This window comes from Caretta caretta, chromosome 14 (genome assembly GCF_965140235.1).
Source record: "Caretta caretta isolate rCarCar2 chromosome 14, rCarCar1.hap1, whole genome shotgun sequence".
NCBI classification, from domain to species: Eukaryota; Metazoa; Chordata; order Testudines; family Cheloniidae; genus Caretta; species Caretta caretta.
In genome coordinates, this window is record NC_134219.1 from 31,384,535 (window position 1) to 31,442,172 (window position 57,638).

Consider the following 57,638-nt stretch of genomic DNA (forward strand, 5'->3'; position numbering starts at 1 on the left):
AGCTTATTTTTCATGATGCATTGTTTGGGCCAAGTTCCAAGTGGTATTTCAGTTTTTGCACCGCTCTTCTCTTCTTGCGTCTGCCCCTCTCATAAGCTGTGGCCTTAATCTCGGCCCTGGAAACACTTACATGCAGGTTTAACTTTAATTACTGCTGTGATAATTCCATTTCAATGGGACAACTCTGAGGTCAGGTTTGCGCTACGGCCCTATATCGGTGTAACTACGTCATTTATTTAATTTTCTTTCTTTTATTTGTGAAAGTTATTCAGAGGTGAAAGCAGGTAAAATACATGAACAGGTTCGGACAGTCCAAGTTTATCAGGATAACTTTGGGGAATCTCTCTCTTACATCTGGAATGTTCCCTGAAAGTGTCCAAACAGCTCAGAGATGCAGAACCATTTCCTGGATCCATTCTTATCGCTGTCTTCCCCAGAAAGCAGTCTGGCAAGTGTTCCTGTCAGCTCTTTGCTAAGTTATCTGCCAAAACACTAGAGTTTTCAGCTGCCTAAGTAGCCCTTTGAATCATGCTGAAATTATCCTCCCAGCCACCACCAAAATTTGAAATGGTGCCCCTGCGTGCACGGTACCCTACCGTGCTCCCCCAAGAGGAGCTGCATTAACAGGTAACTCTGCAAGTTCTCTGCATGCCTCTGCAAGAGACCCCCACGCCCCTCCATTTCCTTGGCCACATGTATCCTGTCCCCATGTTGGTGGCTAATCCAGAAAAAGGGGGAAAGAGCTCATCACTGCAACCACCTGAGGGATGTGTTGGGGTGAGCTCAGCTGGTCAAAGCAGGCAATAGGGACAGAATCTGAGACTTGAAGCTCCTCGAGTGACCTCTGACCTTTCCAGACCTGCCCTTCAATCAGACACAGCCATTGTCAAGTTTAATGTGATAGTAACTAGACCCATTTTAAACCCTTCACCACACAAAACAAAGCCTGTAGGATTCATCATGAGCTATTTATTTCTCCTCCCCTGGATTCCTGCAGACACCTTGGAGCTTTCCCTCCTCTCTCCCAGGCTGGGCTCGCTTGATTGCAGGAGCTCAGCGGAGGGTCCAGCTTTCCTCTTTCGCTTCCATTCTTCACGCCTTTGAGTGGCTGCATTTGCAACTGAGCAGCCTGATGGAAACACTGAGTCCTCTGCCCAAAGACTCCCTGAGAACAGGGGGAGATTCGCCTGAACTCTCAGGAGTGGAGGCTTGGCCCATAGGGTAGGATTACCATATTTGAACTTTCAAAAAAGAGGACACTCTGGGGGCGGGGGGGGGGGAGTTGTAGCCCTGCCCCCTATCTACTCCCTCCCACTTCCTGCCCCCTGACTGCCCCCCACAGAACTGCCAACCCATCCAACCCCCGCAGCTCCTTGTCCCCTGATCGCCCCCCCAGGACCCCGCCCTCTATCTAAGCCTTCCTTCTCCCTGTCTCCAACTGCCCCCTCCTTAGTCCCCCCCACCCTAACTGCCCCCCTAGAACTTCTCCCCCACCTGTCCCCTGACTGCCCTGCCCCCTATCCGCACCCCCGCCCCCGACAGACCCCTGGGTCTCCCACACCTATCCAACCACTCCCTCTCCCCTGACTGCCCCCACAGAACCCCCGACCCATCTAACCCCCCTGCTCCCTGTCCCTTGTCTCCCCGACCCCTCTCCATATGCCCACCCCCTGACAGGCTCCCCCAGAACCCCTGACCCATCCAACCCCTCCTGCTCCCTGTCCCCTGACTGCCCCTTGGGACCCCATGCCCCTTCTCCAGCCCCCCGGCCCCCGTACCCTGCTGCTCAGAGCAGTGTGTCTGGGGTGCGGAGCCAGACACAGTGCCGCGCTCCCCCACAGAGCCCGCAGCTCCCCACCCCCACCCCCAGAGTGCTGCATTGGGAGGGAAATCCTGGCCCTTTGCAGAGTTTTACAAATTCCTCCCGGAGGGCGATTTAAAACCCCAAAAGCCGGACATGTCCGGGAAAATCCGGACGCATGGTAACCCGACCACAGGGACTCCAGGATTTGCAGCTGCTGCCAACTCTATGGTGAATCCTCCAACTCATCACCAACCAGCTCTTCCCCATTCTGCCAGCCGGCCCCACGGTCTGTCCGTGCAGGAGAACAGAAACCCTTTGGGACAGCAGGAGAGTCTCCTCAATGCCGCACTCTTTGCACGGCTTCCCGCGGTCACCGGGAAACACGACTACCCTGCCCCAGGAGTCTCTCAAGGAGCTGCCGGCGCAGTCACTGGGCACCCACTCGTAATGGTCTCGGGCAGTGGCATTGCAGAGAGAGCTGAGCAGAACGTCCCTTCCGTGACTTCCTGAATTGCGGCCAGGACGGATTCTCCTCTGCGCTAGAGAGAGTCCCAGAGGAAAAGCAGCTGTGGTGGGGGAGGGGGCAAGACAAGCTCTCCCCCTGAAACCTTGAATAGCAGGCAAGCAGGACTCTGGGAGCCAAGGAATCAGTGTGTCTTGCTGGGAGAGCAGAGCTGGAGAGCAGAAAAGGGCACTGGAGGAATTGTAGAAAAGTCAGTGTCATGGCCGAGTCATGGGCAGCCAGATCTAGTGGTCAGAGGCAGAGTCCACACTCACGAGACAGGAGTCGAGAGTCAGCTGGGTCAGGACACTGGAAGAGCAGAAGCAAAAGACCAAATTGTGTTCAGCACCTCAAGTCAGATGAGTCACCCCGAGTCTGGATGCCAGGAAATCAAGCCTGGGGAGTGGGAGCAGTAACAGCCAACACACGGTCCAGAGGGGGCGGGGAGGAGCTCGGGTGTTCAGGCAGCTTCTTGTTCCTGCTGCTGGTTTAAGGAGGTCCTGGGGGCCGATTAGCTGCTCTGGGACTCTACCAATAGGAGCCTCAAACTGGGTCTGGACTTCGTCAGTCCTAGGTAAGCAGTTTTTCGTAGGCTTCCAGGTGGCGTGCTGGAGGCTGGCTGCTCCCAGGAACCCTGCAGACCCGGGTTAATGACCCATGGGTCATGACAGTGAGTGATCTCTCCCCGCTCAAACCTCCTGCACGAAACAGTCTCCAGGGTCCCGGACGCATCCTCTGAGAATAAAAAAACACAGTCATGAGGACAAATAGGCTATGGAACAGGAGCCCCCTCTTTCTTGCAACAACCCCAAGTGCCCAGAAGAGTGGACGGTTCTTACCTTCAGGACATGCCTGGGATCTTACATCTAAGCCTCACTGGGACCCCTGTTTCTTGGTCTGACGGGATGAGATCATCTGTCCCCACTGCTCCCTGCGCTGGGCTGGCTGCAGCACACATCTGTGTAAGAGGCTGGGCCAGAGAGATGTTATAGTCAGGGTCCAGGCAGCCCAGAAGGAGAACAGAGGGTCTGAAACCAGAAGACGAAGCAATCAAATCCGCGGATTCGACAGAGTGGTTTTGTACCCTACAGGGACATCAATGAAGGTCTGTTAGGAAAGCTGAGATGTTAGTCTGGAAACTGCTAAGGCAAAGATTGTGACTTGTTAAGGTTCAGTTTAAGTCACTACAAAGTATGTTTTGTTTTCTTTGTCTGTTTGAAATTTGTCTCTTTCTCTTGCTTAGTTTCACTTAAATCTCTTCTTTGTTACTATGCTTCCCAAAGCACCTCAGTGTTGTGTGTTTGAGTGAAGTGTGAGTCTCCAGCCTACCCAACAGGCTGAGCTGTGCCCTGTCTCTCTGAAGGTAGCGAAAAATTTCTGAGTGGTGCTGGGCCCAGAGTCCAAGGGCAGTTCACCAGACATCTCCTGTGAAGCCCAAAGCGACCAAAGGAGCAGGAGAGATTCAGGCCCCACTGATCCATGGGAACTTCCCACAGAAGAGGCTACACAGGGCTCCAGACACAGCCAGCAGGATCCCTCCCACAAGCTGGGCCATGTCCTTCCCCTGCCAGCCCCACAGCTTCCTCCCCACCCCAGCCTCAGGAACCCCTCTCACCTCCCTGCTCTCCCCACCCATTCTCCAATACCAGGCTGTTTCCAGAATGGAAGCAGGTGCGTACCAGAGTTCACTCACCGCTAGATGCTGTCCAGACCTCGTGTCACTGCTTTCTAGCTGGGCTAGCAACCCCGCTGATACTCACTCTTGCAGTTTGTTGTCTGGGAACTCAGCTCTCCAACCAGGTGACTGGCCTTTACTCCACTCCTTCCTGGGTCATGCTCCTTCCAAACAAAGTCCAAAAATGTCTTGAACAGAAACAAGGTCTTCCACCCTCGTGGGGAGTTCTGCCTCAGCCTGATTTCGGCTCGACCTGCCCTTCTTGGGTTTCCATGGTCTTCTGTGTCCCCTTCCTTAGGGACGGTGAGAGAACCCAGTCCTACCCTGGACTCCAAATCCGGTCCAGCCCGGCTGACAGGTTTGCTGAGGGGATGGTGAAACCCCATTGCTGATCAGAAGGAGGTCAGAGTCTGTTCTCTAGGAGCTGAAGGTCTATTTGTCCTGCTGCGGGAAGTGGAGCTGGAGAGCGGAGATGTTAGGTGAAAGAGACTGCATGATTGAGTTGGAGACTGAGGGAAGGGAGCCTCCTCCCAGAAACGCTCCCAGACAACAGCTTTGAGGAGTTCTCTGGGGAGCCTCCTGCTAGGAAAAAAACAAGGGTGGCACATTGATGGAGATGTCTCTGTCCCAGGGATGGGGGAAGCTCCCAGCCAGGCTATGCAGCAGGGATCCCATTTCTCCCCCAAGAAACCCAGATGCCCAAAGAAGTCAATGGCTCTTACCTCCATGAGGGAACGGGGTCTTCCCTCTCAGCCTCTTTGAGAACTACCACTGCTTGGTTTCCTCGGACAAGGGACCTGTCCCCACTGCTCCCTGAGGTGGTTCAGCTTCTGACTGCACCCATCTGGGAGGCTGTCACACACCCCAGGGCCTAGAAGACACGGGGGGAGGAGGCTCCTCTTCATGTCAGACTCTGAGAGCCCATAGAGGGGCCAAAGGAAGAATAAAGGGCAGGAGCTGAAGCTAGCCCTGAGCCTCTGTCCCATCCTCACCTCCGCAAATGTGGAGCTTCCTGAGCTTCAGTTGGGCAGACAGTCTGTCGCCCTGACACAAAGGTCCTTCTGCGCCATATGGGGCAGGAAGATCTCTGCCTGGGAGCACGGGGAATGGGATGGGGGTCAGATCAAGCAAAGAGGGGAGGGGTATGGGTGGGAGGGAAAGAGCTCCTGCCCCAGATGAAGGAATTTGGGGGGCCAAGGGAAGGACACGGCTCCACAGAGAGGGGAGAGAATTTCTGTGAGTGCCGGGGCCTCCATTTCCGCTTCCACGAGCCCCGCATTTACAGTGAGACAGAGCAGTACCTGCAGCAGGGAGCGGGACTTGCTGAACAGGGAGGGGAACCTTTAAGAGCATCAGACGAGCCACAGCCCTTGCAGCGCCTCGGGCATCTGGTGCAAGTGCCTGATGATGTGAAGCTGGCACATGACCTTGGCTGTGACATCCTCATGCTGCAGAGGAACGAGAACATGTCAGAGACGGAGACACTCCCCAGGAATCAGGGAAAATTAAGGGCACCTAGAACCAGCACCATCATTTCCACCCAGCAACTGCTCATGTCTGAGTGGTGGATTCACCCTCCTGACCCCCAGGATGGAGGCTTGCTGTCCTCTCTAGTGACCTCCAGTGCCAACCCCCCTCCTTCTCGGGTGAGCTCCTGCCACCGCCCCATCGGTGCCCCTGACAGCTGTTCCACCTCCAACCCACCTGGGGAGACCGCTCAAGTTCCTAGAACCCTCTCCTCCACCCCCACCTCCATCCCCACCCAGGTAGGGCAGGGAGGGGGCTCTAGCAGGGTGGCGGGGGGCAGAAGGGATTCTGGCAGCAGTGAAGTGGGATGGGGAGAGGTTTAGACCTTTCCCCAAGTCACCCCAGTGACAAAAGCTAAAGCCACAGGATGGCAGCCCTGCTGAACGGGCCAACGAATGGCAATAGGATGGGAATGAGGCCCTGGCCCCCACCCCAAGCTCCTGAGTCGATTGCAGTTGCTTACCGTGACCCCCAGCAGTCGCTGGGCTTCCCCCAGGAGGGAGTAGACGAGCACCAGCCCAGCCTGGCTGACACGCAACAGACGGTCGTAGATGGCCAGCACTGCTGTCTGCAGGAAGGATCTCTTCTGACCAATGGAGAAGAATTTTCCAAAGACCTAAAACCAAGAGGACACGGGACTCGAGCAGATTGCCCAGAGCCAGCCTCCAAGTCCTGGCGGTACAATGGCATCTAGTGCCCCAAAGGGCGGGGAAGAGAGCTGCTGTGGCCAAGGCAGTTCATTCCCCAGGAGGCTTTCAGGGTCCCAGGGCTCAGGGAAGCCCCTTTATTAAAAGGTCGCAGATGCTGAGGGACCAAAGCCTCCAGTGGCTCTTTCAGAAGGGCAATTTCTGGCAGGGGCCAGGATAGGCTGGAAATGGATCTCTAATGTGTGTGAGCAGGCCCACTCTGCTGTGCAGGGCACAGAGACGACAGGGGACCCTGTGTTGCTTGCAGCAGAGAGATCTCCTGCATCTCAGCGGCTAGAGGAGTGTATGTGGGGGGAGATAGGGAGGGAGTTGGAGCTGACAGACCAAAGGTTTCTTCCCCGCAGCTTAGTGATTTCTCTCGTTGCTGGGAATGGCCTCTGCATCTCCTTGGTTTCTTCAAAGGGAATCCAACCTGCAGTCCGACAAGGACAAGGAGACTCATGGCCCAGTCCCCATCCCAGACACTCCTTGGAGACTTTTCTTCCGCGGCAGCAATTCAGCTTGTGTGAGGCGGGACAAGCTCACACAGTCTCGCTCACGGGGCGTCTGTGGAGCAGCGTTCTGTCGATGCCCTTGTCGATCCAGGAGCCACTCCAGGGCCTCCTCTGTGATGTTGTGGCAATCACCCATTTCACCTTTGACTCCAGGCTGGGGGCACTGTGTTACGGTGTGTTCGAAGGATTGGATATTCTCACCACAGTTGTGAGACGGGGCCGGGGGGTGTCTTTGATTTTCTAATTGTGCAGCAAGTAGCCGCAACTTGGGTCAGTGACAATGTGCTTCTTTGGAACAGTGGCTGAGGTCCAGAAACTCTGCCATTCCCTGGCCGGGTCTGGAGACATGAGGGGCACGCATGTGGTCCATATTAGCTCTGGAGCTCACTATGTCCCCTACCCAGTTCCCAGGTTGGGGCATTCGGCTTCCTGACCGGCAATGGAATTGGGCAAAGCCCACCTCCTTTCTCTGCTTCTACAGGGTGCAGGGAATTAAATAAGGGTCTGATCAAGTTATCCTGACTGACTGACTCAGGGCTCTCCTCTCAGACGCTTGGGGATCAGCCAGGGGGACAAGGAGCAGAGAGACACCCAGAGCCATAATCCTATATTAACTCACCCACCCGGGGATCCTCCTTATGCCACGGAGCAATGCAGCCATGTAGGACACTCAAATCACGGCAACTAGCGAGGTTCCAATGTGGGACCTTTAGCACCAGCCTGTCCCACTGGTTGCTGGATGAGGAACTCTGAGCTGGAAATAAGGAGTGGGCTCTTTTCCTGTCTCCAGGAGGCATCCACTGCAGGGAACCCAGCCAGCCACACTCCCTGAGCTGTGTCATGCCCTGGCACAGTGCCCTTACCTCCCCCACTCTGGCTGTATTCTTGTAGCCTAAGAGCCTTCTGTCCTGGTGCCAGTCAGAGCACCAGAGATCTTCCGCGTCATGTATGGTCAGGCCTGGAAGAGAGAGAGAGAGAGAGACTTTTCTCCTCATTCTGGTTGCAGTTTCTGTGTCCTTCCAATCCCATTGGTGGCTCCACAGTGGAGTGGAGAAGAACAGAGGCAGAGAGAGACTTGTCCTTCAGCTGGGGTCAGTCTGAGAGAAATGGTCTGGGGTCCCATTATCCACCTGTGGTCACTCTCAGTCCCCTATTGGGTTCTGTGTCCCAGCTGGGTTCCTTACCCCTCTGTTGGAGCAGCAGCTGGTAGAGCCGGTAAGTCCCCTCCCTGGCCTGCCGGCTGATGTCCTTGTCTGGATCGCTGACAAACAGAGCCAGCTGGGCCACATGGTGACCCATCCTGGGGAACTCGGCAGAGATCTAATGGAAGAGAGAGGAGAGGGGACTCCATCAGCATTTTCCTGTCAGCTCCCCTGGACCAGAGGGCTCCTTCCCCTTAGCTCCTCTGCAGGAGATGCTGGGAGAGAGGAGCTTGAGATTGACCCTTCATTTGCTCTGCTGCCAAGGGAGCCCGGAGCTGCTTTGGGATGCCAAGCAGGGGCTGGAGCATGGGCCCCTTAAAGGCACAGGGGCAACACTGAACCAGGACAAGAAGAACTTGAGTCAAGCCTAGCTCACTCCCTGCTCTGACTCTGCCTCCCTATGAAGAACCCTCCTAACCCACAGCCCCGGCAGCAGCAGATCCTGCAGCCCGCTGGAGCCAGCCCGCTTCCAGCTGGAGCCAGCAAGCTGGGGTCGGAGCTCACTTACGTCAAACTCAGGGAGGGTGACTGTGTATCTCAGCACGGCTGTGCTGCTCCTGATGGCCCTGGCTCGCTCCTGCGACACCCTGGACACGACCCACAAGTTGATATTCTGCAGGGAAAGGAGGCAGGTCAGACTCAGTGGCCAGGTGCACCTGCTTTGAAAATGAGTTCCCCACGCCCCCAGCCCCAGGGGCCTGAGACATTCTGCGCAGGGGGGAATATCTGAGGCCTTGGTGGCAGAGCTTTAGAAGGGGATTATTTCACCCAGGATGCAGCTTGTACCCTGCAGGTCACAACTTGTCAGCGTCTCTCTCGATTGGGACAATGTTCGGGGTCGGGGCTGGTCCCCTCCTCCCAGAACTCCTGATTCCTGAACAGTTCACCAGAAAGGAGACTGAACCCTCGGCCCTTCCCTGCTACGAAAATCCTTGCGGGAATGGAGGGAGTGACTGAGAACACAATCCCCCCAGGAATTTCAGAGCAGATCAGAGGGAAGGGCTGATTCCCTGGGATCCTCCTGTTTCTCTAGGAAGGAGCGTGTGCCTCTTCTCTGAGAACCATCTCCCAAATCTCATGGGGTGTGTGTGTTGCAGGGGTGAGGGAAATGTGGGTTTTCAGACTCTCACTCCCCAAGACAGCCAGGAGCCATGTGGTTAGTGCTCAGCAGAACCAGGCAGAGCTCTGGCTTGAAATCCCAGCTCCTTCCTCTGTCCCTCAAGAAGGAAGGACCTGATACTGCTTGCACTGACCTCCCCAACCAAGGACGGCCCACTGGGGACCCAGCTAGGAGGACACAGTAGAAAATGGATCTTCCAGTCTCTCCTTACCAGTCCTCCAAAGAGTTCAGGTGAAATGGGGCTCACCTCCAAGATGAAGTGGAGCCTGTCTGTGTTTGGGGACTCTGCCAGCAGGTTCCCCAGCATGGCATCCAGGACCTCTGGGATGACTTTGTGCAGAGCCTGCAAAGCATGGGTCAGAGTTAGGGAACCTGGGCCTACACGTGCCACAGGATGGGAAGAGGGGTCTCTGGGAAGCACTGGGGAGACTCCCAAACACATCTCCTGGCCTCTCTCCTTCACATCCCACTGCAGGCAATTCGCAAGAATTGATGACCCCTGGACCTTTGATCCATGAGCTTATCAGGTCTCTGCAGAGGACCTTGTAGGCAGAAGAGTATGAAACAGCCAAGTTGCTATGGATGGAAGCTGGGCTTCTGGATAAAACAGGGCTTATGAAAGAAAGAAAGAAAGAAAGAAAGAAAGAAAGAAAGAAAGAAAGAAAGAAAGAAAGAAATCCCCCAGGGAGGGGCAATCTCTTCCCTGCTGGAGGCAAGGATCCAACCCTGCAGCTTCTTCCATCTCTGCTACCCCACCCCTAAATCTGGAGCTCCAGTGAATCAAGAGAGCAGGGACCAAGGACCACTCTGGAAGAGGAGGAGGATGGAGGAGGAGGAGGTACCTGGATGCCGGTGGTGTCCTTCTCCGTGCCCAGGGTGAAGACGGAGTGAAGGGCAGCTCGCAAGAGGTGGGTCTCTAGGGCTGGCTCCAGGGCAGGTTTCATGGTGCTGGCAAGAGAGAAGAGCTGGTATTAGACTGTGCAGTACGGGGGTGGGACTGTCGCCAACACAGACACCAACCCACAGGGATAGAGGCACAGGCTGGCGAGAATGGAAACTGAGACACTTAGCTAGGGAATGACAAGGCCAAGGCGTCCCAGACAGACAGTGGCAGGACAGGAATGGCTCCTGTTCCCTGGAGCCTGCTGCCCCTCCTGTATCTGAGCCCGGGAGTGAGCCCCTCCCCAAGGCCCCTGTCATGTTATGGGAGTGAAAAGAAGAGCCCCACCAGGAGAGAGTGACCCTTCCCACCCCACCATCTCTGCCAGAGGCGCCACTCTTGGGAGGTGACCTGGGAGGGACAGTGACGGTGACTCCCAGCCTTGGGCCTGAGCAGCACTGGGGTGAGGGGAGCTGGCTGGGTGGGGGGGTGGGGCTGTTTCGGTACCAGAGGTTGCCCACTGCAGCCAGGGAGTGGGCGAGGACGGCGCTGGGTGACAAGTCATCGGGAAGCTCCTCGATGAGCTCCTGTGAGACGCAAAGGAGACAAAGGAGCATGTGAGATTCAGGCCCGACTGACACCTCCCAGTGAGGAGATGACACAGCCAGTGCCCCACATGGCCAGCAGGATCCCCCACAACCTCCCGCTCATCCGATTCCTTCCTGCCCATCCGACTTGTCCCCCTTCCCGGATTCCTGCCCAGCTCACTCCCAATCCCCTTCTCTCCTCCTCCCTGTTAAAACTGTCCGCATTCAGCCCCATCCCGACGACCGAGCTGGGACCATGTGATTCCTTGTCCCCTACTCTCAGCTGCCCCCCAGCCCCACAATTCCCCCCCTCCCTCCAGCTGCCGTATGGCGTGTCTCACTCACCACGATCCTCTTCACCACAGCCGCCTTGCAGCAGCGCGGCTCCAGCGTGTCCTCCCCTCTCTCCCGTGCAGCCAGACATGCGGGGTAGATGGCCTGAAGGAACAGGAGCTGCTGCCCCTCATCCTGGACCCACCGGGAGTGGGGTATAGCGAGAGAGAACCTGTTAGCGAGGGACCTTCCTGCCCCACCCACACCAGCTCCAGGGCTCAGGCCTCAATGGGGGATTGTGGGGACCCGCCGATTGTCCAAATCCCCCACCACTCCTACACAAGCAGGATCAGGAACTGGGACAGTGCCTGTCAGGGGAGATGACCTCGGCTGTTGTGGGATAAACACCCCCATCTTGGGGGTCCCACATAATGGATGTAAAAGGGCCCCATTAGGGGTGGTGGATCAGGAGGGACAAGACCCTCGGCAGGGGGTGGGGATGCTGGGAAGGGACAGGGCTATCTTGGTTGCAGCCCAGGTGGGGAACATTTGTACCTTATCTCTGCACTGGAGCTGCTCTCGGATGACCTTGAGAGCAGCTTCATCTTTGGACATGTCCACCCCTTCCTCCTGCTCCGAATCCAGGGGGCTCCCTGCACCAGGGAGGGAAGGACAGGGGCGTGGTGGGCAGAGCAGGATTCAAGACCCCCCTTCCCACCTCAGGCCCCCAGGGCAGATCGGACCCCAAACCCCCCTCTCAGGGATGCCTTCAGCCCCCAACAGTTGCAGAAGCCCAGAACAGAGCCCCCCTCCCCTGCCCAGGACTCCAGGGGAGGTGCCTGTTCCCCCCGTCCGGAGCAGCAAGGACCAACTGGCAGCAGCTCTTCACGCTGTGGGGGACAGGAGAGAGATTTGATGTGCTGTCCGTGGGGTTTGCAGGGCTCAGGCCAGACATCTGGGCTGGGGCCCCCCCCCCGTACCCCTGGGAGAGCGTCTGGGCCCAGGGTGTTCACATCCCCATCCTCACCCCTCCTGGAGTCCAGCCTGGCTCCTCACCTGGAACAAAGCAGTGGCGCCCGTCGGCCTGGCTGCTGCCAGAGGCCCAGGTGCTGCCGCTGTCCCAGGCTGAGCTGCTGGTGCTGGGACAGGGACCTTCCCCCTCCTGGCCGGCGGGGGCTGGAAGGTCCTCAGAGACCGGGCAGGGCGAGGCCTCCTGATGGGAACGAGGGCTGGGCTCCTGGGGCCGCTGCTGCCCACACAACAAGCCCCAGAGCCACCCTGCCCGGCGCCCCTCCTGGGCTGGGTCCTGTCTGCCAAACCGCAGCCTGGGCCAGCTCCACTGGGGCCTGGTCGGGGCCTCTCCCAGCTCGGCGCCTGCGCCGGGAGCCGGGGTCCTTTTCCAGAAGGCCGGGCACTTCCGCCGTCTGGCCTGGACGGGACCTGCTTCCCCGCCAGCGGGGACGCAGGGCTTGCTCTGCCCCTTGGGAAGATGGCAGCTGCTTCCCTCAGGCTCTGGGGCCACCTGCAGAGCCTTCCTCCGCAACATCCGCAGGAGCCTGGCCATCCTGGAACCGAGCGGGGAGCAGGGGTGAGTCTGGGCTCAAGGCAGCCTTTCACTCCTGGCCCTTTTCCATCCCTCCTCCTCCCTGCTCCAACCACAGCCGCCCCCTCTGCGCCCACAGGAGTGCAGGGAGTGCCATCTACACACACGGGCAGGAGTTCCTTGCATGATCTGCTCCCAACGTTCCCCCTCGTAATCCCTGCTGCTGCAATATCCAGGAAGTCTCATCCTTTTCCAGCAATGGCGTCAGTCCCAAAGACCATTGGTTACTCTGGACAAGCAGCCCCCTCCTGACGTCCCAGGCCACTCTCCCGTCCAGGCTAGAGAAGGAACAGAACCCAGGAGTCCGGACTTCTCCTGGGAAACCATTCCCCATGTCAAAGTCACAGAGACCCTAAGCACAGCAAGACCAGGGCCCTCCTCGTTCCCCATTGATTTCCAGGCTCAGCAGCTCACAGGGTCTGGCCCAGCTCAGAGACTCTCAGCCTGGGGAACAGTGTCCCACAAGGGAAGGGCTGGGAGCCCCATTGCTGGAACCTTTCCAAACACACTGGAGATGGCTCTGGAGAAGCCCCTGCCTGGTCTAAGAGAGAGGAGCTCTTGGGGGCTGTTTGCAAATGAAATCCCCCTTTGGAGATATTCTCTTCCCCTCTTTCTGCCTCTCCCCACACAGACGGGAAGACACCGAGGAACCCGAATGCCACTCACTTGCTCTCAGTGATGGGATGATGGATGGCGGATGTTCAGGGTCAGCAGACGTCCCTCGCCCTCCTCCTCACTCTCCAAGCCCAAGGCAGGCTGGAGAGGGTGGTGACCTCAGGAGTTACCCTGCCCAGCCAGCAGGCAGGGTGATGACACGAGGGCGATCGACTGGCTGTAAAAACAAGAATTTGTCTTATTGCCAAGGGACGGAGAAACTCAGCCAGCAGCAGGGGGGTGCCGAACACGGCCCTAGGGCGGAGGTGACAGCGCCTCCAGGATCCTGACATCCCAGCACTTTACACATCTTCCTGGAGCCTCCCAACCCCGCTGGGCTGTAGCAATGGGACCCCAACCCTACTCTAGGCAAACGGGCCTCAGCTACCAGCTCAGGGTCACACTGAGAGTCAGAGCCATGGATGGACCCCTTCACTAACCACTGCCGCACACTCCCTCCCACAGCTGGCAATTGCAACCAGGCCCTAATGGCTGGTCCCTCTGCCTTTGAGAGGGAGGGTCACTCCTGCTTCCATTGCTGCCTACTGAACTGTGGGACTTTGGGCAAGTTGCTCCCCCTCTCTAGGCTCTCTGGGACTCACATCCCTGAATGGGCTTTAAAAAAGACAATGGTTAAAGTTTGGCGCCAACTAGTTCTTGTTTCTCTTGACTAGCCATTTTAGCAAAGTTTAGAATTCTTGACATTCAACACCTGGAAACATCCCTTTCTCCTTCGCAGACGGCCTTAACATACCTTATCTCACCCAGGCTCCCTGCTGCCTGGAGTTAGAGAATTGACCCTATTCCCATTGGACCTACCCAAGGTGTCACACAGCAAAATGGGGACGGAGCCAGAAAGAGAAGACAACAGTCCTAACTCCTATTCTAACTAACAGACAACAACCCCTCGGAGGCAGGGATAAAGCCCAGGAAATAAGGTGTGAACATTTTCATGGAAACCGTTTTCTGTCAGAAAATCCATTCAGACAAAACCACTTTGTTTCTTGAAATCGTAACAAGTAGGAGGAAAATTCTTTGCAAAAATATTTGTTTGCAAAAGAAGAGCATCTCCTGTTTATCATAGTGCATTAAACTGTCTCGTCGTACACAAAGGGGAGACACTATGCTCTGGAAAATTAGATGAGATGCTTCAGTCTGAGCTAAGTAGTTGCTGCTCTTCACAATTTCAAAACAATAAAATACAAATCAAATCGAATATTAGGTCATAATCTGCTATGGCTCAGTGTGATAGGACACCCCCTAGTCTGCACTGCTCCGAGTGACACTCTTCAGTGGATCCCCAGCATCCACCCATGGCGAGGTAGGTGGGAGAGGATTGTTATTCGTTCGTGACAGAAGGAGAAACGAAGGCTGAGAAAGGAGCAGTGACTTGTCTTAGCTGATGCAGCCAGTCAGTCGCAGAGTTGCTCTCAAATAAGCTACAGACCAACAATTGTTCCTAGTAATTATTCAGCAATTATTTCAGAAGAATTGGAATGTTCGAGAGGATCATGAACTGCTCCGAGACAATGAATGGAGAGCAGCGTCCACATTGGTCAAACATCTAACTGGTTGTGACTTATTTGCTTGGTCATAAAAGAGAACAACAAAGACCAGAGTTTCCTCCCTGTTAATACCCCCCTCCTCAGCCAATCAAGGTTGAGACTTTGAGGAGTGGGAGGCTAAGGTCTCTCATCAAATAGCCCAAAGAATGGCCCTGGTCACCACCGAGGGGCTCACTCTCGGAGCACTAGTCCAATCTCACCTCTCTGTGAGGGCCTCCCACAACCCCCCCCCCGGCCCCCGCCCCACCCACAGAGCTCCTGGTGGTGGGAGGAGAACAGAGGAAAAGGACAAAGGAAGCAAGAAGAGAAAGGTAGGAGGGACAGAGGAAAAGGGAAAACAAAAAGGAGAAACCCCAATGTCCCCAGTAATTCTAAGGGACAAAGTCCTAGGTCGGAAATAAAATGCTGCCCCCACAATCTAATGTTTTCTTTTCCTAAAAATCAGCCCGCACCTGATGGATCAGACTGAGCAGGTTCCAAACTTCTCCGAGGCTCTTACCTTCTATACAGGGACGTCTGTTTTTGAGCAAAACCACTAAAAGAAAAGGAGAAAACTCCGAAGAGGGTCCTCCTTGCGCTCACGTACGTGCAAGTGAATTCTCTCTCAGTCCTCCAGGAGAGACCTCGAGAAGGAGACGTGCTGAAGCAAAGCCACAGGGATCTCCGAGGTTGACCCTGTCCTGCACCCCTGTCCTGCCTGGCTGATGTCAAGATCTCTCTGTGAGGTCATTGCCTCCCCACCACCTTTGTCCAATGGGCTGAGGTCCTGACAAAGGCCCTTGTGATGTCACTGCCACACCCACCCCTCCCCTGCAGTGCTGATGTCCTGCCCCTGTCCAACTACATTGGATGTTTGACCTGCTTCCCCTGGATCACCCTTCTCAATGAGCGTTCATTGTGGGCTCAAGCCGAACACAGTAAAACATCAGAGGCTTCTCCCCATGCTATACTCAGTTTTTCATAAATTAGCAGACTTTATGGACAGAAGAGACAATTAGAGCATGTCATCTGACCCCCTGCACATCACATGCTTTCTGTAGAGCATAGGAGCTAGTTTTTGACTACACACGTTCCAGAAAGGCATCTAGTCTTCATTAGAAGACATCAAGAGGTGGGGAATTCCCACCACTTCCCTTTCTAGTTTGTTCCTTTGGTGATTCATCCTCACGGTTGAATATGTGTGCCCTCTTTCGAATACGAATTGGTCTCTTTTGAGTTTCCAGCCACTGGGTCTTGTTATGCTTTTCTCTGCTAGATTAATGAGCCCTTTAATACCCGATATTTTCTCTCCATGAAGTCACTTCAACACTTCAATGACGTCACCTCCCGATCTTTTTTATCATCTAAACAGGCTGAGCTCTTTCAATGGCTCACGAGCAGGCATTTTTCTCCAGCCCTCGAAATGTTTCATTGCTTTTTGCTGCCCCATCTCCAATATTTCAAAATCTTTTTTCAAAGGTGGAAGCCAAAACTGGATGCAGGATTCCATGATCAGTCTTCCTCATGGTGTGTCACCTCTCTATGCTCCTCACTGCTCTTTTCATACATCTAATGATGGCTTTAGCCCTGTTCACCACAGCATCACCCTGGGTGCTCATGTTGAATGGCTTGCCCATCATGGCCCCGAAATCCTCTTCACAGTCAGTGCTTTCCTGGATACACTTCCCCACTCTGTAGGTGTGGCCTGCATGCTTTGTTGCTAGCTATAGGACCCTTCCTTTGGTTATTTTCAAACTTGTTTTCTTTGAATGGGTCCAGCTTCTCAAGGGATCCGATTGTTCTGTGTCACTGCCCTGTCCTCATCATTAATTACCACTCTGCTACTATTTTATCACCCACCAATGTTAGCAGCAGTGATTTATTATTTGGGTTGCAGTTCATTGATATTTATTTTCAAGAATTAGTCCCCGAGAGCCTCTTCATATCCCCAGTGCTCAGAACCTGCTCCACACAGCACAGTGAGAAAAGGTCGCCCGGCCCAGCTGTGCCATAGGGGCTAAGCACATAACAACCTTAGGAGTTTGTGTCATCCATAGCTTCTGAACAACATGTGGGGGTCATCAGCTTACAAATACACTCTGGTCCGGTAGCGTAGACAGGCCCCAAATGTTTCTAAGTGTCCCGCCTTGAAAAAGAGGAGAGAAAAAAACATAACCTTGATTAGCTTTATTTTATAGTGATGGAAACTGAGGCACAGAGAAGCAAAGTGATTCGCTCATGGTCAAAAAGCCAGGAATAGAAAACGGCAGATCTGCTGATAGTCAGTCCTAGGCCCTAGCCGTGTTTGTCCTGGCCTCTCTGCTTCAGCTCCAGCAACAACCCGAGTCGAGGTTTTCTTCGTCTCCATGTCCTTTAACTTCACGTCACTGCAGAAGAAAGATTGTTTCTGACCAGCTGGCTCTAATGCATGGAGATGTCTTTCCAGAAGACGTGCTCTGGCTCAGTCCCATGTCATAGGTTTTCTGGAAGAAGCGCTCGGTGACGTTCTAGGGCCTGTGTTACACAGAAGATGGACAGAATGGTCCTTTCTGACCTTAATTCTTTTCTTTCGCTAGGAGGGTAACGCTGGACATTTTCTCTCATTCACTTTCCTTTGGAATAGTTTCAATCCAGTCCAAAGGATTTCCTCTTCCATTGTGTCTTCAGCACCTTTCCTAGCAAACAGTTCCTGTTCGAGCACAGGTTTCCAGTTTCAGGCTGTCCCAGGGTGAGATGGCCATGAAAGGGGTAGTAGCTCAACTGAACCTGTCCCCAGGTGAAGGGAATAAGTGCAGGGGCAGAAGGAGAGGCCCCGAGATAGGACAGATTCTTTTTGCTGGGCTAAGAGTATAGTTGGATGCGCTTCACTTCACTTCATCGGATGCATTCAGTGGAAAATACAGTGAGGAGATTTATATACACACAGAACGTGAAAAAATGGGTGTTCTCATACACACTCACTTCAGATGAGCTATTACCAGCGGGGGGGGGGGGGGGGGGGCGGGGAGAAAACCTTTTGTAGTGATAATCAAGGTGGGCTATTTCCAGCAGTTAACAAGAACGTCTGAGGAATGGGGGTGGGGTGGGGGGGGAATAAACATGGGGAAATAGTTTTACTTTGTGTAATGACTCATCCATTCCCAGTCTTTATTCAAGCCTAAATTAATTGTATGCAGTTTTCAAATTAGCTCCAATTCAGCAGTCTCTCGTTGGAGTCTGTTTTTGAAGTCATTTTGTTGTAATATAGCAACTTTTAGGTCAGAGATCGAGTGACCAGAGAGATTGAAGTGTTCTCCGACTGGTTTATGAACGTTATAATTCTTGACATCTGATTTGTGTCCATTTATTCTTTTACGTAGACACTGTCCGGTTTGGCCAATGTACATGGCAGGGGGCATTGCTGGCACATGATGGCATATATCACATTGGTAGATGTGGAGGTGAACGAGCCTCTGATAGTGTGGCTGATGTGATTAGGCCCTATGATGGTGTCCCCTGAATAGATATGTGGACACAGTTGGCAACGGGCTTTGTTGCAAGGATAGGTTCCTGGGTTAGTGGTTCTGTTGTGTGGTGTGTGGTTGCTGGTGAGTATTTGCTTCAGGTTGGGGGGCTGTCTGTAGTCAAGGACTGGCCTGTCTCCCAAGATTTGTGAGAGTGAAATGGCCCACCTTGATTATCACTGCAAAAGGTTTTCTTTCCCCCCTTCCACTCTCCTGCTGGTAATAGCTCATCTGAAGTGAGTGTGTATGATAACACCCATTTTTTCATGTTCTGTGTGTATATAAATCTCCTCGCTGTATTTTCCACTGAATGCATCCGATGAAGTGAGCTGTAGCTCACGAAAGCTTATGCTCAACTAAATTGGTTAGTCTCTAAGGTGCCACAAGTCCTCCTTTTCTTTTTGCTTAGATGAATGGGTCTGTAGTTGCCTGGATCACTTTTTTCCCTCTTGCTTTACTAGCATCGGACACTAGATGGGGAGGAAGAGCCTCACCAGCTCTATAAAACCAGCTGGGGGAAGGCTGGGAGCAACAGGTATCAGAATAAGCCAGACCCGGGCTTCTCAAACTTTTGGTTTTGCTGACCCCACTTTGAAAGTATTTCAGGGTATGACAACCCCCGACCCCCAAACAGTCATAGCAAGTTACTGTACGGACTCATAGAAACATACGCATGGTATTGCCACAATTCCTTCTGGGCTGCTACGGGCGGGGCACTGCCCTCAGAGCTGGGCAGCTGGAGAGGGGCAGCTGTTGTAGCCCTCTTCCCCTCCTGCCCCCCCTCCCCTGAGAATATTTTTGTGATCTCTTGACCCCCCCTCCCCCCTCCAAAGCCTTGCAACCCCCTTTTGGGTCAGGACTCCCAGTTGGACAAATGCCGAGCTAGACAATCTCAAACCATGAACTGTTTCAGAGGAACAGCCGTGTTAGTCTGTATTCGCAAAAAGAAAAGGAGTACTTGTGGCAAGAATAAATGGACACAAATCAGATGTCAAGAATTATAACATTCATAAACCAGTCGGAGAACACTTCAATCTCTCTGGTCACGCAATCACAGACATGAAGGTCGCTATCTTAAAACAAAAAAACTTCAAATCCAGACTCCAGCGAGAAACTGCTGAATTGGAATTCATTTGCAAATTGGATACTATTAATTTAGGCTTAAATAGAGACTGGGAGTGGCTAAGTCATTATGCAAGGTAGCCTGTTTCCTCTTGTTTTTTCCTACCCCCCCCCCCAGATATTCTGGTTTAACTTGGATTTAAACTTGGAGAGTGGTCAGTTTAGACCAGCAGGAGAGTGAGTTTGTGTGTGTATGGGGGTGGGGGGGAAGTGAGAGAACCTGGATCTATGCAGGAAATAACCCGACTTGATTATGTAAAGAGTTGTCACTTTGGATGGGCTAGCACCAGCAGGAGAGTGAATTTGTGGGGGGGGGTGGAGGGTGAGAAAACCTGGATTTGTGCTGGAAATGGCCCACCTGCTGATCACTTTAGATAAGCTATTACCAGCAGGACAGTGGGGTGGGAGGAGGTATTGTTTCATATTCTCTGTGTGTATATAAAGTCTGCTGCAGTTTCCACGGTACACATCTGATGAAGTGAGCTGTGGCTCACGAAAGCTCATGCTCAAATAAATCGGTTAGTCTCTAAGGTGCCACAAGTACTCCTTTTCTTTTTGCGAAACCATGAACTAGTTCCCAGGCGTCTCTGGGCCGATTCTCAGAGGAGGCAGCTCCCAGAATCAGGCCCTCGATGGCTCTCCCAGTGCAACAGGCCCTGGGTGCAGCGATCCGTTTGAAACAGGAACCCCTGCAAGATGCTCTCTACCTTCGGTGCCTGACCCCTCCAGGAGCCGAGTGCATCTCCCCCAGCCTCAGGCAGAGCTCAGAGCAGAGTCAGCAGCAGCAGCCCCTCCCCGGCGAGAGCTCCAAGCGAAGGCAGGGGCCTGGCAGAGAGAGGAGAGGGGCACAGGCAGGTCAGCGGAGGGGTGGAAGGTAGATCCCACCTCAGGAGATTTAACAGAGAGAGGAAAGCGGGGCTGTGAGCGTGCAGAAGAGAGACACCCCCCAGGAAATCCCCCCACCCCCAGACACCGAGATCCCGGCCCGGCAGAGGGGTTCGCTCCCCAACACTTACTCACGACAGCTGCAGCAAGGGGTCCCTGTGGGGCGGGAGGAGCTTCCACCCCGCTCCGGCTGGCTGGATCTGGAAAGAGAGAGAGAGAACAGGGAGAGGAGAGTGCGGTGAGGAGTTGGTGCCCAGGGGTCCCCCAGCCCCGCTCCTAGCTCTGGACCCCCATTGCAGGGGTATCTGTGGGCGTGTTCAGGGAAGGGCCAGGGGCTCTGCTCCACCAGGGCTGAGAGCGTCAGAGCAAAGTAACTGTAACACTGCTGAGTATTTTCAATGTTGCCTCATCCTGAATGTCACTGATCCCCCAGTTTAGAATGCATCTCCCCGGCCGCTTCTCTTGCTAATTTGAACTTCAGAGAACACATCAAATCTCTCTCCTGTCCCCCACAGCTGCTGGGTATGGGCCACTGCCAGGGCCCTCTACACTGGGGTTAACATCTGGATCCTGGCCAAGCTGGTTCTAGCCCATGTGGCCAACCCCCAGTGACCAAAAATCATAAGTCAGAGCCCCCCAAAACCATCAGATTGGCTGAAACAAGATGAGATTTTGAAAACAACTTTGGGTTCTGTTCTTGATCTCCTGGTGGTGGAGCCTTTAGGGGTCACCTTTTCAAGCTTTTCTCCCCATCCAGGAGGGCTAGAACAAGAAAAACTTCCGACAAAAATGGTCAACCCCGCCAAAATCTTCAACCAGAATCAGAAAAAATTAGTCCAGAATTATTGAAAACAGAACAATTTTTGGTTTTTGAATTTTCCAGGAAGACAGTGAATGTTTTCTATTAAAGCCGACACTTTCCACAAAAACTTGGCTTTAATCAAACACCCAATTTTTCCTAAAAAAAAAGTCAATGGAACCATTTCAGTCCACTCGTTACAGCTGTTGTGAAATCCCTCATCCCACCCACCCCAGTTCCCACAACCTCCCCCGCAACTCCATCCCCTTCACCCATTGCACACACAGCTGCGCCCCCTGCCTGGCCATAGGGCCCCTTCCCTGCCCCCCAAAGAGCAGCTGCAGCAGATCCCAATGGGGGGATCCGCACAGGGACCAGCCAGCTGCACCTGCTGCTGCTCAGCCCTGCAGGGTCCGTGTTTAGCCTCTCCCCGTCCCCGTCCCGGGCAGAGAAGTGCGGTACCTGGGGCTGTGCCAGGCCCATCCCTGCCATGAAGTTGCCCTGTGGGCTGCAGTGCCCCGGCAGAGGGAGAAGCTGCTGGATCCATCTGGGCTTCGGGTGAGCGCTGGGTTGGGATCAGGCCCCTCTGGAGTGGCTGGGCAGCTGGTTTGCAGGGCTGGTCACCTCCTGGCCCCATGCAGATTGTCTGAACGTGGCAAGCTTCTCTCTAAGGGGAGCTCGGACAGTTCCTCCCAGACCTGTCAGTCACGACATTGCCTCCATTGTTTAGAACCGGTTGTGGGGTCCCCATATCAGGATTCCCCCCTTATATCCCCTCACCACGCCCTGGAGGGACCAGATGGAGGGATCTCACTTCAGTCCTTGGCCCTGGCCTGCTGGGATCCCTCAGGCACGTGGTGACATTTACTCGTGTTCATCCACACCCCACTTATAGGATTCTGACCAGTGGTGTCTCTCCCAAGCACCCCTGTCCCAATGCCACCCCAATGGGCTCTGGAGCTGTTGCCCCTCCATTCCCCACCCAGTTCTCTGGCTTCATACCCTCTCCCATGCTCCTGGTGTCACGCCCCACAATCTGATTGGCTGAGAATTCATTCCCAGTGCTTCCAGCCCAGGGTCCTTGTCCCTCCCTTCCCCCTACCCAGCCTGGGACAGGGGCAGCAGCTACCCCTGCAGCCCCACCAGCCGGAGCAAAACGGAGAACACGAGAGGCAAAAGCGCGTGCGTCTCCTTTTAGGGTTGTGCCTCCAGCCCAAGAACCAAATGGATTATCCAGTGGTTCTCCAACTTTTGTCCTGGTGACCCCTTCCCCACAGCAAGCCTCTGAGTGCAACCCCCGCCCCCAATATAAATTAAAAACCACTTTAATATATTTAACACTGTTATAATGGCTGGGGATGAAGCAGGGTTTGGGGGTGGAGGCTGACAGCTCGTGACCCCCACATAATAACCTCACGACCCCCAGTTTGAGAACCCCTGGACTACACTGAGCATGCACAGACAGAGAGCCAGAGGGTTGAAAGGCCGCTGGGATGGACAAGACTTGTGGGGCTCCAAGAGACTGTCCCCCCCCCCCCCCCGCCACCCCGCAGCAGTGTGAATTCAGCTCCAACCAGGGGCAGGAATCTGAAATCAGTTAAACAGCAGAGACTTCATGCAGGCAGAGGTCCAGCTTGCCAGGCAGGGACAGCTCCTTCCCTTCCAGAACGTGGGCATCAGCAAAACTCAAGCATCAGAAACCTGGGAATTACAGAGTTACGGTCCATGCCCAGGCAACCTCAACTCTGCTCCCTGGAGCAGGCAATAGGCACTGGGATTATCGGCATGTACAGCGGCTGCACTCACCGTGGGACCTGTAGCTGTACTGAAGGGTGGGGCAGGTCGAGAGAGGTGATAGGCGTTAGTTTGAGGAGTGTCCGAGCTGTGACTGGGCTACGAGGAAACCAGGGGTTGCCCCCACCCCATCAAAGCGCAAGAAGCCTTGTACCTTGAGGATCCAGTCTGCCTCATTTTGTTGCAAACTTGTGTATGTTGTCTCAGTAGCAAGGCACTGGGGGGTCTTGCCACGGGGATTGGCAGCAGTGAGGTGGGATGCCAGAGCAGGCTGTGGGTTGAATGGTGGGTAAGGGAAAGTCTACGGTTAGATGGTATCCAGTGAGTGAGTGGGAAGTGGTTGGTACATTTCACATGTGCAGTATTGTGCAGGGATTGTGCTTAGTGTTTGAGCACTGGGCAAGCGGAGGCAGCTCCTGCCCATGACAGTGAAAAGGCCGAGTGTGAGCGTATGATGGACCTGTTGGGACATCACTCAGAGGGCGGAGTTACGGCTACCTGGGCACGTACGTGTATTTCCTGGCTTTTAGGTGGTTGAAATTTGCTGAACTCGATATTCTGGAACTGCTCCATTCATGGCCGTGGATATTCTCATCCCCAATGCTGGAGAGCCTGGGATATGCACCAAGCGTGCCCGGACTCAGCTCCTCACCCTGGTGTCAGCGGTGTGTTCTTGGAGCATGCTCCCAGTATGCCTGTTCTCCGCTCCACACCCACAGTGGTAGGGCTTCCCCACATACTGGCTCACAGGGGGTGCAGGAAGAGGTGCTCAGACACCCCCAGAGGGACAGGGACCCACAGAGTCCAGCTCACATGAGGGGGTCGAGGATCATTGGGAGGGAGGAGACTCAGGACCCTCCCTCAAAAGCAATGGCCCCCCAGAACCATGCTCACATGAGGATGGAGGGCACAGAGGGTGGGGTCAGAACTACAGAGTTGGCCAGGGCCCTCCCCCCTCCCCCAGATCCTCCCACTCGCACAAGGGACAGGCACACATGGGAAGTTTTAGGGAAACAGGCTCAGACTCCACAAGAACAGGCCAAGGCCTTCCAGCTCCCAGGTCCCATGGGGGTGTCAGCCATATATGGGCTGGGAGGTGCCAGATCACGACCCACACACCCCTGCTCCTATTCTCCCCCAGTCCCCATCCCTCTCCCCCACTCCTCCCTTCTCAGTGCCCCACCCCACCTAGCCCCCAACCTCAACCCCTCTCTGCCCCTATTCCCAGCCACTCTTCCGTCCTTCTCACCCTCCGCTCCCAGCAAGCATTTGCATGTGGAATTCATTGTCATTTCAAAGACAGGGTTAGCACCTTCTGAGTATTCTGCTGTATTTGGATTAAGTTTCCCCAAAATAAATAACAATAATAATAATAAAAACCCTTGGAAAGAGGCAGATTAGAGCAAGATGCCTCCTTTTTTTAAGATACAGATTTCCTACCAAGGCTTGGATTTGAACTCCTAAGAGCATAAGACCTCCCACACTGGGTCAGCCCAAAGGTCCATCCAGCCCAGTGTCCTGTCTTCCAACAGTGGCCAGGGCCAGGTGCCCCAGAGGGAATGAATAGAACAGGGAATCATCAAGTGATCCATCCCCTCTTGCCCATTCCCAGTGTCTGGCAGAGGCTAGGGACACCATCCCTGCCCATCTTGGCTCATAGCCATGGATGGACCTGTTCTGCATGAATTCATGGTGCCCGCTGCGGTTCAATGGCTGGACCATTCCCCCTGGGGTCATAACTAGCTTTCAAGCTCCTTCCCCTCTCTCCCTGCACGGGCACAGCGTGATCTGCTTGGCGTGTGAGTCTCACACCGGCTCAGCAGCCGGCCAACCTAGAATCAAAGTGGTTCATAACGTGGTCATTTGATCTCCCCGAAAGGGCTGGGGGATGCCCTGCACTCTGCTGGGAGAACTCTCAGCCGCCTAAAAACAGAACAGGAGGACTTGTGGCACCTTAGAGACGAACACATTTATCTGAGCATAAGCTTTCAGGAGCTACAGCTCACTGCGTCGGATGCATTTAAAACCCTGGTGCACTGATCTCAGCCCTGGCTGTAAGGAAAGCAGGTCAACTTTAGCTGGTTGGGGGCTTTGTTTGGGGGAGGAGGGGATCTCAGAAATCCCTTGTCCAAATGGCCCTGTGGGCCCCCCCCCGAGGCACACAAACTGTCAAGGCTCCAAGTCAGTGGATGGATTTCAGAGCAGGCAGGAGATCGGTGCTTTAGGCAGAGACCTGGCGCTTTGCTAGAATAAAATCTCTTTAGCTGCCCTCCACTAAGATCCCGTCCTTCAGCGCCTCGTCCCCAGGGCTCGCTTGGGACCCCAAGTGAGGGTCAGCCCCGGACTCCCCCCCCCACGGCGGGCTGAGACACGCGACGCTGCCGGGACGGCAGTTCCGAGGGGGTGTTAGGACACTTTGGCCCATCAGTTAAAAGACAAAGAAACAAAGTCTGCCCTGGGGACCAACGGAGACATCTTCTCTCACTGCAGAGAAAAATCATTTCCCCTTCCACCCCAAAACGATCCGCGCTCGTGATTTGCTGCCCAGCAGCGGCGTTCTTGTCTCAGGAGGCAACTTCAGCTCCTGCAGGTTCCCGGCCTATTTTGCCCCCCTTAACCCTCCTTCCATCTGGTCAGCACACAGCCCCCTCCCCAATAGACCCCGCCCGATCAGCGCACAGCCCCCTCCCCAATAGACCCCGCCCGCCCCCGTCCCCATCTGGTCAGCGCACAGCCCCCTCCCCAATACCGCCCCCCCCCCGATCAGAGCACAGCCCCCTCCACAATGGACTCCTCCCGACCCCTCCCCCATCTGGTCAGCGCACAGCCCCCTCCCCAATAGACCCGGGGTTCCCCAGTGTGATCGATGCACCCGCCCAGGTCTTCTCCTCCCCCCCCACCCGGCACCTCCCTGCTCGCCCCCTCCCCGATCCGTGCACAACACCAGCCCCTCCTCACCTGCTGGTGGAGACCCCCAGCCTCTGATCGCTCCGTGGGCAGCTGGCGCCTGGATCCTGGCTCGCAGCTCGCCCAGGCTCGTGTCCCCTGGAGCGGGCTCAGAGCGAACCCGGCTGGCAGGCAGAGGGAGCAGCGAGGGGACGGGCTGCCCCGCCGGGAACCGCCAGGCTCGGGGAGAGGGTCCCGCGGCTGCAGCCCCGCTCAGCTGGGCAGGTCAGCAACACCGAAGGGAAACGCACCCAGCTGTCTGTCCCCGGGGAGCGGGCGAAGAGCAGAGGCTCCAGCTGGTCAGGATCCCGCAGCGCTCCCCGCTCTTGTGTGGCTGCCTCCCGGGCTTATGGCTCGGGCTGGGCGTGGGGTCCTCCTTAAATACGCCGCGCCGCGAGATCCGGGGACACCGACACGGAATTATCCATATGAGGCGCATCGGGGAGCGGGATAGAGCCGCCCCCCCCCCCCTCCGATGCGGCTCAGTGCAGCGTAGCCAGCTGCCGGGGAGAGCGCCTGGCCTGAGGCTGCGGGGAAGTTGGCGAGTCTCGCGGGCCAGCAGCTCAGGGACCGGACAGGAGGGTCCCCTGGCCCGCGGGCTGTAGTTTGACCACCCCCGCTATAGACTGTCGGCCAGTGACGTATGATACCATATTAGGCGTGTCTTCCAGACATGTGGGTGGGAGAGGCGGGGCTGTGTCCTCCTGCTGCTCCGCCCCTACCCCTGTTCATAGACTATCAGGGTTGGAAGGGACCTCAGCCGGTCATCTTGTCCAACCCCCTGCTGAAAGCAAGACCAATCCCCACTTTTTGCCCCAGATCCCAAATGGCCCCCTCCAGGATTGAACTCTCAACCTTGGGTTTAGCAGGCCAATGCTCAAATCACTGAGCTATCCCTACCCCCCCAAAGCAGGTCCGCATCCCTGGGTGGGCTCGAACCACCAACCTTTCGGTTAACAGCCAAATGCGCTAACTGATTGCGCCACAGAGACTGGGCAGCCAGGCCCCAGGCAGGGAGCAAGTGGCCATAGCCAGCTGCTGGGGAGAGCCTGGCTGGGGAGGGGCGGCAGCAGCAGCCCGATCCCTGCCCGGGCTCAGCTTCCCGGCGAGCCGCAGCCCCTCCCCGGCAGGCCCTGTGTGCAGCAGCTGGCTGCGGAGGGGCGACAGCCCAGTCCCCCCACACTCGGCTTTCCAGGGCAGTGGAACTACCTAAAAGTGAGTGTGCTGGGGGGGGGGACGGGACCACTGGCCCCCGAACCGGGGCACTGCCCCCTGCACCACCCTTTCCCCTGAGGCCCCGCACCCTCGGTCCTCCCCCCCACCTTACAATGTGGAAGTGGGAAGACAGGCGCTGGGGGTGTCTCTCTCTCTCTCTCTCTCTCTCTCCAGCTTGGGGAGAGGCTCTGACCCGCCCCATCCCGTCCTCTCCCTCCCCCCAAGTTGCCTTTTGGCCCCTCCCCCAATACTAAAACAGACAAGTTCTTATAATAAAAAAAGGGACTAGGCCCCCCCCTTGAACTGCTGGGGGCCCCAAGCAATTGCTTAGGCTGAGTCTCTCTGTTTATACCCAGGGCTCTGAGTGTACGTAGCCCAGCCCGGCACATGTGCCTCAGTCTCCCCGTACCCTGCACCACCACCTCCAGCTGTTGAAACTGAACTCACCTGGGCCTGGGCCTGGGCCTGGGCCTGGGCCCCCCTGCCGTGCCCCCCCTCCCCCCCAGAACTGTACACCCTTCTCTGCCCTGGCCCCGCTGGCTCCCCCTGGGGACGACACTACTCTTCCTGGTTCCACACCATGACCGCCAAAGGCTCACAAACCAGCAGATAAAAAACTCTGCATTTAGTATTTTAAGTCTCATGATTTTTAAGTGGGTCTCACGGTTTTGAGGCCTGATTCATTTTGAACTCTTGCGTTTATCAATACAGAAATTATCTAACCCCTCTCTCTCTCTCTCTCTCTCTCTGTCACACACACACGCGTCACTTAGTCTTACACACCTGCTGTGGGCGCTGACTCCCTGGGCGCAGGAAGAGGGGGCGCGAGGGTGAGGCCTTGGGGGAAGGGGCAGAGTGGGGACGGGGCCATGGGACAAATCAAACTTCTCAGGAGCCTGTCTGTGCCCAATATAGTTTTAAGGGGCTCCTACCTCCCCTCTCCTGCCATGGCTCTTAAAACCAACGGAGAATCTGAACCATCTGCTGCCCAGGGCCCTGGGATGAGCGGAGCTAATGCCAACCGCAGTATGGCCTGATACGGCCTGCACCCTATTTGTGAGACTAAGGGTGAGAATTTTCACCGGGAGTGGGCTCAAGACACTGCTGGGTAGCAGGCCCGGTACAGTCAACCAGAAATCCCCCCTATCATCACTGGGGTTGGGTCCAGGCGAGCAAGGAAAAGAGAGACGTCTGGTGCACCCCCCTCCTTGCATTGCAGGCTGACATACGCGGTGGAGTGTGAACTACCGCCCTGCACCGCCTCACATACTTGATTTGCCATGGCTTTCATGGGACGGTGGAGGTTGATGCTTCCCTAAACCCTCGGGATACAACTTTCCGACTCTCTTTTCCCCTCCCGCAGCCACTCACACGCTAAACCCCCTGAAAGTAGCAAACACTGAAAACCCATCGCAGGCAGCCTAGCTCCGGGCAAGCAGCAGGAATGGGACAGAAGGGCAGAAGCTCACGAGTTCTCCTCGCCCCTGGCAGAATGCCTTGTGCGGGCTGTACCTGGGGCGTGCAGGGGTGGAATGAGCCAGGGACGTGTGCCCGTTTGAGCGATTCATAGCAGGCAAACGAGGCACCTTTGGGGGAGCCTTGTCCAGGCCTGCCATGGGTCAGCTCTCTCAAACCACCACCCCTGGCAGCGCAGGCCTGACCTTCCAGCCCCCTGCAGGCCTCGCTCTCTGTGTACAGGTTTGCGATCGACACCCCCAAAGCCTCTGAGCGTCCCTCGGGAGTGCTCAGCCCGTTCCACTAAGCACACGCAGAACTGTGACTCTCTTCCCTCAGGCGCGGTCCACAGCAGCTTGTAAGATTCAATTCAGGCCAACCACTCTATTGAGAACCCAGCACTTAGATATACAGAAAACAGGAATGAGTTTATCATCAAAGAACAGAGATGCAAGCGAGAGTGAATAAATAAATACTGGAAAGTAATGGTTACATAGAAAACCAAATCCTCACACTTTCTAGAGCCGGGGTTCTCACAAATTTTTGGCAGCCTCAGCATGCGGCTCTGACAATACTTAACTAACTGTAGGAAAAACAAACAAATAAATTACATGTGCATATTTACATAGGGATTTTTTGCAGACTCAATAATAAATATAAGGTACAGTTGTGTCCTATCTTTACTGGACCTAAACACAGAACAAACCAGTGCTTTGCACAGTCTTGTCTTTTTTGTTGTTCTTTTGCTTTTTAAGTCAAAGGTGGACGGCTGTACAACAATTCTGAACTAAATTTAAAAATGCTTTACATAATAGAAAGAATAATGACTAATAATGAAAGAATGTATCTGCCAATATGTCCAAAATTTCTTTCACAGACAAAAAAACCCAATCAACCTAGCCCAGTAATAATAATGATAATAGCAACAACAAAATCTGAGCCATTGCTGTTGTCTTTTCAGCTTGGTTTTTGCATCATTTAACAGCTTGCGCCTCTGAAGCTCACCATGGTAATTTGGTTCAACTTCCCTTGCACGAGTGCTGTAGGGAAGTTGCATGACATATGTTTCAATTTGATGAATTTCTCTCTCACCCTGCAACTTGCTCAGAAACGGAATCGGATAGCTTCAGAAACATAGGAAACTGCCTTTCCCCCTGGTGCTGAAGTGTTCCTTTTTCTTTCTCTGTTTTGCTTTTCTTTGCAGAAGGTCCCAGAGGAGCCACCTGCTGTCACATTCAAGGTCATTTTCTGGCACTAGATTATTTGAAATACTTTCTGATACCCAGTCACATTTTTAACTCTTTCACCTCCCCCCCATGAACAATCACAACCTACCCAAACACCACGCAGTGAGATGGCCCATAGCCACTTACAGAGCTACAGTAACATGAGATGTAAACAGTGATTAGAGGTCTATAAAATCATGAGTGGTGCGGAGAAAGTGACTAAGGAAAAGCTATTTACTTGTTCCCATAACACAAGAACTAGGGGCCACCAAATGAAATTAATGGGCACCAGGTTTAAAACAAATAAAAGGAAGTTCTTCTTTACACAGCGCACAGCCAACCTGTGGAACTCCTTGCCTGAGGAGGTTGTGAAGGCTAGGACTATAACAGGGTTTAAAAGAGAACTGGATAAACTCATGGAAGTTAAGTCCATGAATGGCCATTAGCCAGGATGGGTAAGGAATGGTGTCCCTAGCCTCTGTTTGTCAGAGGGTGAAGATGGATGGCAGGAGAGAGATCACTTGATCATTGCTTGTTAGGTTCACTCCCTCTGGGGCACCTGGCGTTGGCTGCTGTCGGCAGACAGGATACTGCGCTGGATGGACCTTTGCTCTGACCCAGTCTGGCCCTTCTTATGTTCTTAGCCAAAGAATACACTTTGCGACTTCAAAGAAAACCACACCGATGTAGCTCAGCTCTGCTGGCATGGTACTATGTAAAAGGGAGCGCGCATTAGGATTTATGGCATTTAGAAGGCACCTTTATTACTTAACATCTCAGCGATTCTTGGGGCACTTTGGAGGCTTTTGTGGCTGCAAAACAATCAGCTGGTGGCTCCATTTGAGAAATGCTGTTCTGGAGTCTAAACGAACAAGGCCTTCCCTTCTCTCATTTCCCCAGCGTGTGGCTGAGACTCCTTCTCATGAGATCACTCCCTCTCAGCTGCAGAGAAAAGCTTGACAATGTGACCCTGAGTTTAAAGGTTCAAAAGCAGAAGGCACATACGAAGAATCCACAGTTTAAACGAGACACACTTAATGCTTGAGGGCCCCGCTGCCTGATTTTGAGATCCTGGCCAGGCTGACGAATGGGGACTTGGCTCGTTCAAGTAGGTGTGAGTTGGGTCAGTGTCACTTCTAGGAGTCTCATTTCGAGCCCCCTTCCAGTGCAGTCTCTTTTCCCATCACATACACCTCAGGTTTGCTACAGATCCACCGTCTTTCCATGTAGCACCGTGAGCTGCTGACCCCTTTCTCGTTGTTAAGATACGCGCAGTCACCTCCTCCTCTTATCTGAAACCTGCAACACAGAAGCCAGGGAGCTGCAGTCAGGCAGAGGCCGGGCATTTCACACCAGTCCCAGCCAGGGGAGCCGTTCTCCACAGTGCAGGCCTGAGTGCGGAGCAGCTACTCTCCCAGCCCCTCAGGAGCAGAGCTCAGGACAGCGGGGGCTTTGCAGAACCGCTGACTGTTCGTGACCATCTAGGCTGAGCAGCCCACAGGGGTGCTGGAGAATGGAAAGTCCCCAGCAGGACGGAGAGAATTTGTTAGACTGATTGTCAAAAGGGACCGGTCCTCTAACAAGAAGGGCAGACCAGAACCAGAGGACCAAGCAGGAAAAGCGGGGGGCAGGAGGGATCTCACTTCCTTGAAACACATGGAGCAGAACCAAGATGACACTGAAAGAGGAAATTGCATTCAGGGGTTTCCTTTTCCATTGATCTATAACTCTTGAGCTTTCCATTGGGGATGGGGGAAAAAGAGAGTGTTGAAGAAGTTCCTTTGTGAAAGCATGTGTGCCTTGTTTGTAATCCTCACGTGACCCTCCCAGAGTTCATCTGGAGTGGAGGGTGGAGCTCTAGGGACAACATGCCTCTCGGGAGGTTTGGGAGGGTTCAGACCTGGTTTTGGGTCCTACAGCAGCTGATCTGCAGGGTCCCACCTCCTAAGGAGGGAACCAGACAGGGAGTCTGTACCCCAGGAGAGGGCCATAGAGGCCCAAACTTGGGACAGTGTCTGGAGGCTATTCAGACCCAGTGAGGCTGGAAGCAGGTGGGATCCAAAGGTTGGGTCCAATACAGCAGAATGGGGACTGTCCATTGGGGAGCCCTGACCCAGCGCCATAACAGCCTGAGTTTTCAAAGTACTGAAGTAAACCAGACCAGGGAAGTGGGGAGTCTTCATCCCCCTCTAATGGCTGGCCTGCATAAGAGCTTTATCAATCGCGGGGGGTTTCAGTTAAAGAAGTGGATTCTTTCGCTCCTATGGCAGAGGCTCATGCTTCTAGTGCTGAATTCCGGGGTTCAAACCCTGCTCCAGGCTCAAGGTTTTGTGATCACACTTGGAGCCCACTGAAACCCATCGCGGGGTGTTGGCTGGGCAGCCATCACTACTGTACCCCGTTCCAGTGGGAGCCCCAGGCGTCCAGCACCTGTGAACCGCAGGCTCCTTTATCATCGGTGCCTTGCTGCGGATTCAGAGGCCTCACCAGCCAAGTCACTCAAACCTGCCGGCTGAAATCCCCAGCGGGACCTGCACCTGCCATGCACTGCTCGACATGCTGCCCTCTCTAGCAGCCACTGTTAACCTGAGCTCCCTGCTGCCTCCTTTCCGCAGGGGGGGTCAGACACCCCAGGGACCTTGCTGAAGAGGGCTAGGGGAGAACAGCAAGTGTCCCAGCTGAAATCCAGCGCGCTGCGAGGGCACCTCTGGCTATGGCGGGCTGTCTCCGTGTGCTGCAGGGAGGAGCCAAGAGTTCAGGGACACGCCAGCTCCCATCGGTCTCCGATACACGCAGGACGCGAACGGACCAGGGTCATAGAATCATAGAATCATAGAATATAAGGGTTGGAAGGGACCCCAGAAGGTCATCTAGTCCAACCCCCTGCTCGAAGCAGGACCAATTCCCAGTTAAATCATCCCAGCCAGGGCTTTGTCAAGCCTGACCTTAAAAACCTCTAAGGAAGGAGATTCTACCACCTCCCTAGGTAATGCATTCCAGTGTTTCACCACCCTCTTAGTGAAAAAGTTTTTCCTAATATCCAATCTAAACCTCCCCCACTGCAACTTGAGACCATTACTCCTCGTTCTGTCATCTGCTACCATTGAGAACAGTCTAGAGCCATCCTCTTTGGAACCCCCTGTCACGGAGTCCCTGGGCGATGCTCTGGAACTGCTCCCCATGAAGTCAGTCAGGACTCTGGGGTAGTCGCATTTCTGTGAGCAGCCTGTCTTCAGGACACGCAGCTCACTCAGCTTCCACCTTCCTGGGTCTGACCTCGGAGCATTCAGCATCCTCTGCCCCTCCGTGCGCTTCCCACAGCGAGTCCGCTCAGGCGGGGCTCCTGGGGAAGCCAGAGGGTCCTGCACCCCAACTTCGCAGTCAGACGTGACTCTCAGCCAGCCAGTAAAACAGAAGGTTTATTAGACGACAGGAACATGGTCTAAAACAGAGCTTGCAGGTGCAGAGAACGGGACCCCTCAGCTGGGTCCATTCTGGGGGGCAGTGAGCCAGACAACCACGTCTGCACTTCACTCCATGTCCCAGCCAGCCCCAAACTGAAAACCCCTCCAGCCCCTCCTCCTCTGGGCTTTGTTCCTTTCCCGGGCCAGAAGGTCACCTGATTCCTTTGTTCTCCAACCCTTCAGCTCTCACCTTGCAGGGGGGGAAGGGCCCAGGCCATCAGTTGCCAGGAAACAGGGTGTCGGCCATTCTCTGTGTCCAGACCCCTTCACACACCTGCCCTCTAGGGCTCTGCAATGATCATACACCCTTACTCCACCCCCTAGATACTTAAGAACTGCCTAGGGGAAACTGAGGCACCCCCACACTATTCAGAGGAAACATTAAGAACAGTCCCACTTCGTCACATCTCTCCCCCCTTCGAGATCGAACTGAGCGGGGTCACTTTAGCCGGTGACCTGGGGAAGTTCGAAGCCACCAATGTTCCCATGGATGCCCCAGCATCTCTCCCGTTCCTTGGTAGGAGTTACACCAGGCCCCTCCAGCCTCACACCCTCCCTTAGGTCAGGGGTGGTCGATAGCACTCGCAGGCTGCATGTGGGAAGGTTTATGCAGCCCATGCCCTTTGGCCACCCCAAGAATGTCTCCCCATTGACCATCACCTTCTGCTCCCACTGGAGGTCCGAGGGGCCTGGCCCCAGGAAACTCCACACAGACATATAGGTTGGGGTCAGGAGTGGGAGCCTGTCCACATCCCCAACCATCTGGCTGACGGAGTCTATGGCCCTGGGACCCAGCAAGGGAGCTAGACACCGGGGCTCCTCCGCAGGGTCCCCCCGGTTCAAATCTCCAGCCTGCTCAAAGGCAGCGAGGTGGCATCCACACCCCCCCCTCCTCAACCAGGGGCAGCAATCCAGTCTCGAGGTTCCCTGCGGAACTGGCACCCCGGGGTCTATCCCCACTCACCCCGGGGAGGTCCCCTAGGCCTCTCCGCTCCCCCAACGCCAGTTCATGCTGCTGCTGCTTCTGCAGCTCTTTCTCGGGCTCTCGCTGTCTCCCACGGTCCTCTTGCTCTCTCGGACTCAGCTCCAATCCCGTCCGTCTCGATCCCCCGATGGGGAACCCGATCGTGAAGACCCTCGTCTGGTCGGGGACAGGAGTCTTGGCGATGCCTGGCTCCCACTCCAGCTGCTCCCAGATCCTGCTATAGCCCCAGTTGGGGTCAGGAATCTGTTCCTTAGAGCGGTCATCCTCCTCCAGCTGCACGATTAACTCTGCTTTGGTGAACTTTCCAAAGCTCAACCCTCTCTTTTTGCACAGGGTTACAATGTCCTTCTTAAGGAGACGGTGACAGGCCGTCACTCCGCTCCTCCCAAGCTGTTGTGGACTCACAGGTCCGTGTGTTCTCAGCTCCCCACGGTTTCCAGGGAGAACCCCTAGTGTGCCAGCCCTTCTCCAGGTCACCACCTCTTTGCCAGGGTCGAGCGGCAGACTCCTCCGCCCCTGAGACTGCTCACTGCAGTCCCCAGGGGGACCCCATTACTGCACAGTCCCTCTCGCTGGTCACACACTCCCAGGGGTTAACCGACCCCCGAAACCGCTCCTTTCTGAGCCTTCAGCAGGCCTGGTCCTCGGCAATCCCCCTTCGTGTTACTGCTCCCCAGTCACTTACTGCAGGAAGCGCCATCCACGGGGTGCAGTACATCCCACCGCTGCCACCAGTTGTCACGGAGTCCCTGGGCGATGCTCTGGAACTGCTCCCCATGAAGTCAGTCAGGACTCTGGGGTAGTCGCATTTCTGTGAGCAGCCTGTCTTCAGGACACGCAGCTCACTCAGCTTCCACCTTCCTGGGTCTGACCTCGGAGCATTCAGCATCCTCTGCCCCTCCGTGCGCTTCCCACAGCGAGTCCGCTCAGGCGGGGCTCCTGGGGAAGCCAGAGGGTCCTGCACCCCAACTTCGCAGTCAGACGTGACTCTCAGCCAGCCAGTAAAACAGAAGGTTTATTAGACGACAGGAACATGGTCTAAAACAGAGCTTGCAGGTGCAGAGAACGGGACCCCTCAGCTGGGTCCATTCTGGGGGGCAGTGAGCCAGACAACCACGTCTGCACTTCACTCCATGTCCCAGCCAGCCCCAAACTGAAAACCCCTCCAGCCCCTCCTCCTCTGGGCTTTGTTCCTTTCCCGGGCCAGAAGGTCACCTGATTCCTTTGTTCTCCAACCCTTCAGCTCTCACCTTGCAGGGGGGGAAGGGCCCAGGCCATCAGTTGCCAGGAAACAGGGTGTCGGCCATTCTCTGTGTCCAGACCCCTTCACACACCTGCCCTCTAGGGCTCTGCAATGATCATACACCCTTACTCCACCCCCTAGATACTTAAGAACTGCCTAGGGGAAACTGAGGCACCCCCACACTATTCAGAGGAAACATTAAGAACAGTCCCACTTCGTCACACCCCCTTTCAGGTAGTTGAAAGCAGCTATCAAATCCCCCCTCATTCTTCTCTTCTGCAGGCTAAACAATCCCAGCTCCCTCAGCCTCTCCTCATAACTCAATGTGTTCCAGACCCCTAATCATTTTTGTTGCCCTTCGCTGGACTCTCTCCAATTTATCCACATCCTTCTTGAAGTGTGGGGCCCAAAACTGGACACAGTACTCCAGATGAGGCCTCACCAATGTCGAATAGAGGGGAACGATCACGTCCCTCGATCTGTTCGCTATGCCCCTACTTATACATCCCAAAATGCCATTGGCCTTCTTGGCAACAAGGGCACACTGCTGACTCATATCCAGCTTCTCGTCCACTGTCACTCCTAGGTCCTTTTCCGCAGAACTGCTGCCTAGCCATTCGGTCCCTGGTCTGTAGCTGTGCATTGGGTTCTTCCGTCCTAAGTGCAGGACCCTGCACTTATCCTTATTGAACCTCATCAGATTTCTTTTGGCCCAATCCTCCAATTTGTCTAGGTCCTTCTGTATCCTATCCCTCCCCTCCAGCGTATCTACCACTCCTCCCAGTTTAGTATCATCTGCAAATTTGCTGAGAGTGCCCCTCCCTGGGGGATTTCTTTCTTTCTTTCTTTCTTTCTTTCTTTCTTTCTTTCTTTCTTTCTTTCTTTCTTTCTTTCTTTCATAAGCCATGTTTTATCCAGAAGCCCAGCTTCCATCCATAGCAACTTGGCTGTTTCATACTCTTCTGCCTACAAGGCCCTCTGCAGAGACCTGCTAAGCTCATGGATCAAAGGTCCAGGGGTCATCAATTCTTGCGAATTGCCTGCCGTGGGATGTGAAGGAGAGAGGCCAGGAGATGTGTTTGGAGTCTCCCCAGTGCTTCCCAGAGACCCCTCTTCCCATCCTGTGGCAGGTGTAGGCCCAGGTTCCCTAACTCTGACCCATGCTTTGCAGGCTCTGCACAAAGTCATCCCAGAGGTCCTGGATGTCATGCTGGGGAACCTGCTGGCAGAGTCCCCAAACACAGACAGGCTCCACTTCATCTTGGAGGTGAGCCCCATTTCACCTGAACTCTTTGGAGGACTGGTAAGGAGAGACTGGAAGATCCATTTTCTACTGTGTCCTCCTAGCTGGGTCCCCAGTGGGCCATCCTTGGTTGGGGAGGTCAGTGCAATGCAGTGTCAGGTCCTTCCTTCTTGAGGGACAGAGGAAAGAGCTGGGATTTCAAGCCAGAGCTCTGCCTGGTTCTGCTGAGCACTAACCACAGGGCTCCTGGCTGTCTTGGGGAGTGAGAGTCTGAAAACCCACTCTTCCCCCACCCCTCCAACACACACACTCCCTGAAATTTGGGAGATGGTTCTCAGAGAAGAGGCACATGCTTCTTCCTAGAGAAACAGGAGGATCCCAGGGAATCAGCCCTTCCCTCTGATCTGCTCTGAAATTTCTGGGGGGATTGTGTTCTCAGTCACTCCCTACATCCCCCCAAGGATTTTCGTAGCAGGGAAGGGCCGAGGGTTCAGTCTTCTTTCTGGTGAACTGTTCAGGAATCAGGAGTTCTGGGAGGATAGGACCAGCCCCGACCCCGAACATTGTCCCAATCGAGAGAGACGCTGACAAGTTGTGACCTGCAGGGTACAAGCTGCGTCCTGGGGGAAAGAATCCCCTTCTAAAGCTCTGCCATCAAGGCCTCAGATATTCCCCCCTGTGCAGAATGTCTCAGGCCCCTGGGGCTGGGAGCGTCGGGGGCTCATTTGCAAAGCAGGTGCACCTGGCCACTGAGTCTGACCTACCTCCTTTCCCCACAGGATATCAACTTGTGGGTCGTGTCCAGGGTGTCGCAGGAGCGAGCCAGGGCCATCAGGAGCAGCACAGCCCTGCTGAGATACACAGTCTCCCTCCCTGAGTTTGACGTAAGAGACCTCCGACCCCAGCTTGCTGGCTCCAGGCAGAGGCAGGCTGGCTCCAGCGGGCTGCAGGATCTGCTGCTGCCGGGGCTGTGGCTTAGGAGGTTTCTTCATGGGGAGGCAGAGGCAGAGCAGGGACTGAGCTAGGCTTGACTCAAGTTCTTCTTGTCCTGGTTCAGTGTTGCCCCTGTGCCTTTAAGGGGCCCATGCTCCAGCCCCTGCTTGGCATCCCAAAGCAGCTCCGGGCTCCCTTGGCAGCAGAGCAAATGAAGGGTCGATCTCAAGCTCCTCTCCCCCAGCATCTCCTGCAGAGGAGCCAAGGGGAAGGAGCCCTCTGGCCCAGGGGAGCTGACAGGAAAATGCTGATGGAGTCCCCTCTCCTCTCCCTTCCATCAGATCTCAGCCGAGTTCCCCAGGATGGGTCACCATGTGGCCCAGCTGGCTCTGTTTGTCAGTGATCCAGACAAGGACATAAGCCGGCAGGCCAGGGAGGGGACTTACCGGCTCTACCAACTGCTGCTCCAACAGAGGGGTAAGGAACCCAGCTGGGACACGGAACCCAATAGGGGACTGAGAGTGACCACAGGTGGATAATGGGACCCCAGACCATTTCTCTCAGACTGACCCCAGCTGGAGGACAAGTCTCTCTCTGCCTCTGTTCTTCTCCACTCCACTGTGGAGCCACCAGTGGGATTGGAAGGACACAGAAACTGCAACCAGAAGGAGAAAAGTCTCTCTCTCTCTCTCTCTCTCTTCCAGGCCTGACCATACATGATGCGGAAGATCTCTGGTGCTATGACTGGCACCAGGACAGAAGGCTCTTAGGCTACAAGAATACAGCCAGAGTGGGGGAGGTAAGGGCACTGTGCCAGGGTATGACACAGCTCAGGGAGTGTGGCTGGCTGGGTTCCCTGCAGTGGATGCCTCCTGGAGACAGGAAAAGAGCCCACTCCTTATTTCCAGCTCAGAGTTCCTCATCCAGCAACCAGTGGGACAGGCTGGTGCTAAAGGTCCCACATTGGAACCTCGCTAGTTGCCGTGATTTGAGTGTCTTACATGGCTGCATTGCTCTGTGGCATAAGGAAGATCCCCGGGTGGGTGAGTGAATATAGGATTATGGCTTTGGGTGTCTCTCTGCTCCTTGTCCCCCTGGCTGATCCCCAAGTGTCTGAGAGGAGAGCCCTGAGTCAGTCAGTCACGATTGCTTGATCAGACCCTTGTTGAATTCCCTGCACCCTGTAGAAGCAGAGAAAGGAGGTGGGCTTTGCCCAATTCCATTGGCGGTCAGGAAGCAGAATGCCACAACCTGGGAACTGGGTAGGGGACATAGTGAGCTCCAGAGCCAATATGGACCACATGCACCCCCCTCATGTCTCCAGCCCTGGCCAGGGAATGGCAGAGTATCTGGACCTCAGCCACTGTTCCAAAGAAGCACATTGTCACTGACCCAAGTTGCGGCTACTTGCTGCACAATTAGAAAATCAAAGACACCCCCCCGCCCCGTCTCACAACTGTGGTGAGAATATCCAAACCTTTGAACACACCGTAAAACAGTGCCCCCATCCTGGAGTCAAAGGTGAAATGGGTGATTGCCACAACATCACAGAGGAGGCCTTGGAGTGGCTCCTGGATCGACAAGGGCATCGACAGAACGCTGCTCCACAGACGCCCCGTGAGAGAGACTGTGTGAGCTTGTCCCGCCTCACACAAGCTGAATTGCTGCCGCGGAAGAAAAGTCTCCGAGGAGCGTCTGGGATGGGGACTGGGCCATGAGTCTCCTTGTCCTTGTCAGGCTGCAGGTTGGATTCCCTGTGAAGAAACCAAGGAGATGCAGAGGCCATTCCCAGCAACGAGACAAATCACTAAGCTGGGGTGAAGAGACCTTTGGTCTGTCAGCTCCAACCCCCTCACCCCCCACAACACACACACACTCCTCTAGCCACTGAGGTGCAGGAGATTTCTCTGCTGGAAGCAACATAGGGTCCCCTGTCATCTCTGTGCCCTGCACAGCAGAGTGGGCCTGCTCACACACATTAGAGATCCATTTCCAGCCCATCCTGGCCCCTGCCAGAAATTGCCCTCCCGAAAGAGCCACTGGAGTCTTTGGTCCCTCAGCATCTGTGACCTTTTAATAAAGAGGCTTCCCTGAACCCTGAAAGCCTCCTAGGGAATGAACTGCCTTGGCCACAGCAGCTCTCTTCCCCGCCCTTTGGGGCACTAGACGCCATTGTACCGCCAGGACTTGGAGGCTGGCTCTGGGCAATCTGCTCGAGTCCTGTGTCCTCTTGGTTTTAGGTCTTTGGAAAATTCTTCTCCATCGGTCAGAAAAGATCCTTCCTTCAGACAGCAGTGCTGGCTATCCACGACCCCGTGCTGCGTGTCAGCCAGGCTGGGCTGGTGCTCGTCTACTCCCTCCTGGGGGAAGCCCAGCAACTGATGGGGGTCACGGTAAGCAGCTGCAATCGACTCAGGAGCTTGGGGTGGGGACCAGGGCCTCATTCCCATCCTATCGCCTTCTGCTGGCCTGGTGGCAAGGAGCCTAGTGGGGACTTCTGGACTTCATGGACTTCTCTTCTTAGGATGTGGTGCTCTGCTATCACTCCTGGAAAGGACAGGAGAGTCCCCTAAGAGCCCTCTGGGAACCTTTCCTGCCCCACAGAGCTGCACCCATTTCCCCATGGCCTAGTGTCCATGTCACCCGAGCCACCATCGAGAGTTGCTCCCTTCCCCGGCAGCCTGGGAGGCCAAGGACTGACTGGTGATGGCGACTGAGCAGGAAGGGCTGAGGCACATGGGCGTGGGAAGCTGGTCTTGCTGCTGGTCGGGCTGGTCCCGCTCTGGAGAGATTGGGAGCATTCAGTCAGCAGGGGCTGCTGACCTGCCCCGTTCACCAGGGCTGCCATCCTGTGGCTTTAGCTTTTGTCACTGGGGTGACTTGGGGAAAGGTCTCAACCTCTCCCCATCCCACTTCACTTCTGCCAGAATCCCTCCTGCCCCCCGCCACCCTGCTAGAGCCCCCTCCCTGCCCTACCTGGGTGGGGATGGAGGTAGGGGTGGAGGAGAGGGTTCTATGAACTTGAGCGGTGTCCTCAGGTGGGTTGGAGGTGGAACAGCTGTCAGGGGCACGGATGGGGAGGTGGCAGGAGCTCACCCGACAAGGAGGGGGGTTGGCACTGGAGGTCACTAGAGAGGACAGCATGCCTTCATCCTGGGCGTCAGGAGGGTGAATCCACCACTCAGACATGAGCAGTTGCTGGGTGGAAATGATGGTGCTGGTTCCAGGTGCCCTTAATCCTCCCTGATTCCTGGGGAGTGTCTCTGACATGTTCTCGTTCCCCTGCAGCACAAGGATGTCACAGCCAAGGTCATGGGACAGCTTCACATCATCAGGCACTTGCACCAGATGCCCGAGGCGCTGCAAGGGCTGTGGCTCATCTGATGCTCTTAAAGGTTCCCCTCCCTGTTCATCAAGTCCCGCTCCCTGCTGCAGGTACTGCTCTGTCTCACTGTAAATGCGGGGCTAGTGGAAGCGGATATGGAGGCCCCTGGCACTCACAGAAATTCTCTCCCCTCTCTGTGGAGCTGGTCCTTCCCTCGGCCCCCCAAATTCCTTCATCTGGGGCAGGAGCTCTTTCCCTCCCACCCATACCCCTCCCCTCTTTCCTTGATCTCACCCCCATCCCATTCCCCGTGCTCCCAGGCAGAGATCTTCCTGCCCCATATGGCGCAGAAGGACCTTTGGGTCAGGACTACAGACTGTCTGCCCAACTGAAGGTCAGGAAGCTCCACATTTGCGGAGGTGAGGATGGGACAGAGGCTCAGGGCTAGCTTCATCTCCTGCCCTTTATTCTTCTTTGGGCTCTCAGAGTCTGACATGAAGAGGAGCCTCCTCCCCCCACGTCTTCTAGGCCCTGGGGTGTGTGACAGCCTCCTAGATGGCTGCAGTGTCACGGAGTGTGGGGGAGTCCAGGCCCTGCACCCCTCTTCCTGGGATCCACTGAGACTCTCAGCCAGCCAGTAAAACAGAAGGTTTATTGGACAACAGGAACACAGTCCACAACAGAGCTTGTGGGTACAACCAGGACCCCTCAATCACGTCCTTCTGGGGGAGCAGGGAGCTTAGACCCCAGCCCTGGGGTTCCCTGTGTTCCTCCCCCCAGCCTCCAAACTGCCAACTAAACTCACCCCGCAGGTTCCCTGCTGCAGCCTCTGTTCACATTCCTGGGCAGAGGTGTCACCTCCCCCTCCCCCTCCTGGCTCAGGTGACAGGCTCTCAGGTCTCCCATCCCCAGGGCACATTCCCAGGTCAACACTCCCCCCTCCCTGTTGAGTCACATCGTCACATCTCTCCCCCCTTCGAGACTGAACTGAGCGGGGTCACTGTGACCAGTGACCTGGGGAAGTTCGGGGCCCCCTCTCCGGGACAGCGCATCCGCTATCAGGTTGGCACTTCCCTTCACGTGGACCACGTCCATGTCGTAATCCTGCAGGAGCAGGCTCCATCTCAGGAGCTTGGCGTTGGCTCCTTTCATCTGGTGCAGCCAGGTCAGGGGCGAGTGGTCGGTGTACACGGTGAAGTGCCGCCCGAAGAGATAGGGCTCTAGTTTCTTGAGGGCCCACACCATGGCCAGGCACTCCTTCTCGATGGCCGCGTAGTGTTGCTCCCGGGGTAGCAACTTCTTGCTCAGGTACACGATGGGGTGTCTCTCCCCCTTTTCATCCTCCTGCATTAACACCGCCCCCAGTCCCGTGTCGGAGGCGTCGGTGAACACCACAAAGGGCTTGTCAAAGTCTGGGTTTGCCAGAACTGGGCCACTGACCAGAGCCTCCTTCAGCGCCCGGAAAGCCTCCTGGCACTGCTCGGTCCAGACCACCTTGTCTGGCTTCCCCTTCTTGCATAGCTCAGTGATGGGGGTGGCTATGGCGCTAAAGTGAGGCACAAATCTTCGGTAGTATCCTGCCATCCCAATAAAGGCTTGGACCTGCTTTTTGGTGTGGGGAGCGGGCCAGTCTCTGATCACCTCCACCTTGGCTGGTTCCGGCTTTAGGCGGCCGCTCCCCACCCGATGGCCCAGGTAAGACACTTCCGCCATCCCCACCTTGCACTTCTCTGCTTTTACAGTCAGCCCAGCCCCCTGGAGTCGGTCCAGCACTTGTCTAACCTGGGACACGTGGTCCTCCCAGGTCTGGCTAAAGACACAGATGTCATCAATATACGCCACGGCAAAACTCTCCATCCCCCTCAGGAGCTGGTCCACTAGGCGCTGGAAGGTGGCCGGCGCTCCCTTGAGGCCGAAAGGCAGGGTCAGGAACTCATAGAGCCCCAGAGGGGTGATAAAGGCCGATTTCAGCCGGGCATCTGCATCCAGCGGCACTTGCCAGTAGCCCTTTGTAAGGTCCATGGTGGTGAGGTACCGAGCTCCTCCCAGCTTGTCTAGGAGCTCGTCCGGCCTGGGCATGGGGTAGGCATCAGATACAGTGATGGCATTGAGCTTCCGATAGTCCACACAGAACCGGACCGACCCATCCTTTTTGGGGACCAGCACCACCGGCGAGGCCCAAGGGCTGGCAGATGGCTGGATCACCCCCAAAGCCAGCATGTCCCGGACCTCTCTTTCCAGGTCCTGAGCAGTTTTCCCTGTGACTCGGAAGGGGGAGCATCTTATCGGCGGGTGCGACCCTGTCTGCACCCGGTGGACAGTCAGATTAGTGCGTCCAGGCTGGTTGGAAAACAGCTGTCGGTACGGATGCAGCACCTCCCTGACCTCATCTTGCTGGGCAGGGGTTAGCTGATCCGAGAGGGGAATTGTTTCCAGGGGGGAACCAGTTCTAGTCCCAGGGAATAGATCCACTAAAGGGTCATCTCCCTGCTCTTCCCACTGTCCACACACGGCCAACACCACATTCCCCCTGGCATAATATGGCTTCATCATATTCACATGGTACACCCGGCGGTGGTGCGCCCGGTTCGACAGCTCCACCACATAGTTTACCTCATTGAGCTGCTTGACGACCTTGAAAGGGCCCTCCCAGGCGGCCTGTAGTTTGTTCTTTCTCACTGGGATGAGAACCATCACCGGATCCCCGGTGGCGTAGGCACGGGCCCTTGCCGTGCGGTCATACCAGACCTTCTGCTTCTTCTGGGCTCTGGCCAGATTCTCCCTGGCCAGGCCCATGAGTTCAGCAAGTCTCTCTCGGAAGATCAGGACATACTCCACCACTGACTCTCCATCGGGAGTGGCCTTCCCCTCCCACTCGTCTCTCATCAGGTCCAGGGGGCCCCTCACCCTCCTTCCATATAACAGTTCGAAAGGCGAAAATCCGGTAGACTCCTGTGGCACCTCCCTGTACGCGAACAGCAGGTGAGGTAAGTACTTGTCCCAATCCTGTGGGTGCTGGTTCATAAAGGTTTTCAGCATCATCTTTAGCGTCCCGTTAAACCTCTCCACCAGCCCGTTGGACTGGGGGTGATAAGCTGAGGCCCAGTCGTGCCGGACCCCACATTTCTCCCACAAGCACCGGAGCAGGGCCGACATGAAGTTGGAGCCTTGGTCTGTCAAGACTTCCTTGGGGAACCCCACTCGGCTGAAAATGGTCAGGAGCGCATCGGCCACGGTGTCTGCTTCAATGGAAGCTAAGGGCACTGCCTCGGGGTAGCGGGTGGCAAAATCTACCACCACCAGAATGTATTTCTTCCCCGACCGGGTCGTCCTGCTGAGAGGCCCCACGATGTCCATGGCCACCTTCTGGAAAGGCTCCTCTATGATGGGCAAAGGTCTCAAAGCCGCTTTCCCCTTGTCCCGGGCCTTCCCCACCCTCTGACAGGGGTCACAGGATCGGCAATACTGCCGGACCGTGGTAAAGACCCCGGGCCAGTAAAAGTTCTGTAGCAACCTCTGCCGGGTGCGCCGGATTCCCTGGTGCCCTGCGAGGGGGATGTCATGGGCCAGGTACAGGAGCTTGCGGCGATACTTCTGGGGGACCAGCAGCTGCCTCCTGACCCCACAGGACTCTACTTCCCTTGTGGGAGCCCATTCTCGGTATAGGAACCCCTTCTCCCACAGGAACCTCTCCTGGCAGCCTCTCCTCATGGTCCGTACCACCCTGAGGTCGGCCAGGTCCCTGAGCTTCCGCAAGGAGGGATCTTTCCTCAACTCGGCCTGGAACTCAGCAGCTGGGGAAGGGATGGGGACCGGTTCCCCCTCAGTGGCCAGGTCTGAGGCCTAAGCCTCTCTGAGCCGTGCCCCTCGGCCCTCCCTTCCCACCAGGGTAGGGTCCTGCGCCTCCGGTGCGGTACCCTCCCCGAGGTCAGGGAGCAGTGGCCCTCGCCGGCTCTGGCTACGGGTCACAACCAGGGCGGTCTGGGGCTTGCTTGGCCAGTCCTCTAGGTCTCCCCCCATCAAAACTTCAGTGGGCAAATGGTGGTGTACCCCCACATCCTTGTGGCCCTCCTTGGCCCCCCATTTCAGGTGTACCCTTGCCATGGGCACCTTAAATGGGGTCCCACCCACCCCTGTCAGGGTCAGGTAGGTGTTGGGCACCACCCGATCTGGGGCCACCACCTCAGGCCGGGCCAGCGTCACCTCCGCACCCGTATCCCAGTATCCATTGACCTTCCTCCCATCCACCTCCAGGGGAACAAGGCACTCTCTCCGGAGGGACAGCCCCGCGCCCACCCTGTAAACTGAGCGCCCTGAGTCCAGAGCCTCCAGCCCTCTGGTGGAGCTGGCCTGGGGTACTCTTCCCTCCGGGGCAGGTGGTAAACTGGCAGCCCCCCTTGCCTGAGTCGTCTGCCCCTCGTCCAGCTGGGTCCCTACCCAGTTAACCCTGGGTAGGTTGGGTCTGCTCAGTTTGTCCCTGAGCCCAGGGCACTGGGACCGTACGTGGCCTCTCTGGCCACAGTGATAGCAGCTCAGGTCACGTTGGTCCCCTCGAGCGGGTCGGAGGGGCCCGACGCCAGGCGTTCCCCTTGGGAGGGGGTTCTCCCTATTTCCCCGCTGGGAGGCCCCCTGGTGACTCTCTCTCTGCATCGGGGGGGGCCTGTTCTTTTGGGACTCCTCCCGGCTACCCCCTGACCGACTGTTCACAAACTCGTCGGCCAGCTGCCCTGCGTGCTGGGGGTTCTCGAGCTTTTTGTCCACCAACCACAGCCTCAGGTCGGAAGGGCACTGTTCATACAGCTGCTCCAGTACAATTAGGTCAAGCAGGTCCTCTTTAGCTCGGGCCCCCGCTGTCCACTTGCGGGCATACCCCTGCATCCGGTTGGCCAGTTGTAGGTAGGTGACCTCAGGCGTTTTACGCTGACTCCGGAACCTTCTCCGGTACATCTCGGGGGTCAGCCCAAACTCACGGAGCAGGGCCTGTTTGAACAGTTCATAGTCCCCTGCCTCCGGCCCTGTCATCCGGCTGTACACCTCCACGGCTTTGGGGTCCAGTAAGGGGGTGAGAAACTGGAGCCTGTCTGCAGGGTCAACCCTGTGCAGCTCACAGGCATTCTCAAAGGCCGTCAGGAAGCTATCTATGTCCTCCCCCTCCTTACGCTGGGCCAGGAAGCACTTATCAAAGTTCCTTGCAGTCTTGGGTCCCCCCTCACTCACCACAGCCGGGGCCCCACTGCTCTTCAGCCTGGCCAGCTCCAGTTCGTGCTGTCTTTGTTTCTCCTTCTCCTGGCGCTCATGTTGACGTTGTTTCTCCTTCTCCTCCTGCTCATGTTGACGTTGTTTTTCATGATCCTCCAGCTCCCTCATTTTCATCTCCCTCTCCCATTCCAGCCGCCTCCGCTCCAGGGATGGGGAGCTCCGCCGGGAGGATCCCCTGCTGGGTGCTGGGGTCAGGGTGCCCTCGGTATTCGCTGGGCTTCCCCCAACCCCTCCCCCAGACATAGGTAGGAAGGGTCTCGGGATGTCCTCGGCAGCAGTCTGACCCCTCCCAGCCCGGTCAGGCCCCGGGGCCCACGCTGCGTCTGCCGGGCGGCTCCCCTCAGGGATAGGGATCGGGTCATCCAAGCGATCCCTCTCCTCCAACTGGGCAATCAGTTGTTCCTTGGTGGACCTCCCGATGCGCAGCCCCCTCTGCCTGCACAGCTCCACCAGGTCACTCTTAAGGCGTTTAGCGTACATCTCCCTGCTGGCCACTCGCAGGCCGGGCAGCTTCCCACGGTTTCCAGGAAAAGCCCTTAGTGTGCCAGTCCTTCTTGAGGTCACCACCTCTTTGCCAGGGTCGAGCTGCAGACTCCTCCGCCCCTGGGACTGCTCGCTGCAATCCCCCGGGGGACCCTGACTTACTGCAAAAGTCTTTCTCTCTGGTCACACATTCCCAGGGGTTAACCGCCCCCCGAAACCGTCTCTGAATCTTCAGCACGCCTGGTCCCCGTCAATTCCCCTTCGTTTTACTGTTCCCCAGTCACTTACTGCAGGAAGCGCCGTTCACGGGGTGCAGTAGATCCCACCGCTGCCACCAGTTGTCACGGAGTGTGGGGGAGTCCAGGCCCTGCACCCCTCTTCCTGGGATCCACTGAGACTCTCAGCCAGCCAGTAAAACAGAAGGTTTATTGGACAACAGGAACACAGTCCACAACAGAGCTTGTGGGTACAACCAGGACCCCTCAATCACGTCCTTCTGGGGGAGCAGGGAGCTTAGACCCCAGCCCTGGGGTTCCCTGTGTTCCTCCCCCCAGCCTCCAAACTGCCAACTAAACTCACCCCGCAGGTTCCCTGCTGCAGCCTCTGTTCACATTCCTGGGCAGAGGTGTCACCTCCCCCTCCCCCTCCTGGCTCAGGTGACAGGCTCTCAGGTCTCCCATCCCCAGGGCACATTCCCAGGTCAACACTCCCCCCTCCCTGCTGAGTCACATCGTCACATGCAGTCAGAAGCTGAACCACCTCAGGGAGCAGTGGGGGCAGGTCTCTTGTCCGAGGGAACCAAGCAGTGGTAGTTCTCAAAGAGGCTGAGAGGGAAGAGCCCACTCTCTCATGGAGGTAAGAGCCATTGACTTCTTTGGGCATCTGGGTTTCTTGGGGGAGAAATGGGATCCCTGCTGCATAGCCTGGCTGGGAGCTTCCCCCATCCCTGGGACAGAGACATCTCCATCAATGTGCCACCCTTGTTTTTTTCCTAGCAGGAGGCTCCCCAGAGAACTCCTCAAACCTGTTCTCTGTAAGCGTTTCTGGGAGGAGGCTCCCATCCTTCAGTCTCCAACTCAATCATGCAGTCTCTTTCACCTAACATCTCCGCTCTCCAGCTCCACTTCCCGCAGCAGGACAAACGGACCTTCAGCTCCTAGAGAACAGACTCTGACCTCCTTCTGATCAGCAATGGGGTTTCACCATCCCCTCAGCAAACCTGTCAGCCGGGCTGTACTGGATTTGGAGTCCAGGGTAGGTCTGGGTTCTCTCACCGTCCCTAAGGAAGGGGACACAGAAGACCATGGAAACCCAAGAAGGGCAGGCCGAGCCGAAATCAGGCCGAGGCAGAACTCCCCACGAGGATGGAAGGCCTTGTTTGTGTTCAAGACATTTTTGGACTTTGTTTGGAAGGAGCACGACCCAGGAAGGAGTGGAGTAAAGGCCAGTCATCTGGTTGGAGGGCTGAGTTCTCAGCCAAGAAACTGCAAGAGTGAGAATCGGCGGGGTTGCTAGCCCAGCTAGAAAGCGGTGACACGAGGCCTGGCCAGCATCTAGCGGTGAGTGAACTCTGGTACGCACCTGCTTCCATTGTGGAAACAGCCTGGTACTGGAGAATGGGTGGGGAGAGCAGGGGGGTGGGAGGGGTTCCTGAGGCTGGGGTGGGGAGGAAGCTGTGGGGCTGGCAGGGGAAGGACATGGCCCAGCTTGTGGGAGGGATCCTGCTGGCTGTGTCTGGAGTCCTGTGTAGCCTCTTCCGGGGGAAGTTCCCATGGATCAGTGGGGCCTGAATCTCTCCTGCTCCTTTGGTCTCTTTGGGCTTCACAGGAGATGTCTGGTGAACTGCCCTTGGACTCTGGGCCCAGCACCGCTCAGAAATTTTTTGCTACCTTCAGAGAGACAGGGCACAGCTCAGCCTGTTGGGTAGGCTGGAGACTCACACTTCACTCGAACACCCAACGCTGAGGTGCTTTGGGAAGCACAGTAACAAAGAAGAGATTTAAGTGAAACTAAGCAAGAGAAAGAGACAAATTTCAAACAGACAAAGAAAACAAAATGTACTTTTTAGTGACTTAAACTGAACCTTAACAAGTCACAATCTTTGCCTTAGCAGTTTCCAGACTAACATCTCAGCTTTCCTAACAGACCTTCTTTGATGTCCCTGTAGGGTACAAAACCACTCTGTCGAATCCGCTGATTTGATTGCTTCGTCTTCTGGTTTCAGACCCTCTGTTCTCCTTCCGGGCTGCCTGGACCCTGACTGTAACATCTCTCTGGCCCAGCCTCTTACACAGATGTGTGCTGCAGCCAGCCCGGCGCAGGGAGCAGTGGGGACAGATGATCTCATCCCGTCAGACCAAGAAACAGGGGTCCCAGTGAGGCTTAGATGGAAGATCCCAGGCATGTCCTGGAGATAAGAACCGTCCACTCTTCTGGGCACTTGGGGCTGTTGCAGCAAAGAGGGGGCTCCTGTTCCATAGCCTATTTGTCCTCATGACTATGTTTTTTATTCTCAGAGGATGCGTCCGGGACCCTGGAGACTCTTTCGTGCAGGAGGTTTGAGCGGGGAGAGATCACTCACTGTCATGACCCATGGGTCATTAACCCGGGTCTGCAGGGTTCCTGGGAGCAGCCAGCCTCCAGCACGCCACCTGGAAGCCTACGAAAAACTGCTTACCTAGGACTGACGAAGTCCAGACCCAGTTTGAGGCTCCTATTGGCAGAGTCCCAGAGCAGCTAATCGGCCCCCAGGACCTCCTTAAACCAGCAGCAGGAACAAGAAGCTGTCTGAGCATCCGAGCTCCTCCCCGCCCCCTGTGGACTGTGTGTTAGCTGTTCCTGCTCCCACTCCCCAGGCTTGATTTCCTGGCATCCAGACTCGGGGTGACTCATCTGACTTGAGGTGCTGAACACAATTTGGTCTTTTGCTTCTGCTCTTCCAGTGTCCTGACCCAGCTGACTCTCGACTCCTGTCTCATGAGTGTGGACTCTGCCTCTGACCACTAGGTCTGGCTGCCCATGACCCGGCCATGACACTGACTTCTCTACAATTCCTCGAGTGCCCTTTTCTGCTCTCCAGCTCTGCTCTCCCAGCAAGACACCCCGATCCCTTGGCTCCCAGAGTCCTGCTTGCCTGCTATTCAAGGGCTCAGGGGGAGTGCTTTTCTTGCCCCCTCCCCTACCACAGCTGCTTTTCCTCGGGGACTCTCCCTAGCGCAGAGGAGAATCAGTCCTGGCAGCAATTCAGGAAGTCACAGAAGGGACGGTCTGCTCAGCTCCCTCTGCAATGCCACTGCCTGAGACCATTACGAGTGGGTGCCCAGTGACTGCGCCGGCAGCTCCTTGAGAGACTCCTGGGGGCAGGGCAGTCGTGTTTCCCGGTGACCGCGGGAAGCCATGCAAAGAGTGCAGCATTGAGGAGACTCTCCTGCTGTCCCAAAGGGTTTCTGTTCTCCTGCACGGTCAGACCGTGGGGCCGGGTGGCAGAATGGGGAAGAGCTGGTTGGTGATGAGTCGGAGGATTCACCATAGAGGTGGCAGCAGCTGCAGATCCTGGAGTCCCTGTGGTCGGGTTACCATACGTCCGGATTTTCCCGGACATGTCCGGCTTTTTGGGTTTTAAATCGCCCTCCGGGAGGAATTTGTAAAACTCTCCAAAGGGCCGGGATTTCCCTCCCAATGCAGCACTCTGGGGGCGGCGGGGGGAGCTGCGCGCTCTGCGGGGGAGCACAGCACTGTGTCTGGCTCCGCACCCCAAACACACTGCTCTGAGCAGCAGGGTAAGGGGGCCGGGGGGCTGGAGAAGGGGCATGGGGTCCCAAGGGACAGTCAGGGGACAGTGAGCAGGAGGGGTTGGATGGGTCAGGGGTTTTGGGGGGAGCCTGACAGGGGGTGGGCATATCGAGAGGGGTTGGGGGAGACAAGGGACAGGGAGCAGGGGGGGTTAGATGGGTCGGGGGTTCTGCGGGGGCAGTCAGGAGACAGGGAGAGGTTGGATAGGTGTGGGAGACCGGGGGTCTGTCAAGGGGCGGGGGTGCGGATAGGGGTTGGAGCAGTCAGGGGCCAGGTGGGGGGGAAGTTCTAGGGGGGCATTTAGGGTGGGGGGGTCTAAGGAGGGGGCAGTTGGAGACAGGGAGAAGGAAGGCTTAGATGGAGAGCAGGGTCCGGGGGGGGGGGGCAATCAGGGGACAAGGAGCTGCGGGGGTTAGATGGGTTGGCAGTTCTGTGGGGGGCAGTCAGGGGGCAGGAAGTGGGAGGGAGTAGATAGGGGGCAGGGCTACAACTCCCCCCCCCCCCCGCCCCCAGAGTGTCCTCTTTTTTGAAAGTTCAAATATGGTAACCCTACCCTATGGGCCAAGCCTCCACTCCTGAGAGTTCAGGCGAACCTGCCCCTGTTCTCAGGGAGTCTTTGGACAGAGGACTCAGTGTTTCCATCAGGCTGCTCAGTTGCAAATGCAGCCACTCAAAGACGTGAAGAATGGAAGCGAAAGAGGAAAGCTGGACCCTCCGCTGAGCTCCTGCAATCAAGTGAGCCCAGCCTGGGAGAGACGAGGGAAAGCTCCAAGGTGGCTGATGGCTGCAGGAATCCAGGGGAGGAGAAATAAATAGTTCATGATGAATCCTACGGGCTTTGTCTTGTGTGGTGAAGGGTTTAAAATGGGTCTAGTTACTATCACATTAAACTTGACAACGGCTGTGTCTGATTGAAGGGCAGGTCTGAAAAGGGCAGAGGTCACTCGAGGAGCTTCAAGTCTCAGATTCTGTCCCTATTGCCTGCTTTGACCAGCTGACCTCACCCCAACACATCACTCAGGTGGTCGCAGTGATGAGCTCTTTCCCTCTTTTTCTGGATTAGCCGCCAGCATGGGGACAGGATACATGTGGCCAAGGAAATGGAGAGGCATAGGGGTCTCTTGCAGAGGCATGCAGAGAACTTGCAGAGTTGCCTGTTTATGCAGCTCCTCTTGGGGGAGCACGGTAGGGTACCGTGCACTCAGGGGCACCATTTCAAATTTTGGTGGTGGCAGGGAGGATAATTTCACCATGATTCAAAGGGCTACTTAGGCAGCTGAAAACTCTAGTGTTTTGGCAGATAACTTAGCAAAGAGCTGACAGGAACACTTGCCAGACTGCTTTCTGGGGAAGACAGCTATAAGAATGGATCCAGGGAATGGTTCTGCATCTCTGAGCTGTTTGGACACTTTCAGGGAACATTCCTGATGCAAGAGAGAGATTCCCCAAAGTTATCCTGGGTAACCCTGAGAGACTTATGGAAAACTAGCAGATACCTCATGTCTGCTGTCACTGTGCACGGATAAACTTGGACTGTCCGAACCTGTTCATGTATTTTACCTGCTTTAAGCTCTCAATAACTTTCACATGTAAAAGAAAGAAAATTAAATAAATGACGTAGTTACACCGATATAGGGCCGTATTGTAAACCCGACCTCAGAGTTGTCCCATTGAAATGGAATTATTCACAGCAGTAATTAAAGTGAAACATGCACGTTAAAGTGTTTCCAGGGCTGAGATTAAGGCCACAGCTTATGAGAGGGGCAGACGCAAGAAGAGAAGAGCGGTGCAAAAACTGAAATACCACGTGGAACGTGGCCCAAACAATGCATCATGAAAAATAAACTCATCTTGTTACACAGTAATAGAGCTGGTTCAAAACAGTTTTACCCTCACAATGCAACCTTTGAACTAAAAATGCCACTTTGGATTACTTTGATCATTTGAAAAGAGTTCCCAAAAACATTTTGGATTTCCCTGCCCACTTGAGAGAGAACGTGGAGTTTTTCCCACCAAAACTAAACAGAAATTTGATCATTAAAAACATTTGCAAATAAGTTTGAAGAATATGGGGCGGGGGGGAATTGGTTTCTTCTTCCATTTTCATGACCCTCTCCACCCCTGCTATTTTTGACCAGTTCTAATTATGAATAAATGTCTGTCTGTCCATGAATGATAAATATGTCTGCTCCTGAAACATTTACAACAATGGCTCTCGTGAGGAGCACTGAGGTCACATTACGCAGAGAAACACCCAGGCCTACAGGGTTCACATTCTCAAAGACATAAACCGCCCCAGGACGGGAATGTAACACACAACACAGCGTGACTGGCCCGTTTTGTTGTTGCTGGCAAATTGTGCTTTTTTGAGGTGGGGGGGAGTTATATTTGAAAGGAGTTCTTCATCCTCTCCCACTCTCATCCAGGGGTGCTGGAACAGGGGAGACCAGGGCCCACCAGTTTTTACTGGCCATAAGTGTGAGCGACTGGATGAAGGGGGAGAGAAGGGAGCAGGAGGGGGACGGTGTTTTGGGGGCAAGGGGCAGCGTGAAGTGGGAGCTCAGGGAGAAAGGCGGCATGAGGGGGGGCCTCGGAAAGGGACGTTTTGAGGGGGCCGGACTTCGAGGAGAAGGGGTGGCACAGGGGCTGGGCCACAGTTTGGGTGCCAGCAGCCCCCACACACTTTTAGGAAGCTTTTGCCCATCTTGCCCTCATCTCAAATAAATTTTTTACAGTAAGAAAACTTTGAGCAACAAGGAGACTCAGAGACCCACAATATAACCACTAAAATCCTCACCCGCCCCAAGAGCTGGGCAAACAGAATTTTTTGGTCGCTGACAATTCCAAAAAAAGAGATGGAAAAAAACTGGTTTCAGGTTGAACAAAACTAAATTTTTTCCAAATTTTTGATGAACCAAAAAGCTTTAAATAAAAACCCCAAAAAAACCACAGGAACTATTCAAGATCTGTAACTTTTTGAATTTTTAAAATAAAACTGAAGGACATTTTTAAACAAAAAATTGTTTCAAACTGAAAAATCAAAATGGATTGTTTGGAAGGTGTCTAAACTAAATGCTTCGACTTTTTAAGAACTCGGGGGAGGGTCTGGACGTGAACAATTCAGCAGACCGGATATGAATTCGCAAACTGCTGAATCTAAAATAGGTTTCGATGAAAAGTTTCGCCTAGTCTAGTCCCCACTGTTGAGGGGCATCGTAAGAGGGATCAGCTCTTCTAGCTGGTTCCCCAGCCCAAGTCTGTCTCCACTCCGGTTTAGGGTTGCCAATTTTAATTGGACATATTCCTGAAGATTTTATCACATGACAATTAATCTTTAATTACTGCAGTCTCCCGGTCATCCTGGAGGATTGGCAATGCTACTCCAGTTTCCTGGGCCACACCCGTGTCCCCACCTAATGGATCCCTTCCTCTGGGTTCCTGGGTCAAGCGTCTGTCCTCCATTAGCAGGTCTCCCTCCCCATTCTCCAGGGCTGGGTCTCGATTCCTGTTTCTGGTTCCCTGGGCCTGGTCCCCGTCCCTGTCACGCACTGCGGGGAGCTCAGATTCCTGTGAATCCTGCGGACTTCCAGGCTGCTGGGACGGATGAGTCAGCAGCTTCCTTAAGACGAGTCGCGAGAAGGCAAACACTTTCCCTCTACCTTTCCAAAACCCACATTCGTACAGTGAGACCAGCACCCCCACCACTGCCACCACTCCACGCACCGTGAGACGATTCCAGGATGCTGGCTCTGAAACTAAAGAGAGAGAGAAAGGCCCCATGACTAAGGGACTCCGTTAAATCATCCCACTGCTGCCATGAGGCTCCCAGAAGATGAAGACGTTCCTGGGACACAGTAAGAGCTGAGTTGGGTCGTGTGCACATGGTCACCACTCAGAGCAGCGGGAATGAGATCTCCAGGCTCATTATCCCCATCGGCCAACCTGACGGAGGGAGAAAGGTGAGCCCGGCAAAGCAGCCCATGTTCCAGAGTCTGGGAACTGTGATTTTTATGATGCTCCAGGATGGGGTCCCTCAGGTCTTAAGGTTAGAGGGGATGGTTAGGATCATCTACTCCAGCGTCTCCTGAAGCGTGGGGAAGGGCTTGCCATGGTGGGAAGGGTGGGGTTTGAAGATGTATACAAGAAAATGGGGGGTGGGGTCGCTAACACATTGCTGACGGGTGAGGGGCAAGATTGGTTTCTTTGCCTTGAGGAGGGGGCTCAGCTTTTAAAAGTTTTGGGAAGAATAATTTAGTCTGAGCCCTGGCATAACCCAGGCCAGAGAATGTCGCCTACTGATTCCTGCACCCAGTCCAGTGATTTATGGCACTGACTTGGCATTGAGAGGGATTTTATCATACGCTGAAATCCAGCTGCAGAAGGGAAAGGGCATTAGAAGCTGAAAGACCGCAGAAGTGGCTCTGGTTTTCTACTCAAAATAACCACCCAGGACTGATTTTCCCCGGCCCAGCGCCTTGCAGTCATGCACCCAGCGCCTAGTGAGTGCGGTGTGCAGGCAGGCTCCCAAATCCAGACAGTGGCACTTCACATCCACATTGCTCTGGCGTCAGGGACTGCCCTGAGCGCCCATCCTGCAAACACGTACGCACCTGAGCCCTCCCACTGCGATCCAAGGCTACTCCTACGGATGGAGTTAATCACGTGGCTAAAGCGTTTGCAGAGGTTCCAAAGAGCTGAGGCTCTGTGCAAAAGGAACATTACTGCAGTTATTCCAATCTGTAGCCAGACAGCCAGCCCCCCCTATCAGACCAGCATTGCTGGGAACACAAGGGAGCCAAAACAATAGGGCACTTAACATCAATTCCAGCACAGCCTTTGAAGCTGTGAGAAGCACAGTTGTGCTGCTACAATGTGCCTCTGGGAACATATACAACGATTAGGCTCCCAGCAGACAGAGAAGCTGTGACAGGCATGGCTCTTAGCCCCTACTAAATAGCGTGATGCACACACCCCAACATCCTAGGTGGGAAAATATTTACCCTAATAAAAGGAATGTCCAGTCGTCAAAACTTATTGTTTCTCTCCCTTGCAAGTGTAAACTACTCTTGCGAGAGCTGGCGTTGCCCAGACAGACCAGCCCCAATTTGGCATAAGAAAGGAGAAAGAGAATAAAGGAGTACAGAGGTATAAGTAGGGGACCTACAGCACCATGATTTTTGAGTGCTTTTCACTATCTATCTGCTGGTCAGATAAGTGACAGCCTCCCAAGGCTTCTGCAGCTAAGAGGGTCCCTAAGCCTTTTCCCTTATTCGTCTTTCCGCGGAATTGAGTGACCGATCCTGGCTTGGCACCGCTGGAATCGAGAGATGCAAGGAGGGTAAGAAGCACCCACACCTGATCTCCTATCTTTAGTGTACACATATTTTGAAATAGAGCTCTATACTTTGTTTTCTTTCTTTGGGATTGTGGCTTCAGTTTTGTAACTTGTTTGTGTGTGTAACATCTCTACATTTAAATAAGTAGGCACTAGCAATTTTGTAACCACATGATTAGAATCTAGCTTAATAAATTTTGGTAACCATTTGTGCATAAGCCTGACTTGTTTCTCTGGTTTACTGTAAAGCAGCCAACACAATTAAAGAACCTCAGACGTTTTGGCTATAAAGCCTGGCCGTTAGGTGAGAGTACTAAGAGCCTAGCATTGAGTTGTGCCGCCTCCACGGGGCAAACTCTTGGGGCGCCTGTCAGTCAATCCTGGCTGCCCGCTGCGAAGGAGCTCTGAGCTCTAGCAGTTAAAGTCACGGGTGTTTAGGACCTTGGGGCACCCGTCAGCCTAGCCCGGGCTGCCCGCCGCGAAGGGACAGTGCGTCCTAGCGGTTAAAGTCACAGATGGTATAAAATGGGCATAGCTGGCACCTCACCAAACATCCTTGGCCATCGGCTAACAGACATCTAATACTTGCCTGTGACCTGTGGTTACTAGAAAGAGGATTTTCTCACACCTTCCCGTTTGGCCCCTATCTCTCTTAAAGGGATATTCCCATGTCTGACATGGTTAGGACACTGCATTACCAAGGGCCTTTAAAAATGCAGATCCAAAGTAGCCAGAGTCAGGACTCAGCACTAGAGCTTGTGAAATTTTTTGCAGTAAACTTTTATGCAGGGAAAGTGCAGATTTGTCGTCTCTGAAATATTTCATGAATTCCTGTAAATTTTCACCCAATGTTTTGAATAAATACATTAATAAATAAAAAATCCTGAAAACAAATCAAGAAAATGTTTTTATTTTTCAATCTGAAATTAGTTTTTGTTAAAAATAGTTCTTCTTTTTAATGTTCAAAATTGAAACAAAACATTTTGCCCAAGAAAAAACGAAACATTGATTTGCTGAATTTTTAAAAAATCATTTTTGATTGACTTATTTTTTCTCAATTTCCAGTCAATGAAAAGTTCTGTTGTTTGCCCAGCTCTACACCAAAGTACATTGACAGAGATGGATGGGGGGAAAAAAAAGAATGAATCAAGTCAACAAAAAAGTGCAGACTCGGGCTCAGGGCTCTGCATTGGATATATTCAGGTCATTTTGGCAAGATTTTCATCAAAGCCACAAAAGCTGGACATTAATTCATTAACCAGAATGAAAGTTTAGAATCTGAAGATGGAGAAGAAGATGATTTTTCAGGCCATCTGTGTGGAGGTGTGTGCATAGACACACAGAGCATCCATGATAATGGAGTAACAGACAAAAGCCAACATTCCCCAATGCCACAAAGGAATCTGCCTACAGACCTTGCACCCATTGTCAATACAGGTTAATAACAAGAGGAACCTACCAGATACTCCTGGTTTCTCTTATCTCTACTCAATTTAAATCACAGGAGCTTTTCTCTTTCTTCCCTCAGAATCTTCAAATAGATCTGGATTTATCTTGATTCGACAGAAATGATTTGGGTGGTTTGATTTTTATTTTTAGGGGTAAGAGTGCATCTCAGTTTAACCACTCATGGAACAACATGGGAATTCACAGTCTGAAGAAGAAACTTCATCTCCTTGCTGGGCTTGGGACCTTTCTCAAGGAGTCTTTCCCTTCTAACAGACTTCAGTCCTGCTAGGGCCACAACAGCATGGTCTCTTGGGTTGGGCACTTGTGTGGGGCTTGAGAGACCTTTGTGCTATTTCTGACCCCGCCGCTGTCCTGCTGGGTGACCTTAGGCAATTAACTTCCCCACTCTGGGCCTCAGTTTCCCCTCCTGCTCTGCATTTTTCTTCTCAGATTAGCCGATAAATTGGATTAGCCTTGCTCAGAGCAGGGATTATCCCTCACACTGTTTCATGCAGGGTCCAGCAGAATCAAGGTCAGATCTCATCTGGGATCTGTAGTGGCTACTGGGATGCAAATAATAACAATGATAATAAATGCTACGATACAAATC

The 57,638-nt window shown here is 54.7% G+C and overlaps 1 protein-coding gene, 1 long non-coding RNA gene and 1 other non-coding gene across 5 annotated transcripts; all 3 read right to left on the bottom strand.

Moving 5' to 3' along the window:
* Window positions 1–1,832: 1,832 nt before the first annotated feature.
* On the bottom strand, window positions 1,833–12,403 carry LOC125629170 (maestro heat-like repeat-containing protein family member 7). 2 transcript variants are annotated; one of them, XM_075119747.1, is made up of 14 exons: window positions 11,828–12,403; window positions 11,327–11,424; window positions 10,844–10,966; window positions 10,419–10,498; window positions 9,874–9,979; window positions 9,279–9,374; window positions 8,420–8,524; window positions 7,894–8,029; window positions 7,573–7,667; window positions 5,972–6,124; window positions 4,704–5,429; window positions 4,000–4,560; window positions 3,146–3,334; window positions 1,833–3,041 (listed from the first exon to the last, which is right to left on the bottom strand). In XM_075119747.1, exons 1-11 carry the CDS (start codon window positions 12,333–12,335, stop codon window positions 5,334–5,336), a joined length of 1,596 nt encoding a protein of 531 aa, XP_074975848.1. In that variant the 5' UTR covers window positions 12,336–12,403; the 3' UTR covers window positions 1,833–3,041; window positions 3,146–3,334; window positions 4,000–4,560; window positions 4,704–5,333. The 2 variants fall into 2 exon arrangements, with proteins under 2 accessions (XP_074975848.1, XP_074975850.1); XM_075119749.1 differs by having other exon boundaries at window positions 4,000–4,563.
* Window positions 12,404–13,045: 642 nt separating this feature from the next.
* LOC142069230 (uncharacterized) lies at window positions 13,046–26,227 on the bottom strand. Of its 2 annotated transcripts, XR_012665027.1 has the most exons (5): window positions 25,634–26,227; window positions 21,344–21,579; window positions 20,214–20,282; window positions 19,905–20,022; window positions 13,046–13,206 (listed from the first exon to the last, which is right to left on the bottom strand). It is a non-coding gene; the product is annotated as an uncharacterized LOC142069230 (long non-coding RNA). The 2 variants fall into 2 exon arrangements; XR_012665026.1 differs by lacking the exon at window positions 25,634–26,227 and having other exon boundaries at window positions 21,344–22,123.
* Window positions 26,228–26,539: 312 nt separating this feature from the next.
* On the bottom strand, window positions 26,540–26,613 carry TRNAN-GUU (transfer RNA asparagine (anticodon GUU)). Its single transcript has one exon. It is a non-coding gene; the product is annotated as a tRNA-Asn (tRNA).
* Between the last annotated feature and the right edge of the window lie 31,025 nt (window positions 26,614–57,638).

Bases quoted from the DNA above. Each gene is read 5' to 3' on its own strand.
- LOC125629170 (XM_075119747.1), bottom strand. From the start codon at position 12,335: ATGGCCAGGCTCCTGCGGATGTTGCGGAGGAAGGCTCTGCAGGTGGCC. The intron at 8,525-9,278 runs GTGAGCCCCATT...CTTTCCCTGCAG, and splicing joins GGCTCCACTTCATCTTGGAG to AATATCAACTTGTGGGTCGT. The intron at 5,430-5,971 runs GTAAGCAACTGC...GTTCCTCTGCAG, and splicing joins AGCGACTGCTGGGGGTCACG to CATGAGGATGTCACAGCCAA.